The 72,089-nt window shown below is 38.0% G+C and overlaps 2 long non-coding RNA genes across 3 annotated transcripts; both read left to right on the top strand.

Moving 5' to 3' along the window:
* Positions 1 to 41,883: 41,883 nt before the first annotated feature.
* LOC110895913 lies at positions 41,884 to 59,665 on the top strand. Of its 2 annotated transcripts, none has more exons than XR_002567444.2 (3): positions 41,884 to 42,407; positions 42,495 to 43,259; positions 59,506 to 59,665. It is a non-coding gene; the product is annotated as an uncharacterized LOC110895913 (long non-coding RNA). The 2 variants fall into 2 exon arrangements; XR_002567445.2 differs by lacking the exon at positions 59,506 to 59,665 and adding an exon at positions 43,734 to 43,895.
* On the top strand, positions 57,511 to 58,601 carry LOC110895914. Its single transcript, XR_002567446.2, has 2 exons — positions 57,511 to 58,207; positions 58,295 to 58,601. It is a non-coding gene; the product is annotated as an uncharacterized LOC110895914 (long non-coding RNA).
* Positions 59,666 to 72,089: the final 12,424 nt, after the last annotated feature.

Genomic DNA, 72,089 nt, shown 5'->3' with positions numbered 1-72,089 from the left:
TGCAGGACACATACGTAAAACCTACGTATAACTAAGTTACTCGCTATCCTCGGTTGTGAAGGATACTCACGTAAAACCTGCGTGAACGGATACTCACTACTGCCTCGGTTGTGTCAGGCACTTACGTAAAACCTACGTAAACCCCCACGTACCCTATCCTCGGTTGTGAAGGTTACTTACGTAAATCCTGCGTAAACTTGTACGTATTACTGTTCTCGGATGTGAAGAACACATATGGTTACGCATAGTCTAGTGGATTAATATTTGGGAAGCCCCCACCAATAGAAACCTATATTGGCCCAGTAGAGCCACGTGATACTCATGAACTTACTGTTACGCATTTACTTTCTGTGAACTCGCTTAACTAGTTGTTGACCCTCTGCTGCATGCCTTGCAGGACCTTAGGTACTAACGGAGCTTGCACAAGGAGGAGCAGGTCGTTGTGGGCAGATGGATCGTGATTACTTAATAAACACTTATGACATTTCAACATTAATACTTGTGTTGAGTTTCATATAATTGCTTCCGCTACATTTACTTATGTTGGTTTTGATAAACACCTTTCGTATTGATGGATAACTTTTACTATTTAATTACATGTTCAATATGATTGGTGGCTTGATCCTGGTCAGTCACGCTCCCAAGCGGTGATACTCCGCAGGTGGATTTTGGGGGTGTGACACCACTGTCCTCGGGTGGAGAAGGGCACTTACGTAAAACCTACGTAAACCTCGTACGTACCCCTGTTCTCGGTTTGGGAAGAACACTTATGGTTACAACTAGTCTAGTACATACAACATGGGAAGCCCCCACTAACTGAACATACCATTGGCCTAGTAGACCCAGCATGATTATGCAACGAACTTACGATACCTGAAACGAATTCAATAACTGAACAATCAACTGTGAACTCGCTAAACTTTGTTGTTGACTCTTTGTTACATGCCTTGCAGGACGTTAGGTACTCATGGAGCTTGCACTAGGAGGCGCAGCCGTTGTGGGACACGGATGGTGGATACCATGTTAAAAACATTATGACATTTGAACTTACCACTTATGTTTGGGTTTTCATATTATGCTTCCGCTACTTAAACTATGTTTTGTTGGACACCAATTGTATTGTGATGGATTTCATAAACTACTTTTAATTGCATGCTATGTTCAATATGATTGGTGGCTTAATCCTGGTCATGTCACGCCTCCAAGCGGTGATACTCCGCGGGTGGATTTTGGGGGGTGTGACAATGGTTTCCAACAAGTTTTCTGGTAAGCACTAGTTTCCATTTCCCCCGATTCATTTACTTCTCCGATGAAAATGATGGCGGAAGATGACGGACGTGGCTGACGGTTGGCCGTCGGAGCCACAACGGCAGCGACAGGCTGATGGCGGTTGTGGTGGTTGTTTGTTGTCTTTTTCTGTTCAATCTCGGGTTCAATAGGTTCAGGTTTGGTTATATCTGGTTCATATCAGGTTATGTCGGGTTCAGATTTGAGACATGTTCGGGTAGGCATGTTGCAGTTTTTCAACCCGGGATGCGAGGTTCGGGTCACTCACGGGGTTTCAGGTCAGACGGTTCGGGTTCTTCTTTTACTTCAAGTGGTTTGGTTCAAATGTTCAGATTTCGTGTTCGGGCCAGATTTCAGTTTCGTGTCAAACTCGGTTGACTCGGTCAAAACCCCAGTCAACGGTAGTCAACGACGGTCAAATGAGTCGCCACGAGACTAGGTAAAGTTTTTAGCGTAGCGAGTTATCACTATTACGTTAGTTTAGATTTTATTTAGTATACACGAACCAAGCTTGAACCATAGTGCCCTAGTTTATACGTTAGTGAATCGTTACATTTTTTGCGAAATTGACGAAACTTTTATATATATATATTACGTGAGTTGATTGAATCGTGAATTTTGACAAAATAACTATAAGAGTAAATAAATAAAAATGTCCTTTATGTTGACATCAGATTGAAAACTATGTCCTTTATCTTCAAAAAGTACAAGAAACGTACTTGATGTTTACTGAAGAAACACTTGATAAATGATCGGAATCAAATTATCCAGGGGGTTAGGTTCTGCATAAAAATGGGTGGTTCTCTCTCGTTTGATTCGAAGGGACAGGTCTTCTTCTCCGGCGAATACTCCAAAACAGAACACCATTAGCCTCGTTGCGGGGAGAAGGGAGGTTCTCTCCGTAACCCGACTCCGGCGTGAGAATAAGTATGTGTTTATGAAGAAGAAGAAGAATTGACGAAGTGAATGTAACTTGAAATTCATACCTGAATTACTCTCATACTTATAGCCGGGGATTTGGGAGAGAAAACTCGTTGTTGAAATATTAGCGGAAGATGCTAACCCCGTAAGCGGTTATTTTCCCTTCGTTAATTCTTTTGATCGGATTGTGGAAGCACACGGATCGCGATCCTGATCAATGGCTGGGGTATTGCCACGTGGAAAGTGGTCAAGTGGAGGTTTCTCTCCAATTCCATGCCATCATCGTGATTTCAGGATGGCCAGGGGTGATGACACGTGTCCCAGAGGGTTACAACCGTCTAGTGGTGCACGATTAAGTCTTCTAGAAGATTATTGCCATAATCCAGTGTGACTCCTTATTTTGTGGTATCAGCTTAGTAAATTATACCCAAGTCTGGGTATTATTTTGAGCATAAGTATTTGTTGGGATCTTATCCCTTTTGCTAAGGAGAATTGGCGCAAGGACTCATTTACTTCCTTTTGGCGCACATGTGCTGTCTGCTGTCTTTCTTCTAAACTCTTTGTGGGACCAGTGCGCGGCCGCGCAAGGCCTAAAGAGGGTTAGGTTGTGGTATGGTCCCAAGTACTTGATATGAGGTTTTTGGGACCTTACCCCTTCAAGTCCCCCCAGTCTACTGTTGCTCTTATGCAAATAAGTGGAGCACTGGACTAAATGAGGAAAATGCTTTTGCTGTAGTGCTTTTGGGCGCAAAGGTGAGGAATCTTTTATGAGAAGATACACTTTGCTTATTATGCTGACATTTGGACATCTTTGACTTTGGGTGTCACACCCCAACCGATGGCGGAAACATCGGGATGAGACGAAGTGTGTATAGATTGCTAGAGACTTCATAACACTATGTGACAATATTAATTTAATTCAAATTTCATTTCAAAACTAATTGTCGTACAAGATTCAATTAAAATAACAACATTGTTTCATAACAAAAACATAACAATAAAATAGATGTTTTAATCTAGGTGTGTATCTAGTCCACCCTAAATCTCGTTTCATCTTGTAACATCACTTCATCAATTAACCTGCAACATGTATTAAAATAGAGTTTCAATGCAAAAGCAAAGGCGAGTATACAAGTTTAATTACATAGAATAATAGAATAAAAACTCATATCCAACATGTTACATAATGAATAAATTTACTAGCAATGCAATTTTTGGCGTACAATATGATCAAACCCAAGAATACAACGCATAACCAGCCTAATCCCAAAAGTTTAGCGGGATGGTAAAGTTTAACTTAACAATACCCACAAGAATAACGGGCGGGGCGTTAATCCTATAGCGCTATAATTGTTAAGGTGGGCTAGCAAAGTTAATGAGCATATAACGTTCCAAATCGTTCATAGAGCATACAAGCATAGCAAATATTCACAATAGTTTCATGTCACGTTCATAGATAGAGTATGTTTTGTTTAAGCATAAAAGTTGTTTTGAATAGTTATACGTGTTGCATCCCAAAGTGTAAAGGGGAAAAAGGGATCGAGTATACTCACAGTGGTTGCTGATGGCGGTTTCTTGCAATAATGCACGAGTAAAGATTGGGAAACCGAATGAACGTGAACGATTTTCCTAAATATTTACAATATCACACAACGATCTTATTAAGATTTATTGGTTAAATAAATTTCCTAATGTTTTTTTTTAATTTAATTACATCATTAAACAACTAAAATTATAAACTAGTCTTTTAATATTTGATGTTAAAGAATCATAAAACAAAAGATTAATTATTTCAGTTTTCTAATTTTACTTACTAATATAATAGAATCAAATTCAGTGGAGGTTAAATTACAAAGAGAAATGGGAGGATGGTCGGCTCGAACCCGTGACCATCAGATCTCAAAGGTTTGGATTTCTTTTTCTTTTCCTTTATACCTTGTTCAACCATATCATCTTCTTCCCCCATAATTAACCCAGCCGAATAGAATATCACAACCAAAACTGAATACTTTTTTTTTTAATCCTTTTTTTTATAATTTGTTTTCGTTAATTCACAGCTTTGGTCTTATGTATAAAAATCAAAACGAATCGACAAGGTAGTGAAATAAGATCCCGAAACGATGCGAGGCGATCAACGTTTTAACCCAACCCGAAACCACCACTGATGTCGATATGTATGTAACTCAAAAAGCAATTTGATTATAAAAGAAACGAAACAACTGAGTTGATTGAGTGTGAAATATTATACCGAACGAAAGGAACGAAAATGAATAGGAATTTTACCGAAACGGTGGGGGCGGAGGATGCTTTCCGTCGGCTTCGGTTTTTCGGCGAACTTCGAAACAATGCGACGTGCTCGGTGAACAAAACGATGCGGCGTCGAGTTCCTCTCCGGTCGTCTCCTCCGATTCTCCGGCGAAACTCCGATGTATTTCCCTTGGTTCCAACTATTTGTTATCGAGTGAGAGAAAGGAGATGGTGAAACTTGTTACGGGTTGAAGGGTTCAGTTTTATTGAGCATTAGACTTGGGTTTGGGTTCATGGGTCGTTGAAATAAAAAGGGAAGGAATGAAATTTATGCTGTAAATATGGGGTAAGAATGATAACTCATGATCATGCGTACGGCTATGTGATGATTATTTTTTTTTGAGCGGCAAAAAGAAGACCAAACACATTGTAAGAATTAAATAGAATTAGAATATTAAATTTTCAGTCATTCCCAAAGCGGACAAATAAGATTTCTAAAATATTAAATAGATAAGGAAATAACATCATTATAAAAACTTTGGTTATTTAATTAACTAATGATTAAATACGTTGATTTTGGCTGTAGGAAATTTTGATACAGAAACAACCAAAGTTGGAAATTTTGATATCAAACAATATCAAATTACTAAATTGGTTTCACTTCACCAACCAACTTAGCTAGTCTAGATATATGTATATATTATATTTCGTAGCAGTATTAACAACTAAATTACATATGCTAGTAATCATATTATTTAAGATTTAGATATTTGGAATGAGTTAAGTACTCAACGTTACTAATGAAAAGGTAATAAGGCATTTCCAAAAGATAAAAAAAAAAAAGCATACATAGGACAATTGTAATTGGGCTATTTTTATATTACTCTACATTTAAATACTTTAACTTCTAATAAGATTGTTAAATAAAATAATAAATAAGTAAACAAAATTAGATTAAAAATTTTCCATTGATTAATTTGCAAAAATAAATATTTAGTTCACAAGAGTTCGGATACGATTTTCAAAACGAGCCGGATATTGGGAGCTCATTTTGGCGGATGTTACAGTCTCCCCTACTTTAGGAGATTTCGTCCTCGAAATCTAAAATGAAGACTTTTGAAAATATGGCATTCTTGCTAAAATGTTTGGCTAAAATTTTGAAGACGAAGAGATGGGTTTGTAAAAAGGGTTCGTTTGACTAAAATGATTTAAGGCATTAGTCATAAATAAAACGTGCACATGTGTGTATAGGCAACCGAGTTTAAACAAGTTTGAATAACTCAAAATGAAGAGGTGGCTTTAAAATATGATAACCCATGAGTAGAACTTTCGTATAAAATGGAAAGCATTTCGATGAAAAGTGTGGCTGCGCTGTAAATTGTAAGAAGAATTTCGTTGATTGCAAAAAGGAATAATAAATCACTTGTTTGTAAGAAATTATTTATTGACGAGGAATGAGAACATTAGGTATTTTAGTAAAACGATTTTGGAGGTAACGGCCAATAAAGTATGTTTGCACCTAGATAAAGAATAGAAAGATGGTTTTAACCAAGAAAGTACTTTAACTTCGAATGTGTAAACGGATTCATTCGTAATAAGGCTTGTATGAAGTACAACGGATAGCGGGGAATAACGGAGGTAGGAGAGAGAATGATTGATCTAATAAACGAATGCAAGTATAAGGGTGGCATGAGTATTGGTTAGACGAACGTAGTGTTAGGGATGAGGTCTCGTCGTGGATAATCGGATATAACGCGTTTATGAGTTGTTTAAAGCTTGCATTAGGTCTAAAACGGTCTACGAAACACTGAATTTCTCATGGTACGTTTTACGAAAGTTTGGTAACATGGTGAAAACACTTATATATAGGATGTACCAGCGGTGTATACACCATGTTTTGACCATATTACGTTTGCCTCGTCTTCGGTGTCATGTTACGTTTCGTGTCTTACCATACGCAGTAGCACACTCTATGGTTCTCATACGTCCATTACTATAATCCCGTGTGCACCCGCGATATACTAATCGTCGCATGATCCGCAAAGCTTGTACTAGTTGCGTATGAATCAAGGTATACATAAATTTTGAAAATAAGACCGTGTGTGCATAAAAATGTAACATATAAGTATGTTTGTGTTCCAAATAGTATAGACCAACGTAAGCGAGTCCCTCGGGTTTCGCTCGCGTACAGGTACGAATGTATAATTTTTTTTTGAGTAAAAAGCATGAGCATAGTATGAGTTTAAATACGAACACTCACGTGAGCATAAACACAAAACGTATGTCAGGAGTATGAGTAAAAGCATATGCATAATGTGTATGAAAAACGAGCATAAACATGAGAACAAACATGAGTATATGTTAAACACAAGCGTATGAGTATGAATACGAGTATAAGTGTGAACATAAGATGCATGAGCATAGGTATGAATGTGAATATAGGTGTAAAACATGAAGGTTTAAGTATGAGTGAAATATATGTGTATGATTATAAGTGTAAACAAAGTTGTACTAGTGTAAATGGAACATAAAGTGTCTGAACATGAATATGAATGTACTATAAGCATGAAGGTAAGTACAACGTAAATGTATAATTGAGAGTGTATGTATAAACGTAAAACGTATGAATTTTGAATCATGAGTATAACATAAATGTGTAAGTGTGAACGTTAGTGAAGGCATAAAATGTATAAGTATGGATGTAGGAAGTAATGATTTTGTCTATAGTATAAATCGAAATATACGAGTTTATGCGCGTAAAAGACTAAAAGTTTTGAGTATGAAAGAAGAATGGAACGAGTGACACGCGTGAGATTGTTGTGAGTTATTGACTAAAACGTGTAAAATGTTATGTATGTATAATGGTTTGAGCAAAACGTGAAGTTTATTGAATCAAAATAGGTTGAGTTGGCATGGTACGTAGAATTTAGTTTGTGGTTGTAAAGAGGATATAAAACATCTATTGGTTACGTGAAACGTACTTTGTAAAAAGAATGGAAATGCTACTCTTGTTTTAAAAGAATTTACATAAGTTGAAAATTGTCGGTCCTTATGAAGTTTCCTTGCCCACGTGTTTTAAATTCAATTAACGTATTGAATAATGGTTGAAAAGGTTCTAGAAGTAAATAAGATTGCATCGTTTTAAATAATCTTTTCATTAACGAAGAAATTCGGAGTTTAGAGATTCTCGTGAAAAACGTTGATTCTTGAAAAGAGGATTTTGGTATACGAACTTAGTGACTGTTAAAAAAAACGTTTGTAATAAAATGTCTTATTGATTTTGAAAGAAGTTTTAGTAAATGATTGAATAATATTTGCAATATTTTATATGTGTGTGCGAAAAAGATTGGTTGATACCAATTGAAAATAAAAATCTCTAGTTTAATGTAGTGAGGTGAGCGTGTTTTAATAATTACGTTGAGTACGAGATTTCGTGGGCAATGGATTTATTAGACTGACTAAGTTGATGAGTAGCATTTCGTAAAATTTTGAATATTGAAGAACAAGCATCCACGAAAAAGTTAAGAATTTTGTGTAGGTGAGCTATATGAAAATAGATGGTAGGGTAAGAGATTCCTTTATATAAATAATGCATTTTGAAATAATTAAAGGTTTGACTAATGATAAACGATTTAGATATAAACATGATCGTGTTTACATAATATAATCTATTAAAAGAAAGTTTCGGTAACGATCACTTAGGTAAGGGAATCACCCCTAACCCATTGGCGAGGTCGTTGTAAGATAAGAAAAAGAAGTGAAGTTAATCGTCAAGGTAAGGAAATCACTCCTATCTTGTTGATATATCTCCACTTGTAGTTACAAAAAAATGTAAATAAAATTACGAGAAATTGTGCATGCTAATGATGTATAACCGTATGAAAAGTAATAGTATGATGTATGCGCGAAAGTGAAATCTCAAAATGGTTCAAAATTGTCAAGAGAGAATTTCATCATAAAAGATCGAAAATAATAAAGTGTAAGTTCGATTAAAATTTGGATGGTTCCAAAACGGAACGTTGACTAACCAAAGTGGTCGAAAGGTCTTTTGAAATTGAAAAGCATGTTTTGGCCTAATAGGTGGTATACTCTCGCCGACAAGTCGGTTAACGGTATTCACCCTTCCGGTTACTACATGCCACAATTCAATCGAAAATTCGAGACTTGGCGGGGTTTAAAAAACAATCAAGGAGTGGAACTAGTCGACAAGGTGCGGGTTTCACCCCTAACTTGGCGATTTCGTATCCTATGTGTGGTTGGTACTTGTCGGGTCAAAATTTAATTTCAACACTTTGACGAGGGTCCACTAGAATTTAAAATTTGAAATTTCCATTAAGATGTGGATTTCACTCCTAACTTAATGGTGAATTTCATGCAAAAATAGAATCGAGCGAGATGAGAGTCGTTTACCAAATTGTGGGTTTCACGCCTATTTTGGTAAACTCGTCTCGTTTGTGTAATATGAGTGTTGTCAGATTCAGAATAATCGAGTAAAATGCATGAGGGAAAGAGTATGTTAAAGGAATAAACAAACAAATATAAACGCACAACGAATCATATCAAGAATAGCACATAATGAGTGGGACAATAAAACATGTATTAGCACATAATAAAGCAAGTATAGCATGTCAAGTGTTAACTCATAAGCGACATATATGTTTAAAAGATCAAAGAGAATAAATAAGAGCAAATAAGGTAGCATGCAAGTAGTTTCAAGTAAAACATAAGAATAAAGCTCTAAAACTATAGACTAGGCTAAAGCATTCCTACTTTTCCTAATTCCCTATAGTTATGGCTCTGATACCAATCTGTCACACCCCAACCGATGGCGGAAACATCGGGATGAGACGAAGTGTGTATAGATTGCTAGAGACTTCATAACACTATGTGACAATATTAATTTAATTCAAATTTCATTTCAAAACTAATTGTCGTACAAGATTCAATTAAAATAACAACATTGTTTCATAACAAAAACATAACAATAAAATAGATGTTTTAATCTAGGTGTGTATCTAGTCCACCCTAAATCTCGTTTCATCTTGTAACATCACTTCATCAATTAACCTGCAACATGTATTAAAATAGAGTTTCAATGCAAAAGCAAAGGCGAGTATACAAGTTTAATTACATAGCATAATAGAATAAAAACTCATATCCAACATGTTACATAATGAATAAATTTACTAGCAATGCAATTTTTGGCGTACAATATGATCAAACCCAAGAATACAACGCATAACCAGCCTAATCCCAAAAGTTTAGCGGGATGGTAAAGTTTAACTTAACAATACCCACAAGAATAACGGGCGGGGCGTCAATCCTATAGCGCTATAATTGTTAAGGTGGGCTAGCAAAGTTAATGAGCATATAACGTTCCAAATCGTTCATAGAGCATACAAGCATAGAAAATATTCACAATAGTTTCATGTCACGTTCATAGATAGAGTATGTTTTGTTTAAGCATAAAAGTTGTTTTGAATAGTTATACGTGTTGCATCCCAAAGTGTAAAGGGGAAAAAGGGATCGAGTATACTCATAGTGGTTGCTTATGGCGGTTTTTTGCAATAACGCACGAGTAAAGATTGGGAAACCGAATGAACGTGAACGATTTTCCTAAATATTTACAATATCACACAACGATCTTATTAAGATTTATTGGTTAAATAAATTTCCTAATGTTGTTTTTAATTTAATTACATCATTAAACAACTAAAATTATAAACTAGTCTTTTAATATTTGATGTTAAAGAATCATAAAACAAAAGATTAATTATTTCAGTTTTCTAATTTTACTTACTAATATAATAGAATCAAATTCAGTGGAGGTTAAATTACAAAGAGAAATGGGAGGATGGTCGGCTCGAACCCGTGACCATCAGATCTCAAAGGTTTGGATTTCTTTTTCTTTTCCTTTATACCTTGTTCAACCATATCATCTTCTTCCCCCATAATTAACCCAGCCGAATAGAATATCACAACCAAAACTGAATACTTTTTTTTTGAATCCTTTTTTTTATAATTTATTTTCGTTAATTCACAGCTTTGGTCTTATGAATAAAAATCAAAACGAATCGACAAGGTAGTGAAATAAGATCCCGAAACGATGCCAGGCGATCAACGTTTTAACCCAACCCGAAACCACCACTGATGTCGATATGTATGTAACTCAAAAAGCAATTTGATTATAAAAGAAACGAAACAACTGAGTTGATTGAGTGTGAAATATTATACCGAACGAAAGGAACGGGAATGGATAGGAATTTTACCGAAACGGTGGGGGCGGAGGATGCTTTCCGTCGGCTTCGGTTTTTCGGCGAACTTCGAAACAATGCGACGTGCTCGGTGAACAAAACGATGCGGCGTCGAGTTCCTCTCCGGTCGTCTCCTCCGATTCTCCGGCGAAACTCCGATGTATTTCCCTTGGTTCCAACTATTTGTTATCGAGTGAGAGAAAGGAGATGGTGAAACTTGTTACGGGTTGAAGGGTTCAGTTTTATTGAGCATTAGACTTGGGTTTGGGTTCATGGGTCGTTGAAATAAAAAGGGAAGGAATGAAATTTATGCTGTAAATATGGGGTAAGAATGATAACTCATGATCATGCGTACGGCTATGTGATGATTATTTTTTTTGAGCGGCAAAAAGAAGACCAAACACATTGTAAGAATTAAATAGAATTAGAATATTAAATTTTCAGTCATTCCCAAAGCGGACAAATAAGATTTCTAAAATATTAAATAGATAAGGAAATAACATCATTATAAAAACTTTGGTTATTTAATTAACTAATGATTAAATACGTTGATTTTGGCTGTAGGAAATTTTGATACAGAAACAACCAAAGTTGGAAATTTTGATATCAAACAATATCAAATTACTAAATTGGTTTCACTTCACCAACCAACTTAGCTAGTCTAGATATATGTATATATTATATTTCGTAGCAGTATTAACAACTAAATTACATATGCTAGTAATCATATTATTTAAGATTTAGATATTTGGAATGAGTTAAGTACTCAACGTTACTAATGAAAAGGTAATAAGGCATTTCCAAAAGATAAAAAAAAAAGCATACATAGGACAATTGTAATTGGGTTATTTTTATATTACTCTACATTTAAATACTTTAACTTCTAATAAGATTGTTAAATAAAATAATAAATAAGTAAACAAAATTAGATTAAAAATTTTCCATTGATTAATTTGCAAAAATAAATATTTAGTTCACAAGAGTTCGGATACGATTTTCAAAACGAGCCGGATATTGGGAGCTCATTTTGGCGGATGTTACAGTCTCCCCTACTTTAGGAGATTTCGTCCTCGAAATCTAAAATGAAGACTTTTGAAAATATGGCATTCTTGCTAAAATGTTTGGCTAAAATTTTGAAGACAAAGAGATGGGTTTGTAAAAAGGGTTCGTTTGACTAAAATGATTTAAGGCATTAGTCATAAATAAAACGTGCACGTGTGTGTATAGGCAACCGAGTTTAAACAAGTTTGAATAACTCAAAATGAAGAGGTGGCTTTAAAATATGATAACCCATGAGTAGAACTTTCGTATAAAATGGAAAGCATTTCGATGAAAAGTGTGGCTGCGCTGTAAATTGTAAGAAGAATTTCGTTGATTGCAAAAAGGAATAATAAATCACTTGTTTGTAAGAAATTATTTATTGACGAGGAATGAGAACATTAGGTATTTTAGTAAAACGATTTTGGAGGTAACGGCCAATAAAGTATGTTTGCACCTAGATAAAGAATAGAAAGATGGTTTTAACCAAGAAAGTACTTTAACTTCGAATGTGTAAACGGATTCATTCGTAATAAGGCTTGTATGAAGTACAACGGATAGCGGGGAATAACGGAGGTAGGAGAGAGAATGATTGATCTAATAAACGAATGCAAGTATAAGGGTGGCATGAGTATTGGTTAGACGAACGTAGTGTTAGGGATGAGATCTCGTCGTGGATAATCGGATATAACGCGTTTATGAGTTGTTTAAAGCTTGCATTAGGTCTAAAACGGTCTACGAAACACTGAATTTCTCATGGTACGTTTTACGAAAGTTTGGTAACATGGTGAAAACACTTATATATAGGATGTACCAGCGGTGTATACACCATGTTTTGACCATATTACGTTTGCCTCGTCTTCGGTGTCATGTTACGTTTCGTGTCTTACCATACGCAGTAGCACACTCTATGGTTCTCATACGTCCATTACTATAATCCCGTGTGCACCCGCGATATACTAATCGTCGCATGATCCGCAAAGCTTGTACTAGTTGCGTATGAATCAAGTTATACATAAATTTTGAAAATAAGATCGTGTGTGCATAAAAATGTAACATATAAGTATGTTTGCGTTCCAAATAGTATAGTCTAACGTAAGCGAATCCCTCGGGTTTCGCTCGCGTACAGGTACGAATGTATATTTTTTTTTTTGAGTAAAAAGCATGAGCATAGTATGAGTTTAAATACGAACACTCACGTGAGCATAAACACAAAACGTATGTCAGGAGTATGAGTAAAAGCATATGCATAATGTGTATGAAAAACGAGCATAAACATGAGAACAAACATGAGTATATGTTAAACACAAGCGTATGAGTATGAATACGAGTATAAGTGTGAACATAAGATGCATGAGCATAGGTATGAATGTGAATATAGGTGTAAAACATGAAGGTTTAAGTATGAGTGAAATATATGTGTATGATTATAAGTGTAAACAAAGTTGTACTAGTGTAAATGGAACATAAAGTGTCTGAACATGAATATGAATGTACTATAAGCATGAATGTAAGTACAACGTAAATGTATAATTGAGAGTGTATGTATAAACGTAAAACGTATGAATTTTGAATCATGAGTATAACATAAATGTGTAAGTGTGAACGTTAGTGAAGGCATAAAATGTATAAGTATGGATGTAGGAAGTAATGATTTTGTCTATAGTATAAATCGAAATATACGAGTTTATGCGCGTAAAAGACTAAAAGTTTTGAGTATGAAAGAAGAATGGAACGAGTGACACGCGTGAGATTGTTGTGAGTTATTGACTAAAACGTGTAAAATGTTATGTATGTATAATGGTTTGAGCAAAACGTGAAGTTTATTGAATCAAAATAGGTTGAGTTGGCATGGTACGTAGAATTTAGTTTGTGGTTGTAAAGAGGATATAAAACATCTATTGGTTACGTGAAACGTACTTTGTAAAAAGAATGGAAATGCTACTCTTGTTTTAAAAGAATTTACATAAGTTGAAAATTGTCGGTCCTTATGAAGTTTCCTTGCCCACGTGTTTTAAATTCAATTAACGTATTGAATAATAGTTGAAAAGGTTCTAGAAGTAAATAAGATTGCATCGTTTTAAATAATCTTTTCATTAACGAAGAAATTCGGAGTTTAGAGATTCTCGTGAAAAACGTTGATTCTTGAAAAGAGGATTTTGGTATACGAACTTAGTGACTGTTAAAAAAAACGTTTGTAATAAAATGTCTTATTGATTTTGAAAGAAGTTTTAGTAAATGATTGAATAATATTTGCAATATTTTATATGTGTGTGCGAAAAAGATTGGTTGATACCAATTGAAAATAAAAATCTCTAGTTTAATGTAGTGAGGTGAGCGTGTTTTAATAATTACGTTGAGTACGAGATTTCGTGGGCAATGGATTTATTAGACTGACTAAGTTGATGAGTAGCATTTCGTAAAATTTTGAATATTGAAGAACAAGCATCCACGAAAAAGTTAAGAATTTTGTGTAGGTGAGCTATATGAAAATAGATGGTAGGGTAAGAGATTCCTTTATATAAATAATGCATTTTGAAATAATTAAAGGTTTGACTAATGATAAACGATTTAGATATAAACATGATCGTGTTTACATAATATAATCTATTAAAAGAAAGTTTCGGTAACGATCACTTAGGTAAGGGAATCACCCCTAACCCATTGGCGAGGTCGTTGTAAGATAAGAAAAAGAAGTGAAGTTAATCGTCAAGGTAAGGAAATCACTCCTATCTTATTGATATATCTCCACTTGTAGTTACAAAAAAATGTAAATAAAATTACGAGAAATTGTGCATGCTAATGATGTATAACCGTATGAAAAGTAATAGTATGATGTATGCGCGAAAGTGAAATCTCAAAATGGTTCAAAATTGTCAAGAGAGAATTTCATCATAAAAGATCGAAAATAATAAAGTGTAAGTTCGATTAAAATTTGGATGGTTCCAAAACGGAACGTTGACTAACCAAAGTGGTCGAAAGGTCTTTTGAAATTGAAAAGCATGTTTTGGCCTAATAGGTGGTATACTCTCGCCGACAAGTCGGTTAACGGTATTCACCCTTCCGGTTACTACATGCCACAATTCAATCGAAAATTCGAGACTTGGCGGGGTTTAAAAAAATCAAGGAGTGGAACTAGTCGACAAGGTGCGGGTTTCACCCCTAACTTGGCGATTTCGTATCCTAAGTGTGGTTGGTACTCGTCGGGTCAAAATTTAATTTCAACACTTTGACGAGGGTCCACTAGAATTTAAAATTTGAAATTTCCATTAAGATGTGGATTTCACTCCTAACTTAATGGTGAATTTCATGCAAAAATAGAATCGAGCGAGATGAGAGTCGTTTACCAAATTGTGGGTTTCACGCCTATTTTGGTAAACTCGTCTCGTTTGTGTAATATGAGTGTTGTCAGATTCAGAATAATCGAGTAAAATGCATGAGGGAAAGAGTATGTTAAAGGAATAAACAAACAAATATAAACGCACAACGAAGCATATCAAGAATAGCACATAATGAGTGGGACAATAAAACATGTATTAGCACATAATAAAGCAAGTATAGCATGTCAAGTGTTAACTCATAAGCGACATATATGTTTAAAAGATCAAAGAGAATAAATAAGAGCAAATAAGGTAGCATGCAAGTAGTTTCAAGTAAAACATAAGAATAAAGCTCTAAAACTATAGACTAGGCTAAAGCATTCCTACTTTTCCTAATTCCCTATAGTTATGGCTCTGATACCAATCTGTCACACCCCAACCGATGGCGGAAACATCGGGATGAGACGAAGTGTGTATAGATTGCTAGAGACTTCATAACACTATGTGACAATATTAATTTAATTCAAATTTCATTTCAAAACTAATTGTCATACAAGATTCAATTAAAATAACAACATTGTTTCATAACAAAAACATAACAATAAAATAGATGTTTTAATCTAGGTGTGTATCTAGTCCACCCTAAATCTCGTTTCATCTTGTAACATCACTTCATCAATTAACCTGCAACATGTATTAAAATAGAGTTTCAATGCAAAAGCAAAGGCGAGTATACAAGTTTAATTACATAGCATAATAGAATAAAAACTCATATCCAACATGTTACATAATGAATAAATTTACTAGCAATGCAATTTTTGGCGTACAATATGATCAAACCCAAGAATACAACGCATAACCAGCCTAATCCCAAAAGTTTAGCGGGATGGTAAAGTTTAACTTAACAATACCCACAAGAATAACGGGCGGGGCGTCAATCCTATAGCGCTATAATTGTTAAGGTGGGCTAGCAAAGTTAATGAGCATATAACGTTCCAAATCGTTCATAGAGCATACAAGCATAGCAAATATTCACAATAGTTTCATGTCACGTTCATAGATAGAGTATGTTTTGTTTAAGCATAAAAGTTGTTTTGAATAGTTATACGTGTTGCATCCCAAAGTGTAAAGGGGAAAAAGGGATCGAGTATACTCACAGTGGTTGCTTATGGCGGTTTCTTGCAATAACGCACGAGTAAAGATTGGGAAACCGAATGAACGTGAACGATTTTCCTAAATATTTACAATATCACACAACGATCTTATTAAGATTTATTGGTTAAATAAATTTCCTAATGTTGTTTTTAATTTAATTACATCATTAAACAACTAAAATTATAAACTAGTCTTTTAATATTTGATGTTAAAGAATCATAAAACAAAAGATTAATTATTTCAGTTTTCTAATTTTACTTACTAATATAATAGAATCAAATTCAGTGGAGGTTAAATTACAAAGAGAAATGGGAGGATGGTCGGCTCGAACCCGTGACCATCAGATCCCAAAGGTTTGGATTTCTTTTTCTTTTCCTTTATACCTTGTTCAACCATATCATCTTCTTCCCCCATAATTAACCCAGCCGAATAGAATATCACAACCAAAACTGAATACTTTTTTTTTGAATCCTTTTTTTTATAATTTGTTTTCGTTAATTCACAGCTTTGGTCTTATGTATAAAAATCAAAACGAATCGACAAGGTAGTGAAATAAGATCCCGAAACGATGCGAGGCGATCAACGTTTTAACCCAACCCGAAACCACCACTGATGTCGATATGTATGTAACTCAAAAAGCAATTTGATTATAAAAGAAACGAAACAACTGAGTTGATTGAGTGTGAAATATTATACCGAATGAAAGGAACGGAAATGAATAGGAATTTTACCGAAACGGTGGGGGCGGAGGATGCTTTCCGTCGGCTTCGGTTTTTCGGCGAACTTCGAAACAATGCGACGTGCTCGGTGAACAAAACGATGCGGCGTCGAGTTCCTCTCCGGTCGTCTCCTCCGATTCTCCGGCGAAACTCCGATGTATTTCCCTTGGTTCCAACTATTTGTTATCGAGTGAGAGAAAGGAGATGGTGAAACTTTTTACGGGTTGAAGGGTTCAGTTTTATTGAGCATTAGACTTGGGTTTGGGTTCATGGGTCGTTGAAATAAAAAGGGAAGGAATGAAATTTATGCTGTAAATATGGGGTACGAATGATAACTCATGATCATTCGTACGGCTATGTGATGATTATTTTTTTTTGAGCGGCAAAAAGAAGACCAAACACATTGTAAGAATTAAATAGAATTAGAATATTAAATTTTCAGTCATTCCCAAAGCAGACAAATAAGATTTCTAAAATATTAAATAGATAAGGAAATAACATCATTATAAAAACTTTGGTTATTTAATTAACTAATAATTAAATACGTTGATTTTGGCTGTAGGAAATTTTGATACAGAAACAACCAAAGTTGGAAATTTTGATATCAAACAATATCAAATTACTAAATTGGTTTCACTTCACCAACCAACTTAGCTAGTCTAGATATATGTATATTTTATATTTCGTAGCAGTATTAACAACTAAATTACATATGCTAGTAATCATATTATTTAAGATTTAGATATTGGAATGAGTTAAGTACTCAACGTTACTAATGAAAAGGTAATAAGGCATTTCCAAAAGATAAAAAAAAAGCATACATAGGACAATTGTAATTGGGCTATTTTTATATTACTCTACATTTAAATACTTTAACTTCTAATAAGATTGTTAAATAAAATAATAAATAAGTATACAAAATTAGATTAAAAATTTTCCATTGATTAATTTGCAAAAATAAATATTTAGTTCACAAGAGTTCGGATACGATTTTCAAAACGAGTCGGATATTGGGAGCTCATTTCGGCGGATGTTACATTGGGTAAGATGTACAGTCTGTGAGGAAAAATATTTATACCTTTGTTCATTCTGAACTGTTGTAATCTTGGGCGAAGAGTTTGTGTAATTATGAGCTGACGATAGCTTACGTCACTTCTTATAGCTTGTGCTGACCCTTCGTCTTCTGGTTTAACTGCAGTTTCTGGGAATACGTGTAGACGCTGTCAGAGGGTTTTAAATGAGATGTGACATTTGCAGTGGCAGCGCCATTGAGAAGGCAATTGATTTGACACTCAATCATCACAATTCTTATCTCGATGTTAACTCTTCTCTTTCCTGGTCTATATATTCACTTTGGGTGTGATATTCTTTTCCTAATTTTGGAAAAAATGGAAAATTGGCGACCGATTCGATGGAGAAGACTTTCTGAAGTTTTGAAAGCTCTGAAAGCTGCTGACGCTTTGCTGCTGCTTACCAATCCCTTAACTGATCTTATTGTTAGAAATGAAGGTGTTATTGATGTAAACCGTTGGGATGCTTTGGAGAACCAAATCCGTCTTCTTTTTACAGATGACAACAATGGTGGGGTTACTCGGCTGTCAGCACACCTTGTGACCTGGTCCTTTCCGGTTGATCGGAGAGGGAGTGCGTCAATTGTCTACCAGCGACGTCGCCGTGTGTCATTCCGGCTGAAGTTCCGGCTGGTGTTGCTGAAGATGGTGAGGAGGATGTCAACCCTTGGATTGTTGATCCCCATCCCTTATCTGAGTATGGTGAGGTTCTCCATTCTCCGTGTGGGGTGCTAGATCAGCTTTCTTAGTTCGTTTTATTTTGTAACTAGTACTTTTTTTTTTGAAGAAACACTGCTGTGTTCTTTGTAAATGGTTTGTTTTGTGACAACTGGCACAAAACCGGTAACTTCCGTACACTTTAATTATTATTTAATGACTGCAATTATGTGCTTAAATGTCAAGATTGACTGATTAGATGCTAAGCAAGTGAATTCATGCACGTTGTATACTACAAAATATTGCTTCATGCAATCGAGAGCGCTGCGTCAGAAATATTAGTAAACTCACCGGTAAGACACACTGTGTCAACGGAACTGCAGAAAGCAGTCAGACATTAGAATTGAGGCCTAGGTGTAGGTCCTACGACAAAGGTACATTAAAACCCAAGAGTATATATAAGGGTTTAATTTATGGTCGTTACGAAAGCTAAAACACGCACTAAAAGGCACCCGAAACACACTTTAAGTGCAGAACTTTATTAAATTCAGCACAATTCAGCTTTTAACAACATAAATATTGTGCAGAGATGTCTTTTTATCATCCAGAATATTTCCCTAAGTGACGGGAATTCTTTGTGTCACTAAAAATAACACTAACGACACTTTAAATGCTTATTAAGCACTTTAACGAATCAGTATCTAACCGAACAACCGAACAATTTGATTCGATACCGATTTCAAGCTTTAAATCACTTTCTCGAAGGTTATACGCAAACTGGTGCTTAAACGCAATCAGTTTAACGCGACGTACACTCCAGAATTGTGATGTAAGCCAAATATACCCTAAATATCCCTTACATAACTTAGAAATAAGTTTCAAAGGATTCGGTATAGCGAAAACATGTTTATTTGAACTAAAGAACTAATTACGACAAAACTGCGAAACGAACGTTGGTGGCCGCCCGGATAATATTTAATCCCAAAAATATTCTGTTATGATTAAAATTTTATTTTAATCAGGTTCATATTGAAAAATAAATTAAACGCTTAAAAACGTTATTTTTCAAGTTTAAGCGCGTACCGTGTGTTCCTACGCGACACAGTGCTTACACTGCAAAATGCAGACAACGCAGCAAACCCAGGAATATGCCAGGAATATGCCAGGAATATGTCAGGATATGCCAGGAATATGCCAGGAATATGCCAGGAATATGCCAGGAATATGCCAGGAATATGCCAGGAATATGCCAGGAATATGCCAGGAATATGCCAGGAATATGCTAGGAATATGCTATATGGAAGGTCTATAAATACCACCATTCCATCACTCCATCTTCACTTCCCTCTCTCCCTCCCTTGTTCTCGGCCCAACCAAGCACCACCGCCACCCTCATTTTCCAACATCATCCATCCATTCCAAGGTGATATTGAGGAGTAAGAAGGCCACTAACGAAGCTTGGTGCAAGTGGATCTTGAAGGACCTTCTTCATTTGCTTTTATCCACCTCTTTTGTCCTCTTGAACTCCCCTAGCCTTGTGCTAGTAGTAAGTGCTTCTAAACATCTTCTTGTTCTTGTTTATGATGGTTAATAGATGATTTAATGGCTAAAAATCATAAACACTAAAGGTCACCAACTAAAAGTCTTGTAAACTGATGAACTTAATGGATAAAAGGAAAGTAATGGTGTAAAACTTGTTAAACTTGTTTTGTGATGATTATTTTGTGTTGTTTAATGCTAGTAGTAGTTCGGATCGTCATCTAACCCGGCTAGGTTATGTTCATAGAACATGAACTAGTGTATGTCAAAGTATGAAAAGGACTAGATGATGAACACTACTACACAATAACATGAACTTGTGTAAAAGTAAATTTTCTTGTAAAATGAAGTTCTAAACTAGTAGATCTAAAGATCTACAAGTGGTATTTTCGGCAAACCAACTGTAAGACGAAACCATGTTTTAAAACCAGATCTTTCATGAACTAGAGGTGTTTTTATGAACAAACAAGTGTGTGGACACTTGTGTAACAAAAGTTTTAACAAAGAAATAATTTTCGTAAAAACCGACTAGAAGTTGTGAAACTTCATATTCCTTAAAAATAAAGTTTTTAAGAAATTAAACTTATTTTTAAAGATAACAAGACTTACTAAATGTGCTAGTAAGTTACTACACATTTTTGTGAATATTCAAGTTCATGGAATAGAGGAATTAGTATATATTGTTGGTGATTATTGTTGAAGATTGATTGTTGATGAATTAAAAGAAAATAAACACATGTTTTGAAAACATGGGAAACCTCCATTTTTAGGGGAAACTCTGTCAAAATTTTTATAAATTTTGACACTTAGAAAAATATAAGTATTTGAGAAACTTATTCCCTAAAAATGTATTTTAGAGTATTACCAAGGTTTCCCTAAATTTTTGTGATAAGAAATAAGGATTTCTTCAAGAATAAAAATGGATATAAGTATGTATATTTTTGAGAGAAAAATATATATTATTTTATCACCAACTTTTGTGCTAAGTGTATATAGTATGTGTTATACGTGCTAGCGTATTAAAACTTAAAAATACATTAAATACTCATGAGGAGTATAAACATAAGAACACACATACAACATACAAGAAACATAATTCGGGTGCAAAGTGCAAAACACGAGATACTTAAATTAATATGTGAGGAAATAATATAAGTAAGATGTTTAGTTAAAAATATAAAATATTTTTAACACAACAATACGAATACAAATGAGAGTGACTGTACTTGTGCGACGCAAGTCTAGTGACTAACGTTAAGAAAACACATATAGGTCGCGACGTTAATTAAGCAAACTCGGTGAAGTTTACGACGCACAGGAACGCAAAGTTGTGAGTTCATGCTCCCCCTTTTCTTTTAACTGTTTTTAGCTTTATAACTCGGGGGTGAAATACATGTTACAAATACTTCAATATTTACAAATTGATATGTTGTGTACTGAAACGAGAAGTACTCTTGGCGAAAACTAGTGCCAAGAATTGATACGAGAAATCGTGTCACGGATAGGGTACCATAAGCACTATTAATCGTGTACATACTAAGACCGAAGAACAAAAGGTTAGATCTAATGGGTTTCAGGGCAGCCCCACTCTTGGTGACAACTAGAACCAAGTAGTGTTTTTGTGTCTCAGTCGTGAATCGACTATAGAAAAATGCCTATGGTTTGGTGACTTCCTATGTCGTGTCACATGTTAATGGCTTTGCAACCCATTAACACTTGATACATATAGAGATACTTGACTCTTTCATGAATACGCGTTTTGAAACAAAATACATACCATGTTTTTCATACAAAGTATACAAACGTTCAATACAAAAACTGCATGAATTCACACCAACATTATGTTGACGTTTTTTTTTTCCAAAACTCACATGTATTTCAGGTAATTAAAGGTGGATGTGCGCGCGGTCTTACTTATGCTCGTGGATGTCGCTATGTTTTATTTTCGCTAAATAAAGTTGTAACTCTTAAGACAATATGCTATCACGTGTTGTAAACACTTGACTTATGTTTTGGTAATGTAATGTTTGAAGTTATTTTGAGCATATAGTATGTTTACCTTTCGTATGCAATGAGAACCTTTCATGATCACACCTCGTGCTTCCGCCGCAGAAAGGGGTGTGACAGATTGGTATCAGAGCTGCGATTGTAGTGAACCAGGATTCCTTCTCGAGTCTAGTCTACAATCTCTAGGATCCTATCACGAAAACAATTTTTCAAAAAGTTTTCATTGCATAAAACGTCCCGCGACATCCACTGCCTAAAACTATTTGCATGAGTCTAGAAAAGACGCTACGTGACCTAGGGTGCACTGGGGTAGCACTTGTCTATGATTAAGGATTACTTGCAAATATGTGTGATAATTAGCATATACATGTACTAGATGTAGAATACCCCTAGTATACATGACTTTGCCTGAAAACAATGACTTAACTGAAGGAAGAAATACGAGGATGAAACGAACTGTGCGGACTGTGCAAGGAGTTACGTAATTATGGATGCATACATAATTATGGAATTCAGTGCACAGAAACCACAGCAGGTCTTGTCACGTGTAGATTCCCTCAGTGCAAGCCTACTAAGTACTCTGCTAGAGTAATAATTGTTTGATGTTAATTATGTGGTATATACCTGTGAATATATATGCTACTACCGTTTAGTACGACGACATCAAACAAATATTTAACCTTGTTGTGTTATGTTCTATCAGAACATGGCACCCAGGAGAGCTGTGAATGCTCGAGGTGGTGATCAACCTCCTCCTCCCCCACTGCCAAGAACTGCTGAAGAGCTGGACGCTCTACTGGAAAAGAGGATCTCTGCTGCTATCGCCCAGTACAAGGCGAACCGTACCCAAGACAGTGGAGGGCCAAGCAATGCTAGGCGTAACGGACATGGAGATTCGTCAGGAGGAAACGCAGCCCAAGGTAACCTTAAGACAATTTGCTAGGCATGGAGAAATTTATGAACGGTCCTTGCTTCATTATTTCTCCAATTGCTCATATGTGAATTGGTTGGGTTAATTATAGGCTGCACCTTCAAGCAGTTCCTCGACTGCAAACCAATGAACTACGATGACACTGGAGGAGCGGTAGCATTTGTGCGTTGGACGGAGAAGACTGAGGCCACTATCCGCATGAGCAAGTGTACCGCGGATCAACAAGTCACCTTTGCTACTGGGTTATTTGTCGATGAAGCCTTGACTTGGTGGAACCTACAAGTACAAACCCTAGGCGATGATGCCGCGTATGGCATGACTTGGGATGAACTGAAAGAGAAAATGCGAGAGAAGTATTGCTCTCGTGCCGAACTCCAAAGGTTGGAGACGGAGTTCTAGCACTTGACTATGGTAGGTGCTGACATCACAGGGTATACTCGAAGGTTCCATGATTTGTCTAGGGTGATTCCCTACATGGTAACTCCGGAAATCAAGCGCGTTGAACGCTACATTTGGGGATTGGCCCTGGAATTTCGCGGCATGGTGACTTCAGCCAAACCCCAGACAATCACTGAGGCTGTAACTCTGGCTGTCAGCCTTACTGAATACTGTGTTCGCATGGAGAAGCTATCACTGAACCCGACAGAAAACACCGAGATGCATGCTGAGTCGTCCGGTGGCAAGAAAAGGAAACATGCAAACTTGAATCAAGCAACTCGTAACAACAAGGGTTCCAACAAGAAGCGTGGCCCCAACCCGCCTCATGAGGCGAAATCGCTTGCAGCCATGAACGACGCTCCAGCTAAGGGATACCTAGGCACCTTGCCCAAATGCCATCGGTGCAAACGCCATCACGAGGGAGTTTGTCGCATCTCAAAGTGTGACAAGTGTGGAAAGTTGGGTCACCGCACTGAAGACTGTTGGAGTAAGAGGAACGGGAATGGAAATCGTAATGGGGCTGATAATAGAAACAATGGTGGAAATGGAAATGGTGTTGGCAACGAAAATGGGCGAAACCAAGGATGCTTCAGATGTGGAAGCAAAGATCATTTCATGAAGGATTGCCCAGAAGGAAACAATGCTCAGGCCCGAGCATTTGTAATTGGAGCAAGGGACGCACGCGAGGACCCTAACGTGGTCACCGGTACGTTTCTCGTTAACAATCACTTCGCATCCATATTATTCGACACTGGAGCCGATTATAGTTTCATGTCCGTGGAATTTAAACGTACGCTTGGAATAGAATCTAGTAGATTAGAAATTCCTTATTCCATAGAACTAGCCAATGGTAAACTTGTTGAATCGGGCGAAGTTGTTAGAGGCTGCACACTAGAACTTGGTGAAAGAAAATTTAGCATCGACCTCTTACCTATCCAATTAGGTAGCTTCGATGTAGTAGTCGGCATGGACTGGTTGTCCACAAACCGAGCTGAAGTTATTTGTCATGAGAAAATCATTCGCATCCCTTTGGTGAATGATGAAACTCTCATCGTACATGGAGAAAAACGAGACGCACCTCTTCGAATCATCAGTTGCATGAAGGCACAGAAATGCTTAAGGAAAGGATGTGTTGCCTTCCTAGCACACGTGATTGATAAGAAGACTAAGGAGCCGAAACTTGAAGATATTCCTGTAGTGAAAGAATTCCCTGATATCTTTCCCGAAGATCTGCCAGGACTACCTCCGCAACGACAAGTCGAATTCCGTATCGACTTGGTTCCAGGAGCCGCTCCTGTAGCCAAGGCGCCCTATCGACTTGCACCATCCGAAATGCAAGAATTATCCACACAACTCCAGGAGTTGTTGGATAAAGGATTCATAAGGCCAAGCTTCTCGCCCTGGGGAGCTCCAGTATTGTTCGTGAAGAAAAAGGATGGAACTCTGCGTATGTGTATCGATTACAGAGAACTGAACAAGGTCACTATCAAAAATCGGTACCCACTACCGAGGATTGATGACTTATTTGATCAGTTGCAAGGATCAAGCTACTATTCCAAGATCGACCTTCGATCTGGATATCATCAGTTAAGGATCCAAGAAGAAAGCGTACCAAAGATGGCATTTAGAACACGTTATGGACATTACGAGTTTCTTGTGATGCCATTCGGGCTGACGAATGCACCAGCGGTCTTTTTGGATCTGATGAACCGCGTATGCAAACCATATCCCGATAAATTCGTGATTGTATTTATCGAGGATATCCTAATCTACTCACGGACGAAAGAAGAGCACGAACAACACCTCAGAACCATCCTAGAACTACTAAAGACAGAGAAACTGTATGCAAAGTTCTCAAAGTGCGAATTCTGGATTCGCGAAGTACAATTTCTTGGTCACGTGGTGAATGAGAAGGGAATTCATGTAGACCCGTCCAAGATTGAAGCCATAAAGAATTGGGAAGCTCCCAAAACCCCGACTGAAGTTCGGCAATTTTTGGGCTTAGCGGGCTACTATAGGCGATTCATCGAGAATTTCTCAAAAATAGCTCAGCCACTAACCGCCCTTACGCAGAAAGACAAGAAGTATGACTGGGGTGTTAAGCAAGAAGAAGCTTTTCAGCTACTCAAGATCAAGCTATGCGATGCACCAATATTGTCACTACCGGAAGGCACGGAAGACTTCGTGGTATACTGTGACGCCTCGCGACAAGGACTGAGTTGCGTACTCATGCAACGCCAAAAGGTCATCGCTTACGCTTCAAGGCAATTGAAGGTGCACGAAAGAAACTATACCACTCACGACCTGGAACTGGGCGCAGTGGTATTTGCCTTAAAGATCTGGCGACACTATCTATATGGTACTCGATGTACAATCTTCACAGATCACAAAAGCCTGCAACACATACTTGATCAAAAGGAACTGAACATGCGCCAGCGGCGATGGGTCGAGCTGTTAAATGACTACGACTGTGAGATTAAGTACCACCAAGGAAAGGCAAACGTTGTAGTGGATACATTGAGCCGAAAAGAAAGGGTTAAGACCCTAAGGGTTCGAGCATTGGAAATGACTATCCGAACGAACCTCACTTCACGTATTCGTGACGCACAACAAGAAGCCCTTAAGGTGGAAAATCGCAAAGCTGAATACCTCCAGGGTGCATTGAAGTACATGGCGCCAAATGAAGAGGGAGCCTTATACTTTGAAAAGCGCATTTGGGTTCCGCTCTATGGTGGCCTACGAGAAGTCATCCTTGATGAAGCGCACAAGTCAAGATACTCGATCCACCCAGGGTCGGACAAGATGTATCAAGACTTAAAAGAATATTATTGGTGGCCAAGACTCAAAAGCGACGTTACTGTCTATGTAGGAAAGTGCCTGACCTACGCTAAGGTTAAGGCTGAATACCAGAAACCGTCTGGCCTACTACAACAACCAGAGATCCCCATGTGGAAGTGGGAGCAAATCTCGATGGATTTCATAACAAAATTACCCAGGACCCCGAGAGGGCACGATATGATATGGGTAATAGTTGATCGATTGACGAAGTCTGCGCATTTCCTACCAATCCGAGAAAAGGATAGCACTGGAAAACTGGCAGAGATATATTTGAAGGAAATTGTGGCACGTCATGGAGTGCCGACCTCCATTATTTCAGACAGAGATGGACGCTTTGTCTCAAGAATCTGGCAATCATTTCAGGAAGCCTTTGGATCTCAGCTAGATCTAAGCACGACATTCCATCCACAAACAGATGGCTAGAGCGAACGAACCATACAAACATTGGAAGATATGTTTCGCGCATGCGTCATGGATCTAGGCGGCAGCTGGGATACTCACCTACCCTTAGTTGAGTTTTCCTACAATAACAGTTATCATACAAGCATAAAGGTCGCGCCGTTCGAAGCTCTGTATGGCCGCAAGTGCCGATCGCCCCTATGTTGGGCAGACGCTGGTGACAAACGTATGGTTGGTCCTGAACTAGTACAAGAAACAACCGACAAGATTGCGCAGATCCGAGAGCGCATTAAGGCGGCTCGAGATCGACAGAAGAGCTACGCTGATCAAAGACGAAAACCCTTAGAATTCGAGGTGGGAGACAAAGTGTTGTTAAAGGTCTCACCTTGGAAGGGAGTAGCCAGATTCGGAAAACGTGGGAAGCTGAATCCACGATACATCGGACCATTCAGAATCTTGGAGAGAATTGGTACCGTGGCGTACAAGTTGGAGTTACCGGAAGACATTAATGGAGTACATGATACGTTTCATGTGTCCAACCTCAAGAAGAGTCCAACACAAGAGAACGTGATCATCCCCGCGGATGAAGTGCATATTAATGACGCCCTCCGATTTACCGAACAACCCGTTGAGGTTACCGACTGGAAAGTCAACAAGACCAGGAGGAGCAGTGTGAAACTTGTCAAAGTACGTTGGAACTCTAAGCATGGGCCCGAATACACATGGGAACGCGAAGACTAGTTCAAGGAAAAGTATCCCCACTTATTCAAGAAGACTCCTGCGAGAGTTAGTTCAGTCTGAATTTCGGGACGAAATTCTTTTAACGGGGGGAGACTGTGACAACTGGCAGAAAACCGGTAACTTCCGTACACTTTAATTATTATTTAATGACTGCAATTATGTGCTTAAATGTCAACATTGACTGATTAGATGCTAAGCAAGTGAATTCACGCACGTTGTATACTACAAAATATTGCTTCATGCAATCGAGAGCGCTGCGTCAGAAATATTAGTAAACTCACCGGTAAGACACACTGTGTCAACGGAACTGCAGAAAGCAGTCAGACATTAGAATTGAGGCCTAGGTGTAGGTCCTACGACAAAGGTACATTAAAACCCAAGAGTACATATAAGGGTTTAATTTATGGTCGTTACGAAAGCTAAAACACGCACTAAAAGGCACCCGAAACACACTTTAAGTGCAGAACTTTATTAAATTCAGCACAATTCAGCTTTTAACAACATAAATATTGTGCAGAGATGTCGTTTTATCATCCAGAATATTTCCCTAAGTGACGGGAATTCTTTGTGTCACTAAAAATAACACTAACAACACTTTAAATGCTTATTAAGCACTTTAACAAATCAGTATCTAACCGAACAACCGAACAATTTGATTCGATACCGATTTCAAGCTTTAAATCACTTTCTGGAAGGTTATACGCAAACTGGTGCTTAAACGCAATCAGTTTAACGCGACGTACACTCCAGAACTGTGACGTAAGCCAAATATACCCTAAATATCCCTTACATAACTTAGAAATAAGTTTCGAAGGATTCGGTATGGCGAAAACATGTTTATTTGAACTAAAGAACTAATTACGACAAAAGTACGAAACGAACGTTGGTGGCCGCCCGTATAATATTTAATCCCACAAATATTCTGTTATGATTAAAATTTTATTTTAATCAGGTTCATATTGAAAAATAAATTAAAACGCTTAAAAACGTTATTTTTCAAGTTTAAGCGCGTACCGTGTGTTCCTACGCGACACAGTGCTTACACTGCAAAACGCAGACAACGCAGCAAACCCAGGAATATGTCAGGAATATGCCAGGAATATGCCAGGAATATGCCAGGAATATGCCAGGAATATGCCAGGAATATGCCAGGAATATGCCAGGAATATGGAATATGCTATATGGAAGGTCTATAAATACCACCATTCCATCACTCCATCTTCACTTCCCTCTCTCCCTCCCTTGTTCTCGGCCCAACCAAGCACCACCGCCACCCTCATTTTCCAACATCATCCATCCATTCCAAGGTGATATTGAGGAGTAAGAAGGCCACTAACGAAGCTTGGTGCAAGTGGATCTTGAAGGACCTTCTTCATTTGCTTTTATCCACCTCTTTTGTCCTCTTGAACTCCCCTAGCCTTGTGCTAGTAGTAAGTGCTTCTAAACATCTTCTTGTTCTTGTTTATGATGGTTAATAGATGATTTAATGGCTAAAAATCATAAACACTAAAGGTCACCAACTAAAAGTCTTGTAAACTGATGAACTTAATGGATAAAAGGAAAGTAATGGTGTAAAACTTGTTAAACTTGTTTTGTGATGATTATTTTGTGTTGTTTAATGCTAGTAGTAGTTCGGATCGTCATCTAACCCGGCTAGGTTATGTTCATAGAACATGAACTAGTGTATGTCAAAGTATGAAAAGGACTAGATGATGAACACTACTACACAATAACATGAACTTGTGTAAAAGTAAATTTTCTTGTAAAATGAAGTTCTAAACTAGTAGATCTAAAGATCTACAAGTGGTATTTTCGGCAAACCAACTGTAAGACGAAACCATGTTTTAAAACCAGATCTTTCATGAACTAGAGGTGTTTTTATGAACAAACAAGTGTGTGGACACTTGTGTAACAAAAGTTTTAACAAAAAAATAATTTTCGTAAAAACCGACTAGAAGTTGTGAAACTTCATATTCCTTAAAAATAAAGTTTTTAAGAAATTAAACTTATTTTTAAAGATAACAAGACTTACTAAATGTGCTAGTAAGTTACTACACATTTTTGTGAATATTCAAGTTCATGGAATAGAGGAATTAGTATATATTGTTGGTGATTATTGTTGAAGATTGATTGTTGATGAATTAAAAGAAAATAAACACATGTTTTGAAAACATGGGAAACCTCCATTTTTAGGGGAAACTCTGTCAAAATTTTTATAAATTTTGACACTTAGAAAAATATAAGTATTTGAGAAACTTATTCCCTAAAAATGTATTTTAGAGTATTACCAAGGTTTCCCTAAATTTTTGTGATAAGAAATAAGGATTTCTTCAAGAATAAAAATGGATATAAGTATGTATATTTTTGAGAGAAAAATATATATTATTTTATCACCAACTTTTGTGCTAAGTGTATATAGTATGTGTTATACGTGCTAGCGTATTAAAACTTAAAAATACACTAAATACTCATGAGGAGTATAAACATAAGAACACACATACAACATACAAGAAACATAATTCGGGTGCAAAGTGCAAAACACGAGATACTTAAATTAATATGTGAGGAAATAATATAAGTAAGATGTTTAGTTAAAAATATAAAATATTTTTAACACAACAATACGAATACAAATGAGAGTGACTGTACTTGTGCGACGCAAGTCTAGTGACTAACGTTAAGAAAACACATATAGGTCGCGACGTTAATTAAGCAAACTCGGTGAAGTTTACGACGCACAGGAACGCAAAGTTATGAGTTCATGCTCCCCCTTTTCTTTTAACTGTTTTTAGCTTTATAACTCGGGGGTGAAATACATGTTACAAATACTTGAATATTTACAAATTGATATGTTGTGTACTGAAACGAGAAGTACTCTTGGCGAAAACTAGTTCCAAGAATTGATACGAGAAATCGTGTCACGGATAGGGTACCATAAGCACTATTAATCGTGTACATACTAAGACCGCAGAACAAAAGGTTAGATCTAATGGGTTTCAGGGCAGCCCCACTCTTGGTGACAACTAGAACCAAGTAGTGTTTTTGTGTCTCAGTCGTGAATCGACTATAGAAAAATGCCTATGGTTTGGTGACTTCCTATGTCGTGTCACATGTTAATGGCTTTGCAACCCATTAACACTTGATACATATAGAGATACTTGACTCATTCATGAATACGCGTCTTGAAACAAAATACATACCATGTTTTTCATACAAAGTATACAAACGTTCAATACAAAAACTGCATGAATTCACACCAACATTATGTTGACGTTTTTTTCCAAAACTCACATGTATTTCAGGTAATTAAAGGTGGATGTGTGCGCGGTCTTACTTATGCTCGTGGATGTCGCTATGTTTTATTTTCGCTAAATAAAGTTGTAACTCTTAAGACAATATGCTATCACGTGTTGTAAACACTTGACTTATGTTTTGGTAATGTAATGTTTGAAGTTATTTTGAGCATATAGTATGTTTACCTTTTGTATGCAATGAGAACCTTTCATGATCACACCTCGTGCTTCCGCCGCAGAAAGGGGTGTGACATGTTTAGAGTGCTTTGTTGCACTAATGATACTTTTGATGCACTGCTGTGCATATCTGTTTTGACGATTTATAAGTTGTGTTTAAATTACAACATGTTGCATATGCTTAATTTCTTTGTTTAGGTAGGGCGAATGAGAATTGTATTGTGCTCATGTGTGAACGTATGTCTAAAATGCGCGCAAGGTTGTGCTTTTTTAGACTGTTCATGAGGCGTATAATGTTTACCATATTGTTTTTGCGTAAACCAAAAGAATTATATGCAATTTGTAATAAACAATAACATGTGTAAGGATAACTTTCGCATTAATATGGCGCAAGGCCAATAATACAAAGTAAAATAGAAGAATATATTGCCTGTATAAATCTGATTTGTTGGGTAGCTCGTTTATATATAACACCTGCGCAACTGTTGCGCGTTCCAGGTGCGGGCGACAGATGTTCCGTCGATTCTTTTTAGGGTGTATGCCCCTTTGCCTAGGACCTCGTTGATGATGTAAGGCCCTTCCCACTTTAGCGCTAGTTTGCCTGGCTTTTCCTCGTTTGAGGCTTCGTTGTCGCGTAAAACAAAGTCCCTGGAATGAAAGTACACACGCATACGCGTGCGTTGTAGTACTTTTCCAGTTTGGACTTGTATCTCGCCTCTGCGATGGCGGCGTTCTCACGCCTTTCTTCGAGAAGATCTAAATCCATTCTTCTTTCTTTTTCATTGTTTTGCTTTTCCATGGCAAGCATGCGCGGTGATGGGAGGCCAATTTCTGCTGGGATTACTGCCTCTAATCCGTCTACAAGACTGAATGGGGTTTCCCCCGTACTGGTCTTTGGCATGGTTCGATGTGCCCATAAGATGCTGGGGAGCTCATCGACCCATCCTCTGCGTGCTGTCCCAAGTCTCGCCTTTATGCCATCAACTATTTGCTTGTTGACGCTTTCAACTTGCCCATTTGCTTGTGGATGCGCTACAGAGGCGAAGTTATGTTCTATCTTCATTTCTTTGAACCACTTTTGAAGATCTTCTGAGGCGAAGTTGGTGCCGTTGTCGGAAATGATCCGTAATGGTAATCTGAATCTGCAAATAATATGTTCCCATATGAATTTGCGGATTACCATTGCTGTGGTTGAAGCTAATGCCTTGGCCTCGACCCACTTTGTGAAATAGTCTACTGCTACGATAATGAATTTTACTATGCCAGGCGCGTCAGGGAATGGCCCAACAAGATCGATGCCCCACTGTTGAAAGGGCCAAACGGATGTGACTGGTATGAGCGGATTTTTTTGGACGGAGGGTTTTTGGTGCGTGACGTTGACAGGCTGCGCACTTTCGTAATAAATCTACCGCATCCACGTGCATCCCCGGCCAATAATAGCCTAGGCTCATGATTTTAGCTAATACCATGCGTGGACCAGCATGTATTCCACATAAGCCTTCATGGATCTCCCTGACTAAGTATTGCGCGTCTGTTTTGTCAACACAGCGCAGGATTGGTCCCATGAACGATTTTCAGTACAGAATTCCGTCCACCATCTCATAGTTTATTGCTTTGTTCTGGATTTTCCTGGCTTCTGTCTTTCCTTCCGGAAGTTTGCCATGCTGCAGGTACATGATGATCGGGGACATCCAGGATGGATTGCCGATCTCTATGATGTTTACTTGCTTAAGAGGAATGGAAGGATTGGACAATACCTCGATGCGCACCTCTTTTGCTAGGTGCCTGAAGCTGGTGGCATCCAATTTGCTTAGTGCATCCGCGTGCTTGTTTTCGCTTCTGTTTATATGATTTATTTTGAACGTTTGGAACTGGCTGATTAACATCCGCGCTTTTTCCAGATATAGTGCCATAGCTTCACCTTTCGCATCGTAGTGCCCATTAACTTGCTCAGCCACCAGTTTTGAATCAACATTAGCTTCAATATTTTTTGCTCCCATTTTAAGCGCTAAACGAAGGCCTACTGGAAACGCTTCGTATTCTGCTTCGTTGTTCGTGCTCTGGAAATCCAGGCGTATCGCATATGTAAGTTCGTGGTCGTCTGGGCTGACTAATCGGAGACCCGCACCTGCTCCATCGTCATTAGAAGCCCCGCCTGTGTGTAGAGTCCAAACCCTATCGTCGAAAACTGGAACAGGGTTCTGGATTGCTTCACATTCCTGTACTTTGTCTATGGGGACTTCTGTGGTGAAGTCTGCTAAAACTTGCCCTTTGATTGTTGGTCGCGGTCTATAAGATATTGTATCCCCCCCAGCTCGATAGCCCACTTAGCTAATCTTCCAGCGACATCGGGTTTGGATAAAATTTGCCCTAAGTGGTAGTTGGTGAGAACTGTGATAACATGACCAGAGAAATACCGGCGTAGGCGTCGTGATGCATGTACTAGAGCGAGGACTAGTTTTTCTATCATCGAATAACGCGTCTCCGGGCCGGTGAGCATTTTACTGATATAATATATTGGGGTCTGAATATTCTCCCGTTCTACCATTAGCACTGCACCAACCGCTATTTCTGCAGCGGATAAATATAAGATCAGCGGTTCTTTTTCTCTTGGTGCTGTCAGCGTTGGCTGCTGAATTAAACATTCCTTCATTTGCTTGAAGGCCGTTTCCGCTTCTGGCGTCCACTGGAAGTGGCTCTTCTATGCGCAATTGCGCAGTGTGCTAATAAACGGATAAGACTTTGCAGCGTGATTTGCCAAGAATCTTTTCAAGGATGCTAATCGTCCTGCAAGTCTTTGCATTTCTTTTACTGTTGCAGGTGACGGCATCAGCTCGATAGCTTGCACTTTTTCTGGGTTTACTTTAAAACCGTCTCTTATGACTATAAAACCCAAAAATTTCCCTTCCTCCATTCCGAAGGAACATTTTGTTGGGTTAAGCTTTAAGTTCACACTGCGCAAAGAATCGAACGTACGTTGAATATTTGCGAGCATTGTTTCTTCTTCGTGGCTCATGATGACGAGGTTATCCATATATACTTCCACCGTTTTACCAATGTCTTCCCCAAAGACTGTATCCATTAAGCGCTGGTATGTAGCCCCTGCGTTACGGAGACCAAAGGGAATTTTTGTGTAACAGAAGATGCCTTTGTCTGTGCGGAAGGCAGTCTTGTCTTCATCCTCCTTTTTCATTTGGACCTGATGATAGCCCTTATAATAGTCAAGGAAGCATTTCCAGCGAAAAGATGCTAGAGAGTCAACCTTTTTATCTATCTTTGGCAGCGCGTAGCAATCTTTCGGGCAGGCTTTATTGAGGTCTTTGAAGTCGACGCACATTCTCCACTCGCCGCTGTGTTTTTGGACCATTACTAGGTTAGCTACCCATGTATGGTATTGTACTTCGCGCAAGATTCCAGCGTTGAGTAACTCCGTTACTTGCTCGTTCATTGCCTCCGCTTTTTCTGTGCTGAGGCTGCGTCTCCCTTGCGCGACAGGTTCCGCTGGGGGTCGGATGTTCAAGCAATGTTGCGCTATATCCCGTGGAACCCTAGTCATGTCTGTTGGGCACCACGCGAATATGTCTTTGTTGTTTGAAAGTAATTCCTTTAGTTGTATTCATATTGCCGGTGAGATGGCTTGCCCTAGTAAGATTGTCTGCTCTGGATATTCTTCATTTAGGACCCATTTCACCGGCTCATTTGGTGCTGAGGGCTTGGCCATTTTTTGCTGGTGGCTCATCATCGACGTACATGACCTCCTTGCTTGAGTACAGAATTGCGACTCCAGTTTCTGTTGGAAACCCACACGCAACATGTGAAATAGAAGTGATCATGCTGAATTCTCTTTGTGACCTTCTTCCTAGCAAGACATCGTGGCACGGTGTTGCTGGCATGACCATGAAATTTACTGTGACTGTGCGCGAATGCTCGCCATCTGATAGAGTCACAGGAAATGCAATTTGCCCTAACGGAAATACGGCTTCGTTGCAAAAACTGGTGAGAGGGAAATCAACCGGCTCTAGGCGTGCTTTGTCCTCTGAATCAAGTTGTTTGAAACACTGCTCATATATGATATCCATTGAGCTTCCTGGATCTATGAACATGTAATCTGTTCTGTAGTGCCCGAAGATGCCAGTAATAATTACTGGTCGTTCTTCCTGAGGGCCTCCAGGGACAACAGGAAACACAACTTGTTGTTCCCTCCAATGCTGATTATGGTTTCGTTTATTTGGCCTTCGTGAAGGACCTCCTTGCACCATGTGTATCTGCTTTGATTCGGTTCCCTGACAGTTGGTATCTTCGGATTTTTGGATTATTTCAGCATGACTGTTAGATTGGATGTCCCACTGACCAAACATCTGTGGGTCCAATATTACAGTATCAATTTTACTTTTGCTTTCTTTCAGAATATCGGATCTGATGTTTAACGAGTCAGATCTGTTAACCTGTGTGAAAATTTGGTTTATAGCGACATGGAATCTGCCAAACCAGTATTCCGGAGTTCCTTCTAGGAGTTGATCTGAATGGTTAGAGTTAAATGCTTGGTTGGTCCCTGTGGTTTGCAAAAATTTCATACTTGGTCCTAGTGGTTTACTAATTACACGCGTGGTCCCAAAAGTTGTCAAAAATGAACTCGGTTGGTCCCCTAACCTAACCTCTGTTAAATTTCTCAGTTAACTATGCGTGAAATGACTATATTACCCTTGAACAATTAAAAAAAAGACATACCCACCATCTTCTTCTCCACCCTTTCTTCTCAAATCAACCTGCAACACCCCCACCCAATCCCCCATTTCTATTTCCCACACACCTTTTCTTCTAATTCAAGTTTTACTTGGGAAACAACTACAGGCGATGATACAGATGAAATCGAAACCGAAGCCGGAATTGGAACCTGCGAATTATCAACATCAATGGCAGAATCGGAATCGAGTGATTGAACAGCAGAAGTTCTGCCATAACCGATGCGTAATCCAGCTCTCTTCTTCTTCCTGGTGGATGAAATCTGCGAAGTGAGTGATCTGGTTGAAGTTATTGAGGTTTGTGGAATCGATGCGAACGACGTGGCGAAATCAGTAGTAACAGTACTACGAGATGATGTGGATGAAGAGGACGGTGAAAGCGGAGGATCGAGAAAGGAGAGTTGGAAACGTCGTCGTATTCGGATTGCAGTTGAATTAGGGTTAGATCCAAGAACACGTTTCATCTAGCGGCTCAAACAAAGCTCCAGAAGTGGTGGATTGAACATATTGTTGACTAATTTCATGATGATTCGATAGTTCAACAGAATCATCGTGTTTATTAGTATGATCTAGTGGTAATTCTGCTGGAAATTGAGAAGAAGAAGGATCGAAGAGGACCATACCCTCAAACAACGAATCCTCCATGTCATCCATGGCAATGGCGGTGACGATTGAACGGAATTCAGTTGGTCAGTTGCTGATTGATTGTTTAGGTTAACAGATCAAACTGGTTGAATCTGTATGATTAGACTGTATGTATGTGGCAATGTGGTTGTGGAGTATCCCTTTCAGTTTTGATCATTCAACTTTGAAGTTTAGAATTAAAAAAAAGACATTCCACAACGCCGCCGGATGCAACCAGATCACTGGCTCAAACAATATGGTGTGCGGGAAAGAGAAATGGGGGATTGGGTGGGGGTGTTGCAGGTTGATTTGAGAAGAAAGGGTGGAGAAGAAGATGGTGGGTATGTCTTTTTTTTAATTGTTTAAGGGTAATATAGTCATTTCACACATAGTTAACTGAGAAATTTAACAGAGGTTAGCTTAGGGGACCAACCGAGTTCATTTTTAACAACTTTTGGGACCACGCGTGTAATTAGTAAACCATTAAGACCAAGTATGAAATTTTTACAAACCACAGGGACCAACCAAGCATTTAACTCGAATGGTTATGAACTCCTGTTTGTACTATAGAGTCATTTCCCACTGAATGATTGTTGTTTTCTTTGGTTCCCATGATTCCATCGATCTGGGTATCCTGGGTTGCAAAACCCTTGAATTTAGATCGAAGACTTGATGGGTGGAATGATGAATCCTCTACCATATGAAAACAGAGAATGAAGGAAAACAAATCGAAATGAGAAAAAAACTGAAGAAACAGAGAAATCGGTGGGCGACAATGAAGAAACACTGGATAAATGATCGGAATCAAATTATCCAGGGGGTTAGGTTCTGCATAAAAGGGGTGGTTCTCTCTCGTTTGATTCGAAGGGACAGGTCTTCTTCTCTGGTGAATACTGCAAAACAGAACACCGTTAGCCTCATTACGGGGAGAAGGGAGGTTCTCTCTATAACCCGACTCCGACGTGAGAATAAATATGTGTTTGTGAAGAAGAAGAAGAATTGACGAAGTGAATGTAACTTGAAATTCATACCTGAATTACTCTCATATTTATAGCCGAGGATTTGGGCGGGAAAACTCGTTGTTGAAATATTAACGGAAGATGCTAACCCCGTAAGCGGTTATTTTCCCTCAGTTAATTCTTTTGATCGGATTGTGGAAGCACACGGATCGTGATCCTGAACAATGGCTGGGGTATTGCCACGTGGAAAGTGGCCAAGTGGGGGTTTCTCTCCAATTCCATGCCATCATCGTGATTTCAGGATGGCCTGGGGTGATGACACGTGTCCCAGACGGTTACAACTGTCTGGTGGTGCACGATTGAGTCTTCTAGAAGATTATTGCCATAATCCAGTGTGACTCCTTATTGTGTGGTATCAGCTTAGTAAATTATACCCAAGTCTGGGTATTATTTTGAGCGGAAGTATTTGCTGGGATCTTATCCCTTTTGCTAAGGAGAATTGGCGTAAGGACTCATTTACTTCCTTTTGGCGCGCAGGTGCTGTTTGCTGTCTTTTTTCTAAACTCTTTGTGGGACCAGTGCGCGGTCGCGCAAGGCCTAAAGAGGGTTAAAAGACGAGGTTGTGGTATGGTCCCAAGTACTTGATATGAGGTTTTTGGGACCTTACCCCATCATTTACAAACTCTTACACATCACGTCGTTTACCCTAAACCCAGTTTATTTTGGACATTAACTGTGGTCATGTGAACCTCACATGAGGGCATTATCGTCTTTTCCCTCTCCCATTTAATTACCCTTCTAGTTAAATCACCCCATCTACCCCCATTCTTCTCATTCGTTCCCACATTTAATTAGAAATTAGGGTTCATCATTCAAATATTAGATTGAAGGTATGCATAATTTCATTGTCAAAGATCAGATCAGATCACAGCAGATGACAGCCATCACCCTTAATTTCATAATTCATATCAACAATTGATTCACATTCACACTCCAATCACAATGGATACATCGCCCTGCATAAAGGAAGTTGTTAGATGGGTGTCGGTGGCGTTTGTCCGTGACGCACCGCTTCTTGCTGCTGGAACATTGCCGCAGCCAAAGATATGTAGCTTAGTTCGTTCGCAAATCTCGAGATTTTCCAACTTTATTTCCAATCCGACGATGGTAACCTTCTGTTAGTCGGTGTTGTATCTATTCGTGAACCGTTGAATCGGTTGTCTTGGAGGAAATCAACGTCTCTGGCTCAGAAGAATTCTCACCATCTGCCTTAGAAGAATTCTCACTAGGTCTTGTAGCAGGTGGTCTCATTGATGGTAACATATTGGTATCTGGAACACAATGTTACCCATTGGGTACTATACTACTTTTGTTCTAATTTGCGGTTGTATGTCTTGTTTCTTCTTCATTAGAAGTTCATTTTGATGTATTTGTTTTTATAATCATTGAAGTTGTTTATTGCCAGTAAATAAATAACTGATTGAACTTGAACTAATTTGAAAATTTGTGTTTGGAGTTTTATGCTTTTACTTTCATTTTACATGATTTTGTGTGTAAAATTTGTGGTTGTATATGTGATGGGTGAGGGGCTAGTTTTGGTCGCAGGTAAGAGTATGGGGTTGGGGCAGGTGGTGGTGGTAATGGGGGGCAGTGGGCGGTGGCCGGTGGGGGTAGTGAGAGAGAAGGTTTATGTGTTTATATAATTATATATAATTTCATTTAAACATAATTGTTTATTTATTAAATTTTATTATTATTTATTTTTGTATTTAGGGTAAAATGACCAAAATACCCTCATGTGGGATCCATTTTGTCAGATTTAACAATGAAAACTAACTGAGTTAGGGTAAAAGAGCTTGCAAACATCGAGTACGTTTTTTTGTACTTTTTGAAGATAAAGGACATAGTTTGTAATATGGTGTCAACATAAAGGACGATTCTTGTAATTTACTCTAACGATAACTTGAGTTGTTGGGGCATCCTAAAAACAGGGGAAACTCTACCCGATTTTCATAAAAATCTGAAACACGAAACGCATGTTATTCCAAAAACGACAGTTATCAAAATTCGATTTTTCTTATAAGATAAAATATAAAGTGTATTACTTATTTTGGCGACGTTTACAAGTTAATGAAAAACCCGATACTTAATTTAAATAACTATAACTCTTTATATTTATTACAAACGCTCAAAACTCGAAAACTTTTACAACATAACTTTAACTAGTTATACTTCATTCCAACGTTGCTAATTTGTGTGATTTTACAAATAAATATAATGTTTATATTTATTTCAAACATCGTTGATTCATGTATTTTTATAAAATAAATATAATTAGTTATATTTATTCCAATCGTCGGAAATTCATATGCTTCTAGAAAATATACATAATTGTTTATATCTATTCAATGGTCGTAAATTCGATAATTCATGAAAATAAATATAATTATGTATATTTATTTCAAACGTCTAACCGAACGCGACACGTACCGCACAATTATAACCCCTTACTAACCGAGTTAGTTTGATAACAAGTATATATATTATATATACTTACACCCTACGAAAACTACGACGAGTCGTATTACTATTTCATATATGCCTTTTATTTGCGACGACTAGCACGACTTCGTAAGTATATATATATATATATATATATATATCCTAAAACACTCGAAAATAAGTCGATTTCGATACTTAGTTTTTATCCCGATTACAAAATGGATCAAATAACCATGGAATGGTTATTTCATATCAAGATAATAACACTACCTTAGAGTCGTTTAGTTAATGATTCAGTAGAGCTCGGACACGTAGGTTAGCTACGTCGTTTAACTAGAAACTTATAAGTATTCCTTCATAGGAATGTCATACTTGCACGCCAGCTAATCCACGTCCTTGGAACGGCACTACGGAATCACGCTAAGCTAGCTTTGCATAGGAATATCAAGGTTAGTTCATAACCCCCACCTTTTCTAGTTTTACATTTTTATAAATGTTTTTGGGGGTGGAAAGACATGCAAGTTTTGCAAAAATCACACAAGGTTTCGATAAATGAATATCACATATTTATAAACCATTTCGCAACATGATTTCAACGAACTCAATTGGTTTACGAAAAGATCATGCTAAAGATACCGATTTTATAAAAACATAATTGTTTTTCGAAACATGCATGAGTTTTAATAACACAAATGACATGGGCAAAGGCCCAAGGACATGGGCTAGGCCCAATAACTCACACATTATACGTTAACTAGGGTATGGTTAAGCTAGGGAATGAACTGTAAGATCATGTGAGCGAATAGTATCTCTCTTAAGCGCCATTAGTTTTGTATAAGACCGAGGGGCAAGAGTGGTAGATCTATCGGGTGTAGCGAGCTCCACTCTTGGGTCCTTGTGTGGCCCATGTAGTGCTTTTGTTATTCCAACCGGGTGGACCAGAGGAAATTCGCTAGGGTTGAGTGCTCCTATGTCGCCGCATATATTAATGCCTTAGCTACACATTAATGATCAGGTTCATAGACGCTTTACATACCAGTTTTTGATAATCGGATTTTTCAAATGTTTTTAAGATTCATTTGATAAAAACTCACAAATACATGGATTTATGAACTTTGGTAACGTTTCTCAACTTATGTACAAGTAAGAGGACGTGTAGATCCTACTTACAAAGACTCTTTTGGGCTCGGCTCATTCTCTCTCGTGCAATGCATAAAGATTCTCGTGGGCTAGACTCACAATTTTCATATGACATACCGAGAAAAATGATTTTATTATGTTTTCTCAACAACTTTAAGCCGGTTATCAAAAAGATTCATTTTAAATCTTTTCATAACAAACTATGAACTTGCTCAACTTTATGTTGACTTTTTCGCACGTTTTTTCTCACGTTGAATTTTTCATACTACGAAACGGTTGGAATAGGAGAAACCATGGGAACTCGAGTACTTAGCGGGCGTTCATTTATAGAAGTCTTAGCTCAAATACTTCCGTTGTGCAATGAAGATACCATTCGGATCACACTCGACTTTGATGTAAGCGATTTATCGGGGTGTGACAGATTGGTATCAGAGCTATAGGTTTCAGAGAATTAGGTTTCTGTAGAGATACCTAGGCTCTAACCTCACTTTCCTCTAGGGACTTAGATTATTAAGACTCGAACACATACAGAACGCCTAAGACTCGAATATGGGTTCCAACTGTAACGCCTCGTATTTTCGTATTTCCACATTTTTAGAGAATACGTATTCGTTCCATGTTTTTGGAATCACAGTAAAAAATACGTATTCGGTGAACAACGCATTTTACGCAACCAACAACCGACAACCGACCATATTTTTTATGTGTTTTAAAATACTAAAATATCATTTTACGACGTTACAGAGTGCTTGGATTTTTTTAAAAACGAGTTCACAAGGGATTTCGGGCCACTAAATACGGGGATTGGGCTTGTGGGCCTTGGGCCCAAGCCCAACCCACTAATTAAACTCTAAATACTTATGTCTAGTGAAACCCTAAACCCCTGACTTTAACCAGCCGACACCTCATGCATTCCCTTCCAAATTCTTCTTATTTCTCTCTGTAGATGTCATCTTCAATAAACATAAACACATGGAATCCATCTCCTTCAATACACACACATGGAGATCATTTCATCTCCACAAACTCTCAAGACAAACAACAGGCACCATAACTTCTCCTCTCCATCGCAATTTCCAAACCAGCGACCACAAGAAGTGGCGCCGGTTAACCAGCGTGACACCCCCAAACACCTCCACCCCTCCCCTGTTTATTAGCCGGCGACCAATTATAGAAGACAACCACCACCGTCAGGTGGTGGTGGTGAGCGACAGCTCAAGCGAGAGAGAGAGAGAGAACCGAGATCGGAGAAAGAGATCGGACGGCGGTAACACCGCCACTCACGGAGGATAGGCGGCGGTGGCTTTGTTCTTCCGGCGAGTTTCACAGTAATGATCTGCTGTGGCCAATGATGATGATGTTGGCGGTGTCATGCGGCGGCGGTGGTAGTGCCGACGACAAGAGTGGAGGTTGTGCCTTTAATTCAGTTTCTTTTTTTTTATCCAGGCTATATTTTGTTCAAAACCCGATTCAACGTGATTGTTTTTATATTTCAGCTCTGTTCCGACTGGGCTCCGGTTTGGGTTGTTTGACTCCGACTCCAGTTCGGATTTCGGGTTCTCCGAGTCAAACGCAAATCCTCAGTTCAAAGTTTCGGTCTGGTCAAGCGAGTCAAACTAGTCAGCAGCTCGGGTCAACGGTCATACTTATTCGGTTCCGATTCGATGTTCGGTAAAATTTTAAATGTCTCGAAGTTCATTTTATTATTTATGTTGTTATTTTAGTCGCAGAACCGAACTTTAAATAAATTGTATCGACAACATGTTATATGTAACTTTGAATAATTGTTGAATTTTGTCAATGTTATCGACAACTATTATTGTCGGGATCGTCCAAAAACAGAGGAAACTCTGCCCGTTTTTCGTAAAAAATGTCCGTGAAACGAGACGCGTTTATTTATAATACCAAACATATCGAATTCATATAAAATTTTACAACAATATATGTAAATGTATATCTATTTTGACAACATTTCTATGATATTTTTGATAAACTTAATTTAGAATTATTGCTTAAACTATATAAAATATATACATGTATATGTATATATGTATGTATGTATATATATGTATATATATGTATATATGTATATATATACTTACCCATCGACTCGATAATCTTTAAATTCCACTTCAAATTCTCCGTTAAAATTCCGTTTACTCATGCACCCGCGTTTGCCCGTATATGGTGACCTCGGTGTTCCATCCTCCCAATCTCATACGCTCGTCCACACTTGGATAATCGGAAGACTTAGCAATCATGTGAGTACACTTGACCCATTTTCCTTCTTACACACTTTGGGTGCAACATGTTTTACCTGTTAAATGCACGATTCACAAACATGCTTAATTTATTCCATACTTATACATGCTTTGTTATGCTTTGGTTCACGCTAGAATTCATACTGTTTGTTAACCCGCCTTAATAATTATAGCGCTATAGGAGTAGCACACCACCCGACGGGTTTTGTTAAGTTATATTCTTTACGGTCTCGATATTGCTATATTGAGGGATGCTATTATTCATACTTTACGGTCTCGATGTTGCTACATCGAGGGATGCTATTATACTAGTGGACACTTGGGTTTGACTTTTAGCTATGCATGATAGTTTGACCTTGTATGCCAAATGCTATTTTGGATTGAAAATACTTTTTATACACATGACACGAGTCTAAAACTTGTGTACTCGCCAATACCTTTGTATTGAACTATGCTTTTTAAAACATGTTGTAGGTTTAGCGATGATGTTGGTGATGCATGGAATCTAGTAGGATGCTTAGATACACACTTTAATTTGTATTCTTATTGCACTGTATTTCATTATTCATTATGTTGTATTTACTTCAATTTCTTGTAATTTATTCTTTAGAAATGAAATGAAATTTACTATTTAAATACTTATCACAATTATTAGTGTTATGATGTCTCGAGCAATCTATTTCGTCTCACTCCGATGTTTCCGCCATCGATTGGGGTGTGACAGATTGGTATCAGAGCCATAACTATAGGGAATTAGGAAAAAGTAAGAATGCTTTAACCTAGTCTACAGTTTTAGAGCTTTAGTCTTATGTTTTGCATGAAACTACTACATGATACGTTATTTGTTTCTTATTTATGCTCTTTTAAAACATATATGTTACTTATGTGTATTATTTGACATGTTAATCTTATGTCTTAATACTTGTTTTATTATGTGTTAATGCGTGTTTCATTGTTCGATTCTTTATGTGTTATTCTTGACATATTTCTCTATGTGTTAATACTTGTTTTATTGTCTCGTTCTTTATGTACTATTCTTGATATTCTTTTCTTATGTGTTTATACTTGTTTGTGTATTCCTGTAACATACGCCCTTTTCTAAGGCATTTTACTCGATTTTTCTTAAAGTCGAAAACACTCGTGTTACACAAACGAGATGAGTTTACCAAAATAGGCGTGAAACCCACAAATTGGTAAACGACTCTCATCCCACTTGATTCTATTTTTGAACGAAATTCACCGTTAAGTTAGGAGTGAAATCCACATCTTAATGAATATTTCAAATTTAAATTCTAATGGACCCTCGTCAACGTGTCGAAATTTAATTTTGACCCGACGAGTGACAACCCCACTTAGGGTACGAAGTCGTCAAGTTAGGGGTGATAACCCGCATCTCGTTGACTAGTCCCACTCCTTGATTTTTATAAATCCCGCCAAGTCTCGAATTGTCGATTGAATTGGAACATGTAATAACCGGAAGGGTAAATACCGTTAACTGACGTGTCGACGAGGGTATTTCACCTATTAGGCCAAAGCATGCTCTCAAATTCAAAAGACTCTTCGACCACTTTGGTTAGTTAACGTTCCGTTTTGGAACCACCCAAGCTTCTTTTTATCAAACTTACGCTTTATTATTTTCGATCTTCTATAATGAGACTCTCTTTTGTCAATTTTGGAACCATTTTTGAGATTTCATTTTTGTGCATACACCATACTATTACTTTCATACGATTATACATTATCAGCATGCATAATTTCACGTAAATTTTAATTACACTTTTGCAACGACGAGTGGAGACATATCATCAAGATCGGAGTGATTCCCTTACCTTGACGATTAACTTTGCTTCTTTCCTCATCTTACAACAACCTCACCAACGGATTAGGGGTGATTCCCTTACCTAGGTGATCGTTACCAATGCTTTCTTTTAATAGACTATATTATGTAAATACGATCATGTTTATATCTAAATCATTCATCATTAGTCAAACCTCTAATTATTTCAAAATTCATTGTTTATATAAACGAACTTCCTATCCTACAATTTATTTTCATATAGCTCACACGCATGAAATTTTTTACTTTTCCGTAGATGCTTGTTCCTCAATATTCAAAATTTTACGAAATGCTACTCGTCAACTTAGTCGGCCTAACAAATCCATTGTCACGGCCCCCGCCCCGGTTTAACCCGGTCCAGGAGCCGCGGGACAGAAACCCGTGGTATTTATGTTTACAGCGGAAGTCTAGCTATAAATTACAGCATAAGAGCGATTACAATGGCTTATATCTTATTTTTATCGGCGCCGTGTCACCTTCTGGTGACGATGGTCATACCACTATTGGGTCCTTTCACCCAAGTAGTGATGATTATCACGGTTAGGATTCATTAGCCTAACCGTGAGAAATTAGTAATGTGCACAATACCCCACTAGCCAGTGATTCAAGATAACCACGACTTAATCCCTGTAATTATAACTTTGAAAATAATCGGAGTATTGTAAAAACACTGTTAATAAAAAGAGAATGACTCACATTGCAAGTTTATACGGGCAGAGTTTAGCCTACTGATAAGCTTGATAACCTAATTTAAACAACAATGCACACGAACTAGGTCAGTAACTAATACAACATTTACGATAACTCACGAGATACAACCCTCACAACGAATGACAAAGTGCAATACTTAACATCCATCGAATTCACGACGAATGACAAAGTATAACCCTAATGTGGGTAGCACTTAAACATTCATTGGACAGTTTCAATCGATCGGACATTGAATCATAACAGCGATTGAGTTAATACTCGGTATCGTGGCAGCACCTCTCTATGTGAAATTATAGCTTTAAGCAGTCTATCTTCCTTTTTGTGAAAAGTTTTTGACAACAGAATGAAAGTCCCATGCATTGGCTATTTATAGCCTGAATTTGGGTTTTACGCGGCCCGCGTAAACCCATACATAACTCTTACGCGGCCCGCGTGGCCGCCTAGTCTATGTGTAGGTCTAATGGGTCACGAGTAGGGTCACCACCTAGTCAACACGTGGTCCTGGATGCTTATCCGGTCAAACTTCATGTTGACGTGGCCCGCGTAAGGCCATGCTTAACCCTTACGCGGCCCGCCTGAGGACCATATTTCTTGTTTTCTTGATTTTTCATGTGCGTTAGGGTTTCAAGGGTCCGGGTTTTCACTTACGGGTCGTTTAGGGACATTTTTGGCATTCCTTACATCCATTGCCCACGAAATTTTGTATTCAACATAACTATTGAAACAAGCTCATCACATATCGTTAAACTAGAGATTTTCTATTTTAATTGGGAATCAGACCAACTTTTCGCACACACCTACAAAATATTACAACTATTACTCAATGTTTACGAAAACTTCTCTCAAAAGCAATAAAACATTTTATTAAAAAACGCTTTTCAACAATCACTAAGTTCATATACCAAATTCCTTTTTCTAAGGATCAACTTTTTCACGAGAATAGGTAAGTTTCAAAATTTTCTAATACGAGGTTACTTAAAACGATGCAACCTTATTAATCTCTAGAACTTTTCAAAACCTCGCTCGATACGTCAGTTAAATTCAAAACACGTGGGCAAGGAAACTTCATGGGAAACAATAATTTTCAACTACATCAATTCTCCAGAAACCATAGTAGCATTTCCACTCTTTTACAAAGTACTTTTTCACATAACCAATAAATGTTTTATACTCCCTTTACATTCACGAACTAGTGTTTATATTACATGACAACTCAATCTATTTAAACTTCACGTTTTATGCAAACAAACCGGAGTTCTACACTTGCGTCCATACAGTGCTTTCTCCTATTTCTACCCAACAAACCGGAGTTCTACACTTGCGTCCATACAGTGCTTCGAACGGGGCAACTTCGATGCTTGAATGATAACTATTGTTATAGGAGAATTCAATTAAGGGTAGGTGGTTATCCCAGTTACCACCAAAATCGATTACACATGCCCTGAGCATGTCTTCCAGGGTTTGGATCGTTCTTTCACTTTGTCCGTCAGTTTGGGGATGGTAAGCGGTACTTAAATTTAATCGGGTTCCCATTGCTTCTTGAAAACTCGTCCAGAAATGTGAAGTGAAACATCTATCCCTATCTGATACAATGGAGAGTGGAACTCCATGTAAGGATACTACTTCGTCTACGTACAACTTGGCTAACCTTTCCATGCTAAAGGTTTCATTTATGGGTAGAAAATGAGCTGATTTAGTTAATCGATCCACGATTACCCAAATCGCATCATTACCTTTTCTGGTTTTGGGCAACTTGGTAACAAAATCCATGGTTATTAGTTCCCATTTCCAAACAGGCATTTCTAATTGTTGAAGTAACCCTGAAGGTTTTTGATGTTCTGCCTTTACTTGCGAACAAGTAAGACACTTAGATACATATTTAGCTATGTCATTTTTCATTCCTATCCACCAGAAATTATTTCTTAAATCTTGGTACATCTTATTATTTCCAGGGTGCATGGTATACCTAGATTTATGGGCTTCCTCTAAAATCTTATTTCTTAAATCTCCCTATTTAGGTACCCAAATCCTCTTCTTGTGGAATCTCCAAATCCCATCAGCTCCTTGCTCTAATTCTTTTATTCATCCTTTCATTCCTTCAGCATCCTCCTTGATTGTTGTTGCTTGAACATTCTGCAGTTGTTCCATTAAATCTAACTGTAGATTTAATTTAAGAGCATGAACTCGCTTTTGCTTTTCATGATACTTACGACTTAAGGCATCCGCGACTACATTTGCTTTTCCTTTGTGATATTGAATATCACAGTCGTAATCACTTAAAATTTCCATCCATCTTCTTTGCCTCATGTTTAATTCTTTTTGCCCAAATATGTACCTTAAGCTTTTATGATCTGTATAGACAGTAAACTTACTTCCATACAGATAATGCCTCCAAATCTTTAGGGCAAAAATTACCGCTCCTAATTCTAAGTCGTGAGTCGTATAGTTTTCTTCGTGCTTTTTCAATTGCCTTGAGGCATACGCAATTACCTTTTTGCGTTGCATTAACACACATCCTAATCCTAGCTCAGAAGCATCGCAGTAGACTTCAAAATCTTCTGTTCCTTCTAGCAATGCTAAGATTGGGGCGTTTGTTAACTTTTGCTTTAAAGTCCAAAAGGCCTCCTCCTGCTTGGGTCCCCATTCAAATTTTACGGCTTTATAGGTTAGCTTAGTTAATGGTACAGCTATCTTAGAAAAATATTTAATAAATCGCCTATAGTATCCAGCTAATCCTAGAAAACTTCTAACTTCCGTAGCCGATTGCGGGGCCTTCCATTTGGTGATTGCTTATATTTTGGAGGGATCTACGTGAATACCTTCGGGATTCACCATATGACCCAAAAATTGCACCTCTTGGAGCCAAAATTCACACTTTGAGAATTTGGCGTAAAGCTTCTTCTTTCTTAACAAAGTTAAGAGTGCATGCAGGTGTTCACAATGTTCATCCTGACTTTTGAAATAAATAAGTATATCGTCGATGAAAACGATTACAAATTTATCCAAATACGGTTTACAGATCCTATTCATCATGTCCATGAATGCTGCAGGAGCATTGGTTAGTCCGAAGGGCATGACTGTTGTTGGTGCAGTTGTCTGTCGACTTCATCTTCGTTCGAATCTTAGGTTAGGGTTGATTGTATAGGGCACGGAAATCAAGAAATATGTAATTGAAGGTGATTTCACCCGAAATGACAAGATGTCATTTCGAGCAAAACCTCTAATCATCCTGATTTCGCCCGAGTTAGTAGGAAGCTGATTTCGCTCATATATGTAATGTTGATTTCGCTCCTGTTGATTCTATGTCATTACGAGCAAAATCCCAAGCCTATAGAAAGGCAATCATGAGCGAAATCATAGGGTGGAAGTTCAGTTGTGATTTCCGACGGCGAAGCTCCGTCGAAGTGTCTCTGCATTTGTAACAGCTTTCTTATCAATACAAGAGACAATTAATAGTGAAACGAAGCTAAACAAAGACAGAATCAATGAATTCCGCCTCTGATTCTGTCTGAGCACTCTTCTGATCGACTCGTTAGGTCGTTTCCCGATCCTACAACTGTAAACTCGTAATGTCCATACCTAGTTCTGAAAGCAGTTTTAGGTATGTCTTCTTCTTGTACCTTCAATTGATGATATCCGGAGCGCAAATCTATCTTAGAAAAGTATCTAGCTCCTTGCAATTGATCAAAAAGATCATCAATCCTAGGTAATGGGTATCGATTCTTAATTGTAACCTTATTCAATTCCCTATAATCGATACACATTCTCATCGACCCATCCTTCTTCTTTACAAACAACACTGGAGCTCCCCACGGAGAGGAACTAGGTTGTATAAATCCTTTGCTTAGTAGTTCATCTAATTGTTTCTTTAATTCTAGCATTGGGTGCTAACCGATAAGGTGCCTTGGCTATCAGTATAGTTCCTGGAATTAGATGAATTCTGAATTCTACTTCTCTATCGGGTGGTAATCCTGGAAGGTCTTCCGGAAAGACATCCGGATATTCTGATACTATTGGAATATCCTTAAGTTCCTTACTTTTGGTATTAACAACTACCGAAACCATATATGCCATTCCTTGTTTTCTTGAATAACTGGCCAACTTCATTACTGAAATAAATTTCAGTGGCATTTGTGGCTTATCTCCTGTAATCATTACTAATTCTCCTGTGGGTGTATGGATTTCTATGGAATTTTTATCACAGAGAATTCGAGCATGGTTGGCTACTAACCAATCCATTCCTAACACCACATCGAATCCGGCTAAATTCATAGGTAACAAGTCTGCAGAAAATTTATGGCCTAAGAGTTCTATATTTCCTTCTCGCAAAACCTTATCTATGTTAACAGAATTCCCATCTGCCGTTTCGACTGTAAAAATCTTCCTAAGGTTGGTTAAAGGTAAATTAAGAGCTTGGCAGAACGAAGTATTTATAAAACTTTGGTTTGTTCCAGAGTCAAATAATACTTTCGCATAAACGTTATGAACTAAGAACGTACCAGCTATGACGTCAGGAATTAGTTCAACTTCCTGCGTAGTCAATTGAAAGGCTCTTGCGTTCTTTTTAGTAGTTCCTTCTACAGGTTTAGCCTTGTTATCTGCTTGTTTAACTAATTTCGGGCATTCTGGCCTGAAATGTCCAGCTTCTCCGCAGTTGTAGCAGACTGTCGCTTTCTTCTTCCTGCAATCTTCTTCTTGATGTCCTGGAATTTTGCAGAAGTTACAGTACCCTTTGCATTTTCCAAAATGCTTTCTTTTGCAGGTACCGCAGAATGGAACAGTGGGAGATCGCCCGGTTCCTCTTTTCTTGAAATTATTGCTATTACCCACACGAAATCCTTGGGTAATCTTTTGGGCCACTTCCTTTCTTCTATTTTCTTCTCGCGTGCGTACTAGTCCGTCGGTCAAGGTGTTGGCTAATTCCACCGCATCGTCAATCGTGCGGGGTCTAGCAGCCTTGACGATATCACGAATCTCGCTAATCAACCCCCAAATGTAACGAGAAATAAGTACCGGCTCTGGCGATGCCAGAGTTGGCACAATTCTGGCATACTCGAAGAATTTTGAAGTATACCCTCGACAGTCCACACCCACCATTCGGTGGCTCAGGAACTTGTTTGCCATTTGTTCTTTTTCATATTCGGGACAGAATTTTCTTTCCATCAATTGCCTAAATTCTTCCCAATTCATGGCATAAGCCAAGTCACTTCCCGTGGCTTGCAATACCGTGTTCCACCATTCTAATGCTTCTTCCTTGAAAAGGTGAGAAGCATACATAACTTTATCCTCCTCGTCACATTTACTTATTTTGATTACTGCCTCGGTTTTCTCTAACCAACGCAGTGCCGCAGTCGCCCCTTCATTGCCTGCAAATTCAGCTGGTTTACACGCAAGAAATTCCTTGTAAGTGCAACCAGGTGTTGCAGCTTTCATTCTTTTGTATACTGGGGCTTGAATTCCATTATTACCGCCTCCATTAATACTATTACTGGAATTATCGTCGCGCGTGCGTTTACTGGGGTGAGCTTGCGAAGGCTCAGCAGGACTTTTTACTGCATCGACGATTGCTGGAATAGCATTAACTATTCCTTGAGCAACGATGTTTTCTATGTCTTGCCGGTTTAGGAAGTGATCCTCGTTATTGTGTTCCGATTGATTAACTTCATTAACTGGTTCATTAACCGCGTGTTCCATCTGAATGTGTATCAATCACAAACTATTATTTAGTACAAACATTTTGGTACAACTGTACAACCAGACTTTATTGAAAATACTACGATCTTATATATATATATATATATATATATAGGATAAGGATCATGTGAGAAGTGATAGGCTAGTTGAGAAACTTGAGAAGCATTCTGGACCACACATTTTTCTAAGCCTTTCGTAATATACACATATGTATAGTTTAAAATTGACTATATACATATGTGTATAACTCAATATACATATATGTATATAGTCAATTTTAAACTATACATATGTGTATATTACGAAAGGCTTAGAAAAATGTGTGGTCCAGAATGCTTCTCAAGTTTCTCATATAGGGTGGACTTCTCTTAGGATCCCTACCCTATATATATATATATATATATATATATATATATATATATATATATATATATATATATATATATATAGGATAAGGATCATGTGAGAAGTGATAGGCTAGTTGAGAAACTTGAGAAGCATTCTGGACCACACATTTTTCTAAGCCTTTCGTAATATACACATATGTATAGTTTAAAATTGACTATATACATATATGTATATTGAGTTATACACATATGTATATAGTCAATTTTAAACTATACATATGTGTATATTACGAAAGGCTTAGAAAAATGTGTGGTCCAGAATGCTTCTCAAGTTTCTCATATAGGGTGGACTTCTCTTAGGATCCCTACCCTATATATATATATATATATATATATATATATCCATTACAACTTACAACTGGAATTCAAAATATATTATTATTTTAATTTAGCTAGGACGATTATACTCAACGTTTATTTATTTATCTAACTTCCATGGTTGGTCTAGGTTTGGCAATTTATCTTAATTAAGAATCAAGATTTACTGCGGTAGTGGCTAACATATAGAGATCTGCCCATTTTTCATCCAATTCATCTTTCCATGGTGGGTTTTTGTCTATTTCCTGAGTTTCCTTATTAACTATCACTTCTTTTGAATTGGACGTCCCTATTTTCTCGTGGCTTTTTCTAATAATCCAATTTCTTTTCTTGGTGGTAAGTGGGTTCTCAAACTGTGCCTTACGAATAAATATTCCTTCCTTAGTATTTACTGAATATTTTAAGGAATCTGATTGAGATGAGGTTCCCTTATCCTTTTGGGCACTATCTAGTTGACGATAGATGTCCGAAAGCTTTTGCTTACCCATACTGTAAATTAACAAGTATTCAAATAACACAAAAACACACATAATCACACTAACACGTATAGCCAAAATTGTCGACCTTGCGACTATTCGATTTTTATATATTATATTATGCGTCCATACACACCCGTTATCTTACAAAGTTTTATTTTTAAGTTATTTTACAGGATTTATATTTTTACTACTATTATTATTATACAACTACAACCACCCCACCCCATACTATCCCTGTTAGCTGGTAATTCAGAAACGACGTTCCCTCTCATCGTACTTCCAGGAGATCTGCTCTCCCACCTCCCGAATCCTATTTCCGGCATCTACCAGCTCCTTGCCATAGTGGCGGAGTTCAGCCAAATTTTCATTGCTCATTGGTGGGTTTGGTACAGCCTGCGGGTCGAACTAAGGGAAAAAGGTATTAGGATTATTCATTAAGTTCTGGAATTGCCAGTCGGTAGTCCACCATTCTTCCAGTGCTCCTGGTAGAGGTCTAGGGTGAACAATGGGGTCTGGAATGGCAGGTTCTAGGTTAACAGGAAGTAGGGCTTCAGCTGGGTAATTAAAGAGAGTTTCATCGGCAGGTTTGATGATGTCGCCAAGTGCCAATTTACAGTCCAACTCTTCCTCCCAGGATAGCATTCCCTGGGTTTGCCTGGAACTCTCCCTAGTCTCTATTCCTTTTCCCTTATCTTTTGGGTCTTCCTTTTTGATAGTTTTCTGTGTTGCTGGTTTCTTCCTGCGTACACGCCTCCAACCTACAAACCTCCGCTTCTTTTTCACTACTTTTGGTTTCTCCTGAGGTTGGGCTTTGAACACTATAGGCTCCTCGATATCCGCCTGGTACCCAGTAGTAGTACCAGTGGTATCCATATCTGTGCTATGGATAGAAAAATTTTGAAGGGCTTCTGATAGTTCATTCATGCTGTTAGCACACACGAAGACGCACACAACCCTAAGTTAAAATTTTGCAAATTAAAAATTTCACAAAATCACATAATGGCAATTAGATAAATTAAGTATTTCTAAATACTTAATTGGCTTAAACAGTGGCTCTGATACCACCTTTTTCTATCACGGCCCCCGCCCCGGTTTGACCCGGTCCAGGAGCCGCGGGATAGAAACATGTGGTATTTATGTTTACAGCGGAAGTCTAGCAGGATCGTTTAAACTTGAAAATGCCCGATTATTATTTTATTTCATAATTCGGGATAAACCCCGTAATTTACAATAAAGGAATTTCAAAAGAATTCCCTGATTTTACAAAACATGTTTATTTATTTATTTGAGCCACTACTTCAAGCTTGTGAGTGCTCCGTAGCACTTTTCCTTGATTCACAGTAGGTCACCTGAAACATGTTTTAAAAATATTTTGTCAGCGGGGAAATACTGGTGAGTCACTCCATTTGATGAAATGACACATAGCTATAAATTACCGCATAAGAGCGATTACAATGGCTTATATCTTATTTTTATCGGCGGCGTGTCACCTTCTGGTGATGATGGTTTGGGTCCTTTCACCCAAGTAGTGATGATTATCACGGTTAGGATTCGTTAGCCTAACCGTGAGAAATTAGTAATGTGCACAATACCCCACTAGCCAGTGATTCAAGATAACCACGACTTAATCCCTGTAATTATAACTTTGAAAATAATTGGAGTATTGTAAAAACACTGTTAATAAAAAGAGAATGACTCACATTGCAAGTTTATACGGGCAGAGTTTAGCCTACTGATAAGCCTGATAACCTAATTTAAACAACAATGCACACGAACTAGGTCAGTAACTAATACAACATTTACGATAACTCACGAGATACAACCCTCATAACGAATGACAAAGTGCAATACTTAACATTCATCGAATTCACGACGAATGACAAAGTATAACCCTAATGTGGGCAGCACTTAAACATTCATTGGACAGTTTCAATCGACCGGACATTGAATCGTAACAGCGATTGAGTTAATACTCGGTATCGTGGTAGCACCTCTCTATGTGAAATTATAGCTTTAAGCAGTCTATCTTCCTTTTTGTGAAAAGTTTTCGACAACAGAATGAAAGTCCCATGCACTGGCTATTTATAGCCTGAATTTGTGTTTTACGCGGCCCGCGTAAACCCATACATAACTCTTACGCGGCCCGCATGGTCGCCTAGTCTACGTGTAGGTCTAATGGGTCACGAGTAGGGTCACCACCTGAACAACACGTGGTCCCGGATGCTTATCCGGTCAAACTTCATGTTGACGTGGCCCGCGTAAGGCCATGCTTAACCCTTACGCGGCCCGCCCGAGGACCATATTTCTTGTTTTCTTGATTTTTCATGTGCGTTAGGGTTTCAAGGGTCCGGGTTTTCACTTACGGGTCATTTAGGGACATTTTTGGCATTCCTTACATCCATTGCCCACGAAATTTTGTATTCAACATAACTATTGAAACAAGCTCATCACATATCGTTAAACTAGAGATTTTCTATTTTAATTGGGAATCAGACCAACTTTTCGCACACACCTACAAAATATTACAACTATTACTCAATGTTTATGAAAACTTCTCTCAAAAGCAATAAAACATTTTATTAAAACACGCTTTTCAACAATCACTAAGTTCATATACCAAATTCCTATTTCTAAGGATCAACTTTTTCACGAGAATCGGTAAGTTTCAGTATTTTCTAATACGAGGTTACTTAAAACGATGCAAACTTATTAATCTCTAGAACTTTTCAAAACCTCGCTCGATACGTTAGTTAAATTCAAAACACGTGGGCAAGGAAACTTCATGTGAAACAATAATTTTCAACTACATCAATTCTCCAGAAACCATAGTAGCATTTCCACTCTTTTACAAAGTACTTTTTCGCATAACCAATAAACGTTTTATACTCCCTTTACATTCACGAACTAGAGTTTATATTACGTGACAACTCAATCTATTTAAACTTCAATTTTTACGTAAACAACTATATATGCATATCATTTTACACGTTTTAGTAAATAACTCACAACAATCTCGCGCGGGTCACTCGTTCCCTTTCTCTTTCATACTCAAAACTTTTAATCTTTTACGCGCATAAACGTGTATTTCGATTTATACTATAAACGAAATCATTATATCCTACATCCATACTTATACATTTTATGCCTTCACTTGTGTTCACACTTACGCATTTATGTTATACTCATGATTCAAAATTCATACGTTTTACGTTTATACATACACTTACAACTATACATTTACGTTGTACTTACATTCATGTTTATACTACATTCATATTGATATTCATGTTCATACATTTTATGTTTTCATTTACACTTATACAACTTTGTTTTTACTTATATTCATACACATATATTTTATTCATACTTAAACCTTCATGTTTTACATCTATATTCACCTTCATATCTATGCTCATACATCTTATGTTCACCTTTATACTAGTATTCATACTCATGCACCTTGTGTTTATACTTATACTTGTGTTTGTACTCACATTTATACTCATTTTTCATATACTTTATGCTTAAACTTGTAATCATACTTTTGTCAGGCGATTTGCATTTAGGCTCACATGCGTGTTCATGTTTAAACTTATACCATGATCATACTTTTCGTGTTACTCAAAATTTATACACTTGCACCTGTACGCGAGCGAAACCCGAGGGATTCGCTTACTTGGTCTTATACTATATGGAACGCGAAGATGCTTATATGTTGCATTTTTATATGCACACAATCTTATTTTCAAAATTTATGCATACCTTAATTCATACGCAACTAGTACAAGCTATGCGGATCATGCGACGATCAATATAATCGCGGGTGCACGCGGTATTATAGTGATGGGCGTATGAGAAACCATAGAGTGTACTACTGTGTATGGTAAGACACGGGATGTAACATGACACCGAATACGAAACAGATGTAACGTGTTCAAAACATGGTGGATACGCCGTTGGTACTTCCTATATATAAGTGTTTTCACCATGTTACCAAACTTTCGTAAAACATGCCGTGAGAAATTCAATGTTTTGCTGACCTTTTGGACCTAATTCAAACTTTAAGCAACTCACAAACGCGTTATATCCGATTATCCCCGACGAGACTTCATTCTTAACACGCTACCTTCGTCTATCCGATACTTAAGCTATTCTTATACTCGCATTCTTTCGTTCACCCTTATACCTCAATTATTTTCCGTTGTCTTAAATTCTAAAACCTTAATTTTTTAAACAAACCCCTTCTGGTTGCCAAAATCCTTTCAAGTCTTCCTCTTGAATAATTTCGAGACGAAATTTTCTAAAGGAGGGGAGACTGTAACGCCTCGTATTTTCGTATTTCCACGTTTTTAGAAAATATGTATTCATTTCCCTATTTTTGGAATCACAGTAAAAAATACGTATTCAGAGAACAACGCATTTTACGCAACCAACAACCGACAACCGACCATATTTTTTATGTGTTTTAAAATACTAAAATATCATCTTACGAGGTTACAGAGGGCTTGAATTTTTTTTAAAAACGAGTTCACAAGGGATTTCGGGCCACTAAATACGGGGATTGGGCTTGTGGGCCTTGGGCCCAAGCCCAACCCACTAAGACCATGTGTAGTGGGGCATTATGGGGCATTATAGGGCAAAAAACGCCCCTTTCACCATTACATAGGGCATTATAGGGCATTATAGGGGAAAAAATGGTTTGGCGTTTTAATGAAAACGCCTAATATCAATTGTGGAAGGTTTGAATGGGTTTGACTTGCCAATGAGAAAATACTCTGTTTTTTTTTTTTTTTTTGTTTAATGATTGGTAGGGGCATTATAGGGCATTATGCCCACTACACCACTTTTGCTATAATGTCTAAGTGTGACTACGATGCCACATATCAGATAATGCCCATGTGTAGGCATTATAAATTGTTACCACTACACATGGTCTAATTAAACTCTAAATACTTATGTCTAGTGACACCCTAAACCCCTGACTTTAACCAGCCGACACATCATGCTTTCCCTTCCAAATTCTTCTTTTTTTTCTCTGTAGATGTCATCTTCAATAAACATAAACACAGGGTATTCATCTCCTTCAATACACACACATGGAGATCATTTCATCTCCACAAACTCTCAAGACAAACAACAAGCACCATAACTTCTCCTCCCCATCGCAATTTCCAAACCAGCGACCACAAGAAGTGGCGCCGGTTAACCAGCATGACACCCCCAAACACCTCCACCCCTCCCCTGTTTATTAGCCGGCGACCAATTATAGAAGACGACCACCACCGTCAGGTGGTGATGGTGAGCGACAGCTCAAGCGAGAGGGAGAGAGAACAGAGATCGGAGAAAGAGATCGGACGGCGGTAACACTGCCACTCACGGAGGACAGGCGGCGGTGGCTTTGTTCTTCCGGCGAGTTTCACGGTAACGATCTGCTGTGGCCAATGATGATGATGCTGGCGGTGTCATGCGGCGGCGGTGGTAGTGCCGGCGACAGGAGTGGAGGTTGTGCCTTTAATTCAGTTTCTTTTTTTTTATCCAGGCTGTATTTTGTTCAAAACCCAATTCAACGTGATTGTTTTTGTATTTCAGCTCTGTTCCGACTGGGCTCCGGTTTGGGTTGTTTGACTCCGACTCCAGTTCGGGTTTCGGGTTCTCCGGGTCAAACGCAGATCCTCGGTTCAAAGTTTCGGTCTGGTCAAGCGAGTCAAAAACTGGTCAACAGCTTGGGTCAACGGTCATACTTGTTCGGTTACAATTTGATGTTTAGTAAAATTTTAAATGTCTCGAAGTTCATTTTATTATTTATGTTATTTTAATAGCAGAACCGAACTTTATATCGACAACATGTTATATGTAACTTTGAATAATTGTTGAATTTTGTCAATGTTATCGACAACTATTATTGTCGGGATCGTCCAAAAATAGAGGAAATTCTGCCCATTTTTCGTAAAAAATGTCCGTGAAATGACACGCGTTTATTTATAAAATCGAACATATCGGATTCATATGAAATTTTACAACAATAGATGTAAATGTATATCTATTTTGACAACATTTCTATGATATTTTTGATAAACTTAATTTAGAATTATTGCTTTAACTATATAAAATATATACATGTATATGTATATATGTGTATATATATATGTGTATATATATACTTACCCATCGACTCGATAATCTTTAAATTCCACTTCAAATTCTCCGTTAAAATTCCGTTTACTCATGCACCCGTGTTTGCCCATATAGGGTGACCTCGGTGTTCCATCCTCCCAATCTCATACGCTCGTCCACACTTGGATAATCGGAAGACTTATCAATTATGTGAATACACTTGACCCATTTTCCTTCTTACACACTTTGGGTGCAACATGTTTTACTTGTTAAAATGCACGATTCACAAACATGCTTAATTTATTCAGTCGTTATACATGCTTTGTTATGCTTAGGTTCACGCTAGAATTCATACTATTTGTTAACCCGCCTTAACAATTATAGCGCTATAGGAGTAGCACACCACCCGGCGGGGTTTTGTTAAGTTATATTCTTTACGGTCTCGATATATCTATATTGAGGGATGCTATTATTCAGACTTTACGGTCTCGATGTTGCTACATCGAGGGATGCTATTATACTAGTGGACACTTGGGTTTGACTTTTAGCTATGCATGATAGTTTGACCTTGTATGCCAAATGCTAAGTTGGATTGAAAATACATTTTATACACATGACACGAGTCTAAAACTTGTGTACTCGCCAATACCTTTGTATTGAACTATGCTTTTTAAAACATGGTGCAGGTTTAGCGATGATGTTGGTGATGCATGGAATCTATTAGGATGCTTAGATACACACTTTAATTTGTATTCTTATTGCACTGTATTTCATTATTCATGATGTTGTATTTACTTCAATTTCTTGTAATTTATTCTTTAGAAATGAAATGAGATTTACTATTTAAATACTTGTCACAATTATTAGTGTTATGATGTCTCGAGCAATTTATTTCGTCTCACTACGATGTTTTCGCCATCGGTTGGGGTGTGACACCAGCCGTTGCCGAAAACAATTAGTCAGCATTTTGGTTTTAAAATATACACAAGTGTTGTGTTTGATACACGTTACACGAAATGATTACAAACAGTAAGCAAAACCTTGAGGGTTTTATAACATGCATTTAAGACCTTTGGAAAAACTTATGTCGAAATTCATTAAAGGTCCTCACTTAGAAACCGTGACTAACAACTCGGGTAAACATCATTATCTATATTGTCTATGCTATTTTAATTACCCGAGCAGGTAACCTACGTGGAACGAAAGTCTATTTCGCAACTATACGTGAAACTTAACTATACGTTAGTGGACGTCGAAGTACATCACACACGACTTTCGAGGCAAGGCCTTGGGGAAAACACAAATGGGCACGACAACAACGATGCTAATCCCGTCAGCGGGAGAACAACAACAACCGAAATGCAGTACTTTACCACGTGATCCTGTAAATAACACGAGTACGCTGAGGTACGTTAAAACGAGATTTAACAACAATCGATGCTTAGTCTAATGAGACTTACAACTATTGGCGCTGCAAAAGAAGTCACATGTCTTCGCATTCGCCCTACTTCATTAATGGCGATTATGCTATGTTCGACATTCCATGGTAATGTCATCTAACAACCGGCCATCACACGAAGTTCCAGGTAAAGTCTTTAAACTTCTTTTATTGAAATTCTGACTTTTGCATATAGTGAGTAGATTTTTGCATTTCTACTCCCCCTAACGGTCATTGCATCACGAAGATTTTATTTCATGATAGCGAACACTCAATTGTTTCATTTCTTGACAAATTTATATGATACGCATGCATTGTTTGTTGCACATCTGGTTTCACTCCTAATTGCTGCTTTATCAAAGTCCAAATATTGTTTCGCTATACTTGATCCTTGCATTGTGATCTAGATGACCCGCATTATTGCAAAGCCTTGACTCTTTGATATCAAGTCGAAGGATTTCTTGGAAAACTCATTTTCTTTTGAGTGGTATACATGGTTTTTCGTTGTAACCATGTCAAAATTTTCTTGTTGATACATGTATTCATTGTTGGATTTTGTTTCTTGTCAAAATTTATTATGTATATATATATATATGTATATATATGTATATATATATATGTATATATATATGTATATATATATACATATATATGTATATATATATATATATATATTAAATTCAAGATTCCAGATGATGGATTGAGGCCATCATATTCGAAATAACCCCAACAAGCACTTCATTTGCTTTGAATCATAACAGGCTTTTTGGTTTTCGACTTTATTGAATCATTTCTTTTATCACAATCACCTTGTGGTGGCGTTTTTCACAAACTTGAAGCTTGCGCTAATCTCGTTTGCACACATCATGTACGGATTTAATTATTTATTCAATTGTTTATTTATATTAAATCCGCTTTGCCGATTTATCATATTATAGCAATCTTAACACAATCGTGTGTTAAGATAATGGTACACAAATTCATGTCATATTCCGGTGTACCTCCTAACGGTTCTTTCATCATCGGTTGAACATTTTGTGATATTTATTTCTTTCCATCTTCGATCGAAAACATCATTTATTTGTTTCATTTTTAATTGAAAATCCTATGAGAATTGTTTGGAACAGACATTCATATTCACTTCGTTGAGCCTTCAATTGATTTCAAACACGGTGAATTTGTTTGATTACCGCTATTATCAGATTATTCCATTCACTATGACACCTTGTGGCGTCGGAATAAACTTATAGCTTGGGCTAATCATGATCGATCGTTTCATGCAAAACTACGTATGTTTTTTATTTAACTAACCATTCAAATGGTCTTAGTGCAACTATGTATTAAGACAATGATACACCAGGTCCGATTGGATTTCATTCCGGTGTATCCTTGCAATTCAGTAATGTCAACACACAGATTTTATTCATTTATTGGTTCGATAGTTGATGAATCATATTCATGTTTCTATTTCAGATGAATTCATTGATTCCGTGTTTCATCTATACAACAACCAACGCAAGTTCTGTTGGTAGTGAATTCGGTTGTTTCAAAAATTGATTTGTATATTGTGAATGTTCATTTGGAATTCTATTTGTCGAAATTTCTCTTTTGTTGGACCCCCGTAAACTTGGTCACATTGTTGATAGTATCACTATGTCTCGTTCACTTGACATCGATTATTTGAACAAACTCAGTTGAACCGTTGGGTTCTTATTGATGCAAAATGACCTTGAATTCACATAATTCGAACAAGTCTTGATTCGATTACGTGGTCATTCACTTTGGTATTATTCGGACTTACCTACAAATGGAACAACTCTGAGGAGATAACATAGTACAAATTTCGAGGACGAAATTTCTGCAACAGTGGGAGAATGTGACAACCGGCAATTAACGGCTTTTAATTACATGATTAACAAGTGATTAAAGCAATAATAAATAGCGTTTAAGACATAAATTAACTTAATTAGGCCTTTAGTATGCCTAGGAACGTCTAACCGATTTTACAATGCGCGAATGCTGGTTTAAGGGAAAACCGCTGAATATTAAACGACGGCAAACTAAAACCAAAAAAATACTGACAACGCCGACAAATACGAATTTTATACGAATATTTTATACTTATAAATTTAGTTTTGCGAATCTATCGTGCTTCCGTACGTCACAAAGCGCAAACGTGAACGAAAAAAGCGACTGCAGGAACGCACCGGCAACGAAACGGAAGCAATGGAGACACGTAATTCCTTCAAAAATAAAATTTTACGATATATTTAGCTTTGTAATTAAATTTTATATCCGTAGTAAAAAACGGATTAAAAACGGCAATGACGCAATTTTACGCGATTATTACCGTAATCGACGAACGTGCGCGCAAACAACATATACCGATACTAGTTCATGAAAATTTAACCCAAAATTATATTTTACGACGTTATGGAGAGTTCGGGTTTTGAAAACGGGTTCGTGAGTACGATTGGGCCACATAAACACGGGAATTGGGCTTATGGGCCCTGGGCCCAAGCCCACTTAAAACAAACTTAACCTAGGTATAAATAATGCCTATACCCTTATTTCCCATTTGGAATCACAGATCAAAACAACACGCACACCACTGAACCTCTTCATCTTCTACATCTGAAAACCCTAGTCAACCTAACTTCGCCGCCGACCCCCACTCTCTTCTCCCGTTTTCGAGTCCGGCGACCCCTCCGGTCTTCGTGTTTTCTGATAAACCCCTCCCTCCCTCTCGTTTTTAATGTGCGGGACATACACACGAGACCGGCAGCAGACGACCGGCGACATCGACGTTGATGTCGACGATTTTACCAGCAAAACACCCCCCTCCGAACGACACCACACCCCTGTACCCCCGTTTTCTGGCGACGAGATGATTCGGCGCCGCCGCTCATGGCGGCGGCAGTGGAAGTGACGACGGTGGTGTACATGGTTTTCAACAAGTTTTCTGGTAAGCACTTGTTGGTGCACTACATCTGTCGACTTCGTCTTGTATCGAGTCTTACATTGTATTGTATAGATTAGGGCACGTTTTACGAGAAAATAGGAAATGTATGTGTATAAGAAGCAGGTTTCGCTCATAGGGACATAAGGTAGAGGTTTCGCTTATTTGTACCTAGGGTTTCGCTTATGCGTACATGTTAGGGTTTCGCTGATAAGGACATGTACCTTGGAGCGAAACCATCATCACTATATATAGGGGTTCATATGAGCGAAACCATGAGAGATTGCCTTGTATTCCATACCGAAGTGCTGTCGGTGTGAAGATCGAGCTATAAACGTTGTCAAATTAATACAATCAGCATATTTAGTGAAGAATCAGCTATTTCTAACTCCGTTTCTTGTTATTCCGCACCTGAAACGAAGTTGAACACCTCTAAACGACTCGTTCGGGTCAGATCACGATCCTACAAGTGGTATCAGAGCTCAGGAGGAGGAGTTCTGCAGAGATTAGCTGGAATTTATCTTGTTTTCTTACTTCTACACCTTCTTTCATCATTTCAGAAAGTTTTACCGGTCGAAATTCGCTCAAAATTCATAGATCATAGATAATTGGACATTAACAAACCCTGGAAAGTTTCGGATCTAAATACGGACTAAAAATGGATCAAATTACCTTCGGACTAGGTTTCGCTTTATCGGACATTAGGAAGGGGTTTCGCTGATTTGTACACTTGGTTTCGCTCTTGTGTCACAAATTGAGGGGTTTCGCTTTTAGTTCACACTAGGTTTCGCTCCAGTGGACATTATTGTTTGAGGTTTCGCTCTTAGGTACAACACAGGTTTCGCTCCAAGTGCAAATTAGGGTTTCGCTCATTTGATCTTAGGGGTTTCGCTTTTAGGATCTCAAGGGTTTCGCTCTTGTGTTCAATATATGGTTTCGCTCCAAAGATCATCAGGGTTTCGCTTTTGTGACCTAATTCTGGGATTTCGCTTTTAGTGCACAAACATCTGGTTTCGCTTATTTGTCACTGAATTTGAAAAACGTGCTAAGTCATCATGGATACCGAGTTCTATAATGCATTTGCAACATCATCTGGTCCATCTGCTATTGTTCAAGCCATGAGCATAGAAAATGAGACGGGAACCACCCAAAAGCCCCCGAAATTGATGAATATTGAAGAATATTACGGGTGGAAAGACAGATTTGAGAATTGGGTTCAGGCAATCCATCTTAGGTCTTGGGAATGCATACTAAAGAAGTACGTGTTGCCTCGAACAGATTTGCAAGTTCTCAAAGAATTATCAGAGTTCACGGATCAGGAACGGGTTATGTACAAAGCTGAGAAAATGATGATAAGTCTGCTTCAGCAAGCAATCAAAGAAGACATCTTTATTCTGCTACAGCACGACAAAGCTGCAAAGTCAATCTGGGATGCACTTAAAGTCAAATTTGAGGGCAGCGAGAATATGATTAAAAGCAAGAAGGTACTGTTAAAGAAAGAGTTTGATCTATTCAGTAGCTTACCGGGAGAGGATACTAAGAAGCTGATAGAACGTTACTGCCACCTAGTGCGATCAATGTCAATGTTAAGTATTACAAAAGATCGTGAAGAGTGGGGTAGACAAGCTTGTTGATGCGTTACCTCAGAAAGAGTGGGGAACGTATTTGATGATTCTGAAGAACACAGGTCTTTATGATGGGTTGACTATATCTCAGTTTATTGAAAAGATCGAAAGTCAGGATCTGGAACAGCAGAAGATCGCTAGAATGAACAGTCCGAGTGGTTAACAGGATGTTAAAATGTACTACAAAGGTAGTATTCCAGTTCCAGAATCTGAGAGAAGTCCTAAAATCCAAACTGCATTCAGTGCTGGGGATTCATCAGAAAAAGCTGATCAGAGTTCTAACAAAAGCAGCAGCGGATTCTCATCATTTCCAAGTGTCAATCCTAAAGAGTCAAATACAAGCTTTGAGTCTCAAAGCACAAAGACCGGAAATGGTTACGTAATTCAGTGCAATATTGCTCTAAACCTTCCAGAAGGTCAAAGTTTTCAGAAGACACTGCTAAAGACCACATGGCTCTACTTGGTTCAGTGTTGCTTTCATATGAAGGTCTTGTTAATGGTCGAATCGGAAATCCTATGCTCACCAAAGAGGATTACGATCAAATAGACGCCGAAGAGATGGAATTAATGGATATCAAATGGTGTCTTGCTAGTGTTCTTAGACGTGCTGAAAAGTTCAAAACGATTACCGGGAGAAATGACTTTCTTGATGCTCATGTATCTACTTTAGGTTTTGATAAATCTAAAGTTACTTGTTTTCGTTGCAGGGAGAAAGGCCATTTCAAACGGGAGTGCAAGAATAGAGAAGCTAGTGGCACTCAGAATCCGTTCGGAAAAGATGACTACTACCGGAAAGCCATTTATCAGCAGGTTGGTCAACAGCAAGATTCACAGACGGCTCATGGTAGAAAGATTGAGGATTCAAAGAGAGCTTGTTTGGTAGACTTCAACTGGAGCAACTACATATCTCCTGATAGCAAAGCATGTTTAGTTGATCAAGATGATGAACAACTACCTGAAGGCTTCAGCTGGGATATGTTTGTTAATGAAAAGGGTGATTTCAAAGCTTTCATTGCAAAGATTGTCAGAGAACCAGACATGTTTGCTATGTGGATGAAGTCTATTGGAGTGAATGTGAATAGTATGGAAGAACAGTCTATTGTATCTGATGAAAGCTCAGAAAGTGTTGATGAAGGTTCACAAAGTTCAGACGAGAGTGTTCAGAATGATGTTACTTCAGAAAAAGAAGTTGTATTTGATCAAACACCGTCAGATTCTGATGTATCAGATGCTAGTTCTGAAAAGTTTGTACAGTTTGATCAGTCACCAGTTGATAGTAGCAGTGATGATGAGGAAGAGAAACATATAAATGTTGCTAAATCTCATCTTTCTCCTGAAAGTTTCCATTTCTATTTTGCAGATTGCATGGAGAAACTGAAGGAGAAACGAGATGCTAAAGAATAACAACGAATGAAAACTGAAGATGTTGTTCAGAATGAGATTGTTGATAGTGTTGCTGAGAAGATGATTGAAACTGAGCAAGTGAAAGCAGAAGAAAAGGTGGTTGAAGTGGTGAAGACAATTGTGACAACTCGCACTTCAGAACCTCTCGTGCACTTTGATGTAGCCGGTGTGAACGCTATGTGACTAACTAATGTGATTGTTGTTATGAAATGCTATCTTTTCATTATGTGATTATTATGTGAATGTATGTATATTAACAACCCTTAGTCGCACAACCTAGTCCAATCGTACAACACATTTGGGCCGCACTATAATGTTTTCACCCACACTCCTCTCGGCCCTCCTCACTTGAACCCGAGTCCAAGAGAAGCCCGAGGATGGGCTCGGCCCTATTGCTTTCGTATAACACCAAGGGGTGTTGGTATACATCCTACTCTTTACCAAACCCTAATTCTCCTAGCTCTCTCTCTCTAGTTTGACGGCAGTATGCATTTTTCGGAGTTCTTATCCTCCTCTTGAAGCTCGTGCCTAGTATCATCCATCTTTCGGTTAGTATAATTATAATAACTCTAATCTTGACTAGTTACCATCATTATGTTCAAAGTGTGGTTGAATCATATGTTTGCATGAAACTGTATGGTTAGAGTTTGTGGGAAGCCCGGCTGTCATTAGGAAGGATGCTAATATTAGGAATGGATGATAGTTAGTGAACTTGTTATGATCCGCTAGTACTCATGATGGTTATGTAAATTCGAATGGTTTGGTAGTCATGATATCCATGGTTTCGTTGTGCATACATGATTGAGGGTTGGTTAATTATTTGATGATCCTAGGTTGCATATTAGCTACAAAATCCGCTGGCATGAAGACTCGATTGGATGTCAGTTGGTGTTGTGATTAGTTGTTATTAGGGTTCTTAAGAAGATAGAAACATTTGCTTGATTTGATCGGTAATTGCATGAATTGGAAACTGTCTATCTGTCTTGATTAAATTTATGCATGATATGGAAACTGTTATTTGACCGATTGGAATGAATGATTGGAAACAATAAAACTGAGTAGCATGATTTTAGGGATTAATTAACTAATCGCACAAGACACACACGCACAAGTCAATCGCACAAGGTCGGATGTGAAGGACCCAATCGCACAAGGGCAGTCGCACAAGCCCCGGTCGCATAAGACAGTCACACAAGATTAGTGTAATTGCTTGGGCATATTGTACAGTTTAGAATTTCATGATCGCACAAGACCCTGTGGATCGCACAAGACAGTGCTGATCGCACAAGGCTTGGGCCACGCACATCTGTTGAACATTACTATGTTGTTGGGCCCCGAAGCCCAAACTCCAATCGCACAAATATCTGTTGTCGCACAAGATTATTTGGATTGCATAAGCTTAAGTGTTTGATTAATTGTTGGGCCGCACAAGTCTTGGACTTCATATGCTTTATTGGGCCGGCTATTCACAATGGGCTTTTACATAAACTCGTCTGATATTACTCTACGTGTATGCCATGAATACTACGTGTTCGTAACTTGCTAGTTCTATGCAAACATACGTGCAATACTTGAACGTAGACCTGACTTTATGGTAACCATGTTAGGACGTGATTGACCACATATAGCTCAAGTGACCATTTTGTTTATCTGCCGAGCAAACCAAGGTGAGTTCACACCCTTACGAAGGCATGGGATTCCCGGGGTTGGGAATGGGATTGGACAATTACTCGTACTTTTACTACTGCTAGACTATCTACCATCGTCCTCGGGTTCTGAAGGGCACTTACGTAAAACCTACGTAAACTTGTATTTACCACTGTCCTCAGGTTTCGAGGGACACTTACGTAAAACCTACGTATACATGTGCTTACTACTGTCCTCAGGTTTCGAGGGACACTTACGTAAAACCTACGTATACTTGTGCTTACTACTGTCCTCGGGTTTCGAGGGACACTTACGTAAAACCTACGTAAACCACACGCGTACCACTGTCCTCAGGTTAACAAGGGCACTTACGTAAAACCTACGTAAACCTCGTACGTACTCCTGTTCTCGGGTTAAGAAGAACACTCATGGTTACAACTAGTCTAGCAACATACAACATGGGAAGCCCCCAACTAATAGTAAATACAGACATGGGAAGCCCCTACTAAATATCGTAAAAAGGTTTGGGAAATAGAGTAAACTGGTATTTCACGTGGGAAACCCCCACCATCTATGATATGCATGGGAAATAGGGTAAACTGGTTAATCATATTTTCAACTATGGGAAACCCCCACGGCAAGTAAGCCAACTAAAGACAAACTATGTTTTCGTAAAACACTTAAAACGAACACCCAACTGTGAACTCGCTCAACATTGTTGTTGACTAGTTGTTACATGCCTTGCAGGCCTTTAGGTGCATATCAAAGGAACTTGCTGTCTGAGAAGCTGGAGTGGTCATGGGTCGGGACACAAGGAAACGTAACATAAGACTAAGAGCTTACATGTGAATTTATAAACATTTATGGAGTTGAATATGCTTCCGCTGTAAAATGGGAAATATTGTACACTATTGTTAATAAATGAAAGTTTATTTAAATATACTCATGATGTTCAATGTGATTGGTGGCTAAGATCCTGGTCAGTCACGCCTCCAAGCGGTGGTACTCCGCATGTGGATTTTGGGGGTGTGACAACAATCGAAGTTCGAAAAGATTGTTGAAGTTGTTAAACCTTGTGAGAAGTGTTTGGAAGCTTGCAAGGGATGTGCAGCAAAAGACGAGATAATTGCTAAATATGAGAAAAATAAGGAGCAGTTACTGTTCAACCTCCACTATGTGAAAGAATCTTATGATGTCTTGAACAAAACAGTAACTGGTCTACAAAAGACAAATTCAGAAAGAGAACAAGCACTAACGATGATGAATGCTGTGATGATGACTAAGCAGAAAGCTATCAACTTCTACATAGAAGAGAGTGCTAAATGGAAGCAAGAGTTGGAGACAGAGAAGATTGAGAATGAGAGAATTAGACGCTTGTTACAAAGGTATTCTAGTTCTGATTATCTCATTGATCATATTTATCCAACTGTTGCAGGAATGGAAGCTTTTCAAGATGAGAAGCCGAAGAAAAAGAAAGATAGTGGTAAGAAACCGACTGTTAGTTATAACAAGTGTCCGCCTCCAATTTGAGAAGGATATTCACCTAGAAAACCAAACGAGGAGCAACTTGAAAAAGCAGTCAATATAAAGCTAAAAACCGACACAACTGATGAATTACCAGAAAACATTGACGTCACGTTTACCTCGTCTGACACTGATCATGAGTCTAAGTTAATCAAAAAGGTGGTCGATCAGGTGTTGGATACTGATGAGGATGAGTCAAAGTCAGAGTCTGGAGGGTCAAATTTGTCAGTCAACAGTCCAAAATCGTCGGTCAAACGGTCTTACAGTAAAGAATTTTTGTTATCGAAAGCAAATTTTGATGATGAAACATTTGAAGTTGCATATACTTTAAATGATTCGGACAAATTATACTATGACAAAGAATTTCCAATAAGAAGTGTTCGTTTTGATCTGATAAAAAAGGTTTTCAAAATGACAGAAATTAATATTTCTGAAATAAAAGATTTAAATCTTACTGGAAAACCTAAAAAATACACTTCAAGAGTTCAACAACGTTTAAACAAGAAAAAAGGTTACAATTCTGGTTCTGGTTTTCAAAAGAAACCTAACCAAAATCGTAGCTACAAAAAGAAAGGATTAGGCTTTGTTCCACCAGAAAATCATAAAAATGAGAAAAATTCTAAAACAAAAACAGAATTTGTGTCAGGTGGGAGTTCAGAAGAAGAACAGAAGAAACCATTCTGGAGACAGTCAAACCAAGAGTTTCTTGCTGAAAAGAAGAAGAATGGATCTGAAGTGTCATATCCAAGAGAAACTAGAACCTGTTACAGATGCAATGAAGTCGGACACTGTGACAACTCGAGTTTTCAAGGTCTCTATCCGATTTAACTTCGTATGTACTTGCTAAATGTGTTTAATAATCATTTGAGATGCAAAATAAGTGTTATTTGTGATATGTGTAATATGTGTGTATATGTTATACATATCTGAATTGTTTAATTATTTCCTATCACCCCTAGCCGAAAACCCACACCTCACGAAAACACTTTATGTGTTTTCGTCCACATGTGCCCAACGAAAACATGGAATGGGCTTTGGCCCAATAACGTTTGAATATAGGATTTGTTTTAAACCTGTGCATGTAATCGATAACTAGCAAAACCCTAACTACTTCTCTCTCCTCATCCCTGTACGACGACAAGTCTTGGATCTCGAAGCTTTTTACGTATTCGATTGTGCATCTCGTTTGGGTTAGTAATCTGTTAAGAGTTATTTGATTAAATTAATCATGAACTATCTGTTTATTATCATGAATGAACTGTTATGTGACTTGGTTGCGATTTGAATAGATTGAGTATGATAGGTAACCTTAATCTGATGAGCGATTGGTTGTGTCATGCTTATTGTTCAGGTTCGAATTGTTATTGATGATCTGATAGACGATTAACAGATTAGGGTTTTATGTCAAAAGTTTTAATGAAAACTGAATGACCATAACAACTTGGCTGATGATTGATGATTGAATAATGAGTGAACCATTTTAATTGGACCTCACAAACTTTAACACATGCAAACATGATTAAACCAACTTGGGCTGCTGTGTATGAATATGATAAATCTTTTGTGATTGGGCCGATGACAAGGGAATAGGTCAGGGATTTCACATGTGCCTAACACATATGAATTGTGTAAGTAATATCACGTGACTACTGATTTGCTTTAAATGATTGTCAAATCATATGCCACACTACATGTTTAAATTGATTTTTTAGTTAAAATGTGTAACCACTAGATGATTTAGATTTGCTGATTGGTCGATTGTTTGTCATAGTAGGCGAAACTGTTTGAGATAATTAGGGGGCTATTGCATGTAACCGTGTTGTTGATGATGATGGTTGAAGCCGATGAAAACCCCCACCTCACTTGAAATCATCTCGACGAAATCCCAAAGTGATTTCGGCCCAAAGTGTTTTCGGCCCAAGGGATTTCGGTCCAAAGGTGATTTCGTCGAATAAGAGATTTCGCCAATAACTGATTCTCTGTTGTGATTTCGTCTAAATTTTAATACAGTAACCTTGTTATGTCCAATCTGCTAACCCTGTTAAGTTTATTAACGCTGTTAAGCAGGTTGATTATATTAAGTATATTAACTGGGTTATGTTAACTCTGTTATGTTAACTATGTTATGTGTGTTAACTGTGATATGTTTCTGATAAACTCTGTCATGCATGTGAACTATGCAAAGTGTATTAATTCAGTTAAGTGCGGTAACCTTGTTAAACCCATTAACACCGTTAGATATGTTAGTGGATGATATTGTCAGATTAAACTGGGAAAGCCTTTATGAGAAACATGGATTGTATGAATGTGATTAACTGATGTATGATGCATGATATCAACTGCCAAACATACCATGTGGTATTGATTGCATGTGAAACTTGACAAACATGTACTGATTATGTATACGTGCATAACTATAGGACTTGATTGATTACTTGTGAGCATAGTTTAGCATACCGAGCAAACCAAGGTGAGTTCACACTCTTACTAAGGCATGGGATTCCCGGGGTAGGGAATGGATTGATTGATTGATTGTACTTACATGGTTATGGGAATTACGTACTACTGACCTCATTTGGGAAAGGTCACTTATAGATACTGCTAGACTAGTGATACATGGGGAAGCCCCCCACTACTCTTCGCACACATGCCTGTAATGGCCGCGATACTGAT

This window comes from Helianthus annuus, chromosome 6 (genome assembly GCF_002127325.2).
Source record: "Helianthus annuus cultivar XRQ/B chromosome 6, HanXRQr2.0-SUNRISE, whole genome shotgun sequence".
NCBI classification, from domain to species: domain Eukaryota; kingdom Viridiplantae; phylum Streptophyta; class Magnoliopsida; order Asterales; family Asteraceae; genus Helianthus; species Helianthus annuus.
The sequence above is the reverse complement of the archived record's forward strand: the minus strand, read 5'-3'. Positions and strand labels throughout refer to the sequence as shown.